This window comes from Crinia signifera, chromosome 7 (assembly GCF_055691185.1).
Source record: "Crinia signifera chromosome 7, ASM5569118v1, whole genome shotgun sequence".
Classification (NCBI taxonomy): Eukaryota; Metazoa; Chordata; class Amphibia; order Anura; family Myobatrachidae; genus Crinia; species Crinia signifera.
In genome coordinates this window covers 42120044-42176461 of record NC_139223.1, presented here as the reverse complement: position 1 = coordinate 42176461, position 56418 = coordinate 42120044, and the positions used below count along the sequence as shown (strand labels likewise).

General features: G+C 46.4%; 3 protein-coding genes across 6 annotated transcripts; 1 reads left to right on the top strand and 2 right to left on the bottom strand.

Annotated features, from left to right (window-relative positions):
* Positions 1-2552: 2552 nt before the first annotated feature.
* PIGQ (phosphatidylinositol glycan anchor biosynthesis class Q) lies at positions 2553-24885 on the bottom strand. Its single transcript, XM_083152907.1, has 11 exons — positions 24543-24885; positions 20796-21435; positions 17878-18009; positions 17005-17125; positions 13767-13893; positions 12400-12553; positions 11991-12102; positions 10061-10141; positions 7878-7992; positions 7638-7699; positions 2553-5601 (listed from the first exon to the last, which is right to left on the bottom strand). The coding sequence occupies exons 2-11, from the start codon at positions 21428-21430 to the stop codon at positions 5449-5451; spliced, it is 1692 nt and encodes a 563-aa protein (XP_083009033.1). The 5' UTR covers positions 21431-21435; positions 24543-24885; the 3' UTR covers positions 2553-5448.
* Positions 24806-53080, top strand: ASB8 (ankyrin repeat and SOCS box containing 8). 4 transcript variants are annotated; one of them, XM_083152910.1, is made up of 4 exons: positions 24806-24997; positions 50129-50242; positions 50476-50580; positions 52013-53080. In XM_083152910.1, the coding sequence occupies exons 2-4, from the start codon at positions 50138-50140 to the stop codon at positions 52643-52645; spliced, it is 843 nt and encodes a 280-aa protein (XP_083009036.1). In that variant the 5' UTR covers positions 24806-24997; positions 50129-50137; the 3' UTR covers positions 52646-53080. The 4 variants fall into 4 exon arrangements, with proteins under 4 accessions (XP_083009036.1, XP_083009035.1, XP_083009038.1 ...); XM_083152909.1 differs by having other exon boundaries at positions 24806-25034; XM_083152912.1 differs by lacking the exon at positions 24806-24997 and adding an exon at positions 26271-26292.
* Positions 31584-32636, bottom strand: NHLRC4 (NHL repeat containing 4). Its single transcript, XM_083154975.1, has one exon. It carries the CDS (start codon positions 32634-32636, stop codon positions 31584-31586), a length of 1053 nt encoding a protein of 350 aa, XP_083011101.1.
* Positions 53081-56418: the final 3338 nt, after the last annotated feature.

The window sequence follows — 56418 nt, the reverse complement described above, 5'->3', positions numbered from 1 at the left end:
ACCACCCTAGTACTCCCGTACCATTACCTAGCATACCACCCTAGTACTCCTGTACCATTACCTAGCATACCAGTCTAGTACTCCCGTACCATTACCTAACATACCTGTACCATTACCTAGCATACCAGCCTAGTTCTCCTGTACCATTACCTATCAAACCACCCTATTACTTCTGTCCCATTACCTAGAATACCAGCCTAGTTCACCTGTACCATTACCTAGCATAACACCCTAGTACTCCTGTACCATTATTCATTACCTAGCCTACCACCCTAGCACTCCTGTACCATTACCTCTAGCATACCACCCTAGTACCCCTGTACCATTACCTCTAGTATACCACCCTAGTACCCCTGTACCATTACCTCTAACATACCAAACTAGAACACTAGTACACCATTACCCCAGTGTCAGGGGGTACAGAATACTAGTACTGATACCATTACCCCAGTGTCAGGTAGTACAGGATACTAGTACTGATACCATTACCCCAGTGTCAAGGGGTATAGGGTACTAGTACTGATACCATTACCCCAGTGTCAGGTAGTACAGGATACTAGTACTGATACCATTACCCCAGTGTCAAGGGGTATAGGGTACTAGTACTGATACCATTACCTCAGTGTCAGTAACCCCCCACGAGGGAAAATAGCCCTCGTCAGTCAGGATGTGTAACAAGGCCATTCCCTTTTTCAGGTGCGCATTTGTCAACACTAACACCTGCTGCCCCTTACTTACCGCATATGCACTAAAATATGCGATTATTAACGCATAGGACAGCTCTTGTGATAAGAGTTGTCCTTTGCAATGCAGCTCCGTCGCTGGATTTCCAGGCATGCGCAAATCAATGCCAGGCAGTGCTGAAAGACCAGCTCAGACGCTGCCCGACTGCTCCCAAACCCCGGCGTGCTGCTCTGTGCCAGATGTCTGCTTCTCCACCCCCCCTTCCCCCCCGCCAAACCACCACCCTGCTTCATCATTGCCACCGGGCTCGCCATCACCGCCGCCCACCTCCCGACCGCCATCCAATCACAGCCACTTAGCCCCTGCACCGCTGCCTGCCACCTGACCACCGCCACCCGGCTCCCAATCACAGCCACCGTGCTACTGACCACCCCCACCTGGCTCCCGCACCGGTTGATGGTGAAGTGACACTGGGTTTAGGGGGGACAGAGGGGGATTAAAGTTTGTCATTATATTGACAAACTCAATCCCGTGTATCCCAGGAATCCCGGGATTAGGTATTTTTCAATACCGAATCCCGGGATTGAAAAAAATACCCCGCGATTGGCATCTATACACACAATACATCGCACAAGCCATCAAAATCATGTATTCGGCCCTGAAATCATTCTAATGTATGGCCATCATAAGTATCCTGGGGGCATGTACCACCTGGAGTAGAGTATCAATGTCCTCCCAAACAGCTCTCCAAAACACAGTATGCATCTCTAAAAGTCCTTTACCGGAATAGCAGCAGGATCATTTTGACACAACATTTATTTTAGATTGCCCTGAAATAAAGATCCATCAGAGCTAGACTTTAAATATGTCTCAAACTTGGAAATGGTATTTATTTATGCCAATGACTGACAGCTCTCCTCAATCGGCACAAGGCTAAATAAACTAATCTGCACAAATACGTTAATTGTGATCTCACAGAAGAAAAGTAACAGGATGCAAGTAATCACATCCTGGTTGTACAAGACTGGTTGGCTGAAAGAATCACATTGAGCTGCAGTTTCCAGCATTCTGCATGTTCAATGACCACATGAACCTATGGAATCACGATAAATAAATAAATAAGGCCTGTTCTGCTGATGTAATGTATGAAGTGACATTCCCAATCCAAAACTATAGTAGTTGCAGAAGGAGGGCTGATTTAATATATGAATTCCTCAGGAACGTATGGTCCCTATGGTTTATGGTGCCCTTGTGTGGACCGCTACCGATCTGATGTCAGTCGTTATTCAGATCCTACGTGCAGCAGGTGGGATCTGGAAATGGGTGCGGGTCGCCATCGGATCGCCCCCCCCCCGTGTCATCGTGAGCGGGTCGGAAGAAACACTGACGACCCATTCACATCGTGCATCGTGAGCGGGTCGTCCTGGTGTGTATCCCACATAACCCTCCTTTTCCCTGTTCTAAGTATGGGGTTTCCCTTCCCGTTGCCTGTATGTTAATATCACCTTCCTCTTATAACCTGTAATGTTGCAGAATTAGAAAAATCTCACAGGCTAGGCGAGGCAAGGTGCAGGTCTGAGGTAGGAGGTACCTGTATATCTAAGGGAAGTATATAGAGATGGAACGTGAGATATATAAAGGTGTGGTGCTGTCATGGGCTTTGTAAATAGCAGGATTCTTCAGGATACTTTGCATCTTGTATACCCTTAATCCAATCAGTCTCCCAGTGATGTCCAGTGAAGGAGAGTAAAGGCCCACAGACACTATACGATTCGGGCCCGGTTTCGCCAAACATAATCCATACATATAAATAACCAGTCAGTCCTTGTAGATTGTGAAACTATATTTAATTTTTTTTGTTTTGTTTGTTAAATAATTAACACAATTAAAAGGTATACAAAAAGAGATTCACAAAACATCTCCATTGATTAAAAATAGGAATCTAAATCCATCGAAAGGTAGATTTGAAAATATAAATACACAATTACAGTCAAACATCAGTGCAATTATTAATCAGACGAAATGGCTATTCCGCGGAACACACCAACACACAGATAAACTGCTCAGAAGATAACAGTGGTCTCTAATCCGGCGGCACGTTATCAGATCTATGGGATCACGCACGGTAACAATGCTTCCTAATCCGGTTTTAAATGGCACCCAGGATCCAAGCAGGTAAATCAGGGAGTGTACAGAACATCACTGCTCAATTATGAGGAGGAACAAAACTACAAATGACCCGTTTAAATAAAAAAGGATACATTCTAATACAATCTAGGGACACTGGGTGCAGGATTTATCGGTTGCATAGATTAGTGGTGCACAACAAATCTGATAGGTTGGGATCATTTGGTCTAGAGCATGATGGTCGACAGTCATTAGGTCGACACCATTAGGTCGACATGGGTCTAAGTCAACATGGTTCTATGTAGAAAGGTCATTAGTTCGACAGGTTGTTATTGCGACAGGTCATTAGTTCGATAATGTCTAGGTCGACAGTGAAAAGGTCGACATGGGGTTTTTCACTGTTTTTACCTGAATATCAACACAGTCGACATGGACACAGTTTAAAGTGCACCGCATCCCCTTTGCATCGCTCGCTGCGCTCGTAATGCGTCGGGCACACTATTTTATTCTCCCACCACGCCCTAGTGGATGGTAGGGCATGAAATACCACCTGTCGGCACTTGTCGGCTCAAAACAAAAGGGAAAAACCCCATGTGGACCTTTTGACTGTCGACCTAGACACTGTCGAACTAATGACCTGTCGACCTAGAACAATGTCAACCTTTTCCTATGTCGACCTAGACCCATGTCGACCTAATGACTGTCTACCATAATGCTGTAGTGTAGACAAAATGACCGCATCCCAAATCTGATGTCCCAATGTCAGTAGGTATTTGTTCTGAGCCCCCTATACCATATCAGATGATTAGTAGAGTACAAAACCAAATTCTAGGAACCCAGAAGAGATCCAACAGTTTTTTTCTGTGTATCATAAATGGTGATAATCCAGTAACACAGCCAGCAGGTAATGACCATAGACGGACCCAGTACTCATGTTGGTTGCTGGAACACATGTAACATGTGGATGTAACATACAAACGAGCGGGTGTTCATTATAACAACAGCCTATTAATTCCCCTGAAATCAGTGACAGTACTGGGGACATTTAATAAGGGTATTGGCTCTGCTCACAAACAGGCTTTTGTTAGGTGACGGCAAAGGGTGCACCAGTGAGAAGATGGGATTATCCACAAAGCAATGATGATGAGCGATATCTGCTAGATTGCATGAGTGGTGCAGGCTGGGGAAATCTCCCTTGTGCTTCCCAGCGGCTAGATCGTCCATACACACACACACAGCGATATGTGTATAGGTGATCTGTGCTAATCAGTGTTCTCAGGTGGGAGCGCTGATGATCTGACCAGATCTTGACTACATGTAGTCATGATCTAGTCTGGCAATGGTGACACGTGGGGGGCATACAAGCAGAGAGCGATCCATGCTTAATTTCTAAGCAATGTCTTAGAAAATGGACTAAAATCACCCCATCTGTATGCCCCTTTAGAAGGGTCAAGACTGGATGCATCAAATTGTTTACAGCCGTCACTTCTAAACCCTTTGAGTGCCAAGTGAATTTGTCAAAATTGGTGTAACATTTGCCAAGCAAACATTTTTATTCGTCAGTGTCCTGTAATGTTTATCTTTTATAGGAAATATAATTTTTTTTACACATTTTTTATTTGAATTTATATAATAAATGTGAGCGACGCTGCTATTTTTAGCCGATATTTTCGCATATCTCTCACAGAGATATTGGCTCTCAAAGGGTTATTGCAAGAGAAACGCCCCAAAACACTGTACCTCAGAGAGCCACAAAGCCCCATCAAGACACGGACCTGTGGCCAATGCATGAATGTCTTTAAGGGGCCCATTTATCAAATATTTGGGGCTCATACCCTTAAAACTTTCATTTCATTCCGGAGACTGGCCCCCGCAGTTAGCACCGTCTAGAGATGGCGTTATCATGCTGTAGCAAATGGTCTGCAGATCAAAAAATAAAAGTACCAGGAGAGGGTTCCTCCAGATTCCTCCCCAGAAATGGCAGCAGGGCAGGTGTGGTCCCTGAAGGGACCACATCACAGGGGGCAGGCTTCTTTCGGAGCTTGTGTACCCGAGTGCGTGACTCTGCTTGGTGCTCTAGAGTCCTGCAATGGGATCTTGAGCACTAACACAGCGCTAGGATCACATTACAAATGTGATGAATGGATCACTTAGGGCCACTGTTTCTAACCTGTACTTTTGGCATTATTAGTCGCATACTCTGCTCCCTAGTGGTGAATGTTGGTATAATCACTACATATCCATTGTCATTTTCTAATGTTTAAATTGGCAAACAGCACTGAGAAAAAAGCTGCAGCCTTCAACAGTTAAACAGACAAATAATTCCCTTCACTTATAGAAGTATTTCAGACTGCAATGTCTGATATAAACCTATGTCCTCATCAAATTTGTGATTGGCTGGTACCGCAAGGCATTTATTGTTCTTGTTCCAATTCATGTGAATATTATGTATCTATAAATAAAGCAGCAGCAATAGGAATGTTCATTTCACCTAAAGGAAATGGAGTGTAATCTTGGGTTAGGAAAGTAACTTTGCGGAACACTGGGAGGGTCCCAACCCTCAGCGAGCCGGGGTATCGGCAATGGCAGTGTCCTGCAATAGCCAGGTGGGGGTACAAACATCGATGCCGCTCCCGCTCAGTCCTGCTTATTTCCCTTCTGCTTCCAGGGATAAATCACCTCCCCAACAAAGAGCTTCTTACATAGGGAGCCCCAGGAGTCTTTGGGGTAACATCTGCTAGATGGCAGCCTGTAGGTTCCAAGCACTTGTCCATACGGTAATGGGTTGATCTGCAGGAGAAGAGGACGAGATTCACACTTTCATATCTTTCCCAATTCCTCATCCCCCCTCAAATTTACCAGATACGATTCTATGGGATACGGTCACTAGGTGGACTCTCATTAGGTCAACATGCACTGGGTCGATAGGGATGGAAGGTCGACACAAGCATTAAGTCAACAATGGTAAGGTCAACATTCATAAGGTGGACATGAGTTTTTCATATTTTTTTTGAGCCGACGTGCCGACAGGCAGTATTTCATGCCCTATCATCCACTACGGCGTGGAGGGAGAATAGAATAGTGTTCCGAGTGCAGCAAGACACCGTGCCCGAAGCATGGCGAGTGCAGCAAGTCATGCGAGGGGACGCACTACAGCCGGTGTCCATGTCGACTATGTCAACATTCAGGGAAAATATATGTGAAAACTCACGTCGACCTTTTGACTGTCAACCGTGCCATTGCAGACCTAATACTTATGTTGACCTATTTCAGGTGTTGACCTTCAGTGGTTGACCCAATGCATGTCGACCTAAATTTGGTCAACCCAATTACCCATACCCCCTACTATATGCTGACCAATTGCTGTTTTCACTGCAACGTTTTTCATAATTTCCCCGAGCTTACACAAAGGTTTACCAAGGTAAATATAGCATGACCATCTGTATCACCTGTATAACATCTAGTGTTCCATCCCTTTGTGAAATATGTACTAATATACTTGTCTACCCTCCCGGAATGGCCGGGAGGCTCCCAAAAATCGGGTCCCCCATCCGCGTCATCGTGAGAGGGTCGGAAGAAAACACTGACGACCCGCTCACGATGTGCATCGTGAGCGGGTTGTCCTGGTGTGTACCCAGCCTGAGATTTTGCAGGTCCGCGGCAAAGGGTCGGGCTAAAATGGCACGAATCGCGTCATTTTGACAATTCCTTCTCAAATAGGCAAAACCATGTGCACTGCAGGTGGGGCAGATGTAACTTGTGCAGAGAGAGTTAGATTTGGGTGGGGTTTTACTTCAAAGTGAGATCTATATTACAGTGTAAAGATAAAGCAGTCAGTATTTTCCCTGCACAGAAAAAAAATAACTCACCCAAATCTAATTCTCTCTGCACATTTTACATCTGCCCCCCTGCAGTGCACATGGTTTTGTCCATTTGAGAAGGAATTTTCCTTTGCAAGTGAACCAGAATACAGGCCTTAAATCCAGTTACCTGGTTAATAACTTTGTGTGGCCTGTCACTTTCACATACGCTGTGCTCCCTATATAATTTTCGCCATCCCAATAGACCAGGGACCCTCAAACTATTTTGCTCTGGGACCCCATCAGACAATAAAAATAATTACAGGACCGCAGCAAGTGACTGCAGAAGGTCATCACATCACACGTGTAGTCAGCAGACAGCACATACATGGCAGCATTGTGGAGGCACAAACTGATGGGAGGAGTCTAAAATAACAGACTCCTTGAATCACTGACTGACATTAGAAAAGTCATCAGCCTGATGGTCAGCAACATGGAGTCGTGACCCCATACTGAGAAGGGCGGGACCCATTTTGGGGACAGGACCCACAGTTTGAGAACCGCTGCAATAGGCTACAAATACACAAATTCTATGCTCCGCAGCTACCACAAATATGGGACATAGGCTTCCGCATGTTACTAGCGCTCAGTGCACACCAGTACATTTACCACCAGCTATATCTACGTCACTTACTAATGACTTTCCATGATTAATTTTACTCATTAAAAGGGTCCTCCCTCCTAAATAAAGTCATTGCAACATTGTATTTATATACTGTATTTACTCAGTTGGGGCCAGATTATCTAAGCTTCAAAAGTGATAAAATGGAGAGTGATAAACAGCCAGCCAATCAGCTCCTGCCTGCCATGTAACAGACTGTGTTTGAAAAATGTCAGACCGGTGCTGATTGGCTGGTTGATTATCACTCTCCATTTTATCACTTTTGAAGCAATCATAAGAACTTGCCCAAATCATAAATACCACATGTCCATAGTCGGCAGGTTATATACTATGGTAGACCGTACCTGCATCAGCAATCTCAGAGGCGCTCCACTTTTCTGCTCTAGTATCCGGAATTTCACCCCGGCTGAAACGGAAGTAACGGAACTGTAGTTAAAGGGCCCGCTAACACAAAACGGATGTATTATTATATTATTCTTCTGTGCCCTAGTTCTTGCCACAACGCCAGAGCCTGCAGATTACACTGTATGAATGTGGCAATTCTGAACGAGTATATTAGCTGGGAAAATATTGGCGTGACTCACCTGCCAATCGGTAAGAGCGACACAGGCGCAGCAGCAGAGCGAAGAATGGGAGCGAGCTGAGCAGATCTATGGTCATCTGGATCACGCCCTGTGCCACCACCACAAGCAGCCGCAGCTGTTCAGAGAGAAAATACAGGGGATACAGTATATGCTAGTTTCTATAGAAGCGGCTATGGTCACAGGAAATGTGTTACAACGAGAGGTTCCTTATTGCCCATCCAAGCTGTAGGTTGTTTTGCACCAGGATAAATGAATACTTCTGGTCCCTATAACATACTTTAACTCTTTGAGTGCCAAGGGAATTTGTCAAAATAAGTGTGAAACTTGGCAAGCGAGCCCCCTTTTTTTATATATATTAACCCTTTGAGGGCCAACGTTGCTGTGAGAGATCCTCAAAATACCCATTAAAAATGCCAGCGCCGCTCACAGCGACTTTTTAAAAAATTAGGTCGACGGTCAAAAGGTCGACATGAGTTTTTCACTTTTTTTGTCCCAAATTTCAACGTCAAGTCGACTAGGACACAGTTACCAGTGTACCCAAAAACCCACCACTCCGGTCGAGAGCTTGGCCAAGGGGCTAGGATCCTTAACACAAAGTGAGGATGGCAGTACGCCAGCCTGTCTACAGGATTATTCTTGCAGCATCTGAACTTTCCTTGCTACTTGGGGCCCGCAATGATTATAGGGGCCCGCAAGAGTGTTGCCTGTGGGCCTCTAGATCAGGCATGTCCAAACTATGGCCCTCCAGCTGTTGTGAAACTATTTAATATGTTACAGTTTGTAGTGGTTATTTAGACTATTGTATTGCACTTGTGTGTATTTTTTGTGCAATAAAGTTGCTGTTTAACATTTCTCTCCTCTTTACCTGTGTGACTGCCGAACCTAAGGATTTGGGTATACTTGGGTAATTACGGTCAGGGCCGCCAATAGGGGGGTGCTGTGGGTACAGCTGTCTTGGGCCCTGGCCTCTGGAAGGGCCCAGGCAGCTCATTTTGCCTACTGCAACCCCCCGACTGCCTCCGCTGAGCTGTGCTCAGTGCGCTGAACAAAGCAGTTCCCGGAGCGCAGGCTTATTCAACCCAGGATGCCGGCGGCCAATTAAAATGCTGCACTAGCTTTTGAGCCAATCAGAGTGGCTGCTGGTACGCAAGCTCCGATTGGCTCACTAGGCATCATTGGCCGCCAGAAGTTAAAGGTGGAAAAGGAGATGGGGGAGCAAGGAGCCGGGTTATGGTAAGTCAATTGAGGGGGGGGGGGGGTAGACTGGATCGGACTCCAGGGCCATAAAATTCCTGATGGCAGCCCTGATAACGGTTCTAACACCCAATATGCTCTCACTAATGACACATCCGTAGGAACTTAATAATGCCTTAAGCTGAGTGAATGTGGAAATCGTGCCCTGTCCTTCACTTTGTGACATGTTTTAAGTGTAGTGGGAACAGTCTTCTTAGAATTGTGTGGCGGTAATCTGATTTGTTATGCAACAGAAATATACTGAAAACAACTTTATATACAGTAATATTATTCATTTGTAGCTTCATGAAAGACATGGTAAGAATTTTGCAGGGTCCAGAAGAGACATCAGTTGTTGTTTATTACTGAAGTCTGGAACATCCTGTAGAACACGCATGTCCAAACTATTGTGAAACTACACATCCCAGCATGCTTTGCCATAGTTTTAGCGTTCCCTAACAGTAAAATTGTGGCAAGGCATGATGGCACATGTAGTTTCACAACAGCTGGAGGGCCACAGTTTGGACATGCCTGGCCTATATGAACGGATAGGCAGCATCTTTATGAGTATGGATTCTAGGGACAAACGGCTTCCTCCAGAAACATTCGGCAACAGGAGGATAGAACATCCCACCCTGAGGAATACACGCTCCCTGCTCCCTTCCCGATTGGGCGCCTGGCTATGTAAGTGATGGCACTACAGTAAATATTTGCCGTTGGGCTCAGGTGTTACAACCGTTGCTGCCAGCTCCATATTTACTTATATGTAATCAGGCTTCACAAATCTAATATTTGCTAGTCATCCGTTCCAATATCAGGGTGCTGCCTTTGTTCAGCTCTGGAGAGGAAAGCTTGTATACAGATGTGCTGGCAGATAATGTGCCACAGCAAACAAAACACATTTACAAATAGGAAAACGGTTCACAATAACATTTCAGGATGTTACCTACCAGGGTGAAGACCAAATAATAGAGAGCGGTGGTCGGCAGCAGGAAGAGTACGATTGTGAACAGCAGCGTCCCCAGAAACAGCTGCGGCACAAAAATAAAACTTGTAGCTAACAGAACAATGCGGTCATATATCGGCACTCACCATAGTAAACTCACTCACCTTAATACACAATTTATTAAATTATAAGTGGGGTTTTAGTTTATGGATTGATCAATGCATTTAAGCTCGCTGCCCATCGCCAAGGGACCCCCATTTCACTGCTAGTCCTACTCTAACAATCAGACTCCTAAGAACTTGGTAACTACTGACACATTATAGCCATACTGAGTACAGGTTGAGTATCCCTTATCCGAAATGCTCGGGACCACGAGCATTCCGGATAAGGGATTTTTTCGGTTTTTGGAATAATTTTTTTTTTTTAGGCATACTTACCTGTCCCCCTGTGGTGCACTGATGGTTCCTTTGCGTCCACGTTATCCCCCGGCGTCCATGGCAGGCTTTCAGCACCGTCTCCGGCATCTCCAGCGGTCCCAGGAATGCATTGTGCGAGTTTCCAGGCGTGCTGGTGACGACCGCTGGAGACGCCGGAGAGGATGCTGAAGGCCTGCCGTGGATGCCAGGGGACTTGGTAAGTGGGGGGGGGGGGTTGGAATAATTTGGATATGGGATGTACGGATATGGGATACCGTACCTGTATAGGCTTGTTTTCTGGTTTAGAGCTCATCTGCCAACTAACTCATGGCTTTTAAAGGGGAGACCACCACCGACACAACTCCTAAATTACCACTAAGGAAACAGCTGTCAATGGCGACCTGGGATTGGCGAGTGCGGTGTTATCCTGTCAGTATATATTTGGGTTGATTTTGAGTGAACCACTCTGTGATCACAGCTTTCTCAGGCACCCCAGCTTATGGATCTTAAACCTGTGACAGCTGAATCCTCAGTGGAGTTGTGCTTCTACACTACAGCATCCCAAACTCTTTAATAGTGCACTGGTTCCCAAACTGTGGGGATAATTCTGGTTGGCTGCGAGGATCACAGCTTACTGTGCACCAGAGCCGCCGCCTGTCCGAATACTAGCATGCAGAACGAAAATGGTGCATGCGCAGTTTCTCCGAAGCCGGGTCCCTCGGAAAGGCCACCAAAATGACTGAGGATGTTAGATATGTATTTGCGAAATCGAGACGAAGCTGACGAGACCACTCATGACCAACACAGGCCCTTCAATGCGGTGACTAAAGCAACCAGCAGCGTCGTCGTAGACACCGATCACATTTGCATACTAACTACGGCGTTTGGCGAGATGGAGTACAGAGCAAATGCAGAGGTTCTGGCATGCGGTACGTGTATGCAATCATAGCAACAAAGTATATTGTGACCCAAGTGGCTTCAAGTATGCGCCGAAACCGACTCATCTGCCACAGCTCACGCAGTGGATGAGCTTCTTATTTGTCCGCGTCTTCCATTTATGCAAATACTGGCTCTCGATTTGCCCACTCGAAAAGGCCTACTACGCTCGGCAATACCGCAATCGATCTTACATTTACGCGCATTTTGGACATACGAGCTCATCAATATGTATACTACTTATCACCGGCCAATTGTACATAGGCTAGCTATTTCTGACAAATAAACAAATCATACATGGAACTCTGTGTTTCATTCATTATCCGGTACCCTAACAAGACAGACATGTAATCTATGTTTGGTAGGTGCCACAAACGGCAATCTACCAAGGGCCCCTTTTTTGCCTATTTAAAAACACGTAGACAATTAAAAGCACAACCCAGAAGGAGAACAGGCCAAATAATCTAAATTAATGTTGTTGTTTATTAATTATACACTCATAGACCAACAGCAAAGCATTGCTCAGTATCCCCCTGCTGGCAGAGGAGAGGAAGTACGCACACATAAATAAAGCCAACTTGCCTGATCCAAGTCGTAAGAGCAAGAGTCCACCCGCTGGCGCAGAACATTCCACTTTTTACCCCGAAACAGACGCCAGAGGGATGACAGCCCATGCACCTTCAGGCAATACAATCTGAGATGAAAGGAAAGAAGAGAACACAGGACCATCGTTACATAACATTAGCTGCCAGGTATAAGTGGTGGGTGTTTGTGGGCTGAATATAGGTACTAGCCAGGGCCGCCGAGAGGGGGTGCAGATTTACAATGCATGCGCTGACAGACTGGGGATCGGGCTAGCTGGTGGAGATGAGCTCCTGGCAGTGAGGGATAGCCGGCTTCCAGTTACTAAGAAGTAAGCAGCAGATCTATAGGATCACTGTAAGGCTTAGTAGGACAACAGTGAGTTGGAAGAAGCACAACGTCCACTTACCTGGCCCCGTATACATAGAAGCAATATATATGGAAAGTGAGGAGAGCAATAATATCAGACAGGATGGACAGAGCCACGGACAGCCCCAGACAGGCAGACAGGCCTAGGTACCATAGGATAACTTCAATGAATGGAGACATTAGTCGGATGTAACCTGCAAGCAGTAATGTGCGGTCAGATACGGCAGGCAAGACATAGAGGTATCAGGTTACACGATGGCTTAGTTCCCTGCTGACAAATACTATACCCATAAGTAACACTGTGCTGCACTGTGGTCTCTAACCGCAGAAAGTGATGTATGAAGACAGTAAAGGAGATTCTTATTCAGAACAGAATAAATGCAGGGTTCATTACATCATACCCCTTTCACACCAGAAAATGCAGAAAATGGTCTCTGGATCACGCAGGGACATTCCCGGGCTGGCCCCTTTCACACCAGCCTAGTGGTGTGTCCCCCCCCCCCAATTTAACCAGCTGTATCGTTTAACCGGCTATATCTTCAGAACCAATTGACCCATTTACACGAGACCTGTATCATATTAAAGAACATTCGAGTGAAACTGGGCTGTTTGGTACCAGATCTGCCCTCAAAGAACATCAACAGCCATGAAATTACATTTCAGAAATAAAATAATTGGTTTACCCGCAATATGTCCGGTATCAGATTGAAGGCCCGGCGATTTGGGTTCAAATTAAATCAACCACATGATGCCGGGGGTAAGGGGGTTGGGGGGGGCTGGAACTGGGTGGGGATCGGAATTAGCGGGTCCCATGTTATCCCATGGGGAAACCGTACCAGCTTTGCCCTGCGTTCTCTCGGTTCCCGGAGGGCTAGCAACACGTGGCTGGGCTCATTGGCGGAAGGAGGTGGGTGCTCCGTCAGCAGGCAGTAGAGTCCTGGCGGTTCCTCCAGTGGTGGATGATAAGGGAGGGGGTCCCCAGGCAGTGACCCGGAGGCTTCCCCAGTGGCGGCGCTCACTACCATCACCAAGGCCAGTGTCAGCAAGCCGGTAAGTACCTTTCACACCAGCCTGTATACCGGGCTGGTCCCGGGGGCAACCCTGCTAGCTAGCAGGGTTGAAATTCCAGCACATCAGTCTTGGATTTTGGCCTGGGAGCCTTTCACACCAGCGCTAGTCCCGGGTTGTTCCCAGGGCCAACCCGGGAATTTTGGCTGGTGTGAAAGGGGTATTAAACAGACCCTGTGACTGCAGTGTAGGAACCCCTTATTCACTCTCCTCCCTTATCCCCATGTTGTTTTCTTTAAAAACGAATGGTTTTATCATGGCAGCAATCCACCCACTGCTAAGAGCCAAGTATTTAATCAGTTACAAAAGTGATGTAGTGAAGTTGGATATGTAACTTACTGATCCACAGGTGGATATGGTACATAAAGAATCGCCCTAAGACCTCATCCAAAGCCCGGTTCATCTTTAGCCCGGCCGGGGCTCCCATCAGCCACTGCAGCAATTCTTGGAGTTCCAAAGCTACATGCTATAGGGGAAGGGGGGGGGGACCAGATTAAGGAGGATAAAGACAGTTAACAATAGAAAAATAAATCTGATTTATCATAACAGAATTTAATATTTAAAGATTAGTTTGCAATCACTGTTGTTGCCCAGCATAAAAATGGTTAACATCACGGAACCCTATCTGACAATACCATATGACTAAATGGTTGAATTTAACAAAATAGATTGCTCAACCGTAATAGTGTTTATTCTAGCACCCGCCATCTTTGAAAACCAATGCAGTTCCTCTTCCCTGCCTGGGGTGTCGCTGTCTGCTGTGGTATTTCTAGCACAAGTCTGGTTTGCATATCAGTGCTGATATAATATACAGATCACACTGTGCTAGAAGCACTACAGCATACAGCGACACCCCAGGCAGAGAAGAGGAACTGCATGGGTTTTCAAAGATGGCAGGTGCTAGAATGAATACTACGTAAAATAGCCATCAAGATGGAGGTTTTTTTGTATTATTCCATCCAGGTTCTTCATAACGCTGTAGAAAAAGAAAAGAGAAAGGCACTATTTTACATTCAAAGAACACTACACACAGATCTTTAGCCTCTTTTGCTCCTCTACACACTGCAGCTCCAATAGACTGAGGTGTTGTTTCCTCCGAAGATACGCCCAAACATATATACACACTGCAGCTCCAAAAGACTGAGGTGTTGTTTCCTCCGAAGATAAGCCCAAACATATATACACACACACTATGGAGCGCTGTCTGTACTGAGCAAATAGAGTATTTTAAAAAATGATTTTAAGTTTTGACCATGAATTCAATAAAAATAATTTAAATATATTAAATTTATACCAATCTAATAAAAGAAAAACATAATAAAAACAAAAATTCATTGACAAAGAATTCATACATATACATGTATCAATATTAAAGACGGCTTTTTTTCAATACTAAGCTATGATAAGCCAATCTATATATATTGTTGGCCTTATATTAAAACATTACATTTGAGACAATTATATATCCATTGAACAGGAGCACTTTGTGTATAATTAGACACAGTATTCAATGACATTTCTCACGATGTGCAGCGAATCCGGTTTAGGATTCGCTGCACATTCGCCTCATTCCGGAGGGCTGGAGCATTCACTGCCAGCCCTCCCTGTCACCCTACTCAACGCCGCAGGGGCTCGCTGCCCCTGATGGCAAATTTTAACCCCTGCAGGGGGCGGCGACAGGCAGGGAGATGGAAGTCTCCCTGCCTGTACCGGAATGTGGGGGGGGGGGGCTCCCCAGGACACAGGCAGCATAAGCTGCCCCCTAGTAGAGCTGGCAGGGGACGCGGGTAGGGAGCTACTGCACTGCTTCCGCTCGGCATATGTAATGAGCGGGAGCAGTGAATATATGAATATCTAATGAGCGGCTCTCTGCCTACTGCTGGCTGTAATGTGTAAAAAATATATATATATATATTTGGTACTTGTGTAGTATCACGGCTCCCACGATGGGCATCGTATAGGAAAAAATCGCATCGCATGCGATGTGATGCGATGCGATGCCATTTTTCACAGAAATCATTGACATGTGTTAAAATCATGTTAAATGCACCCCAAAGGGCATTTCTTACTGTACCACCCCCACTATGAACGCCAACCCGAGGGGCAGCGGTACGTGTCCTACGACCTTTTCATACCCCCACTATCCACGTCGGCGTGGAGTTGAGAATAGAAAGTGTGGCGAGCGCAGCGAGCCACCGTGCCCGAAGCGTGGCGAGGGGACACGGATAGCTGTGAATCCCACGAGGGGACACGGATTCCTGTGAAGGTATCCGCATCCCCTCGCCACGCTTCGGTCTCGGTGGCTCGCTGCGCTCGCCACACTTTCTATTCTCAACTCCACGCCGGCGTGGATAGTGGGGGTATGAAAAGGTCATAGGACGCGTACTGCCGCCGCTCGCCACGCTTTGGGTTGGCGTTGATAGTGGGGGTGGTACAGTGTGAAAAAAGACATTTGGGGTGCATTTAACATGTTTGCTACTAATTTAAATGCATTTGGATGCATTTGTGATCAAATTTGCATGCCATCGCATCGCATGGCATGCGATTTTTACAACAAATGCATAAAAACCCCAGAAAAATCGCATCACATCGCATGCCACTACATATTGCATGCGATGGGAGCCGTGAAGGTATACAAGTACCAAAAATTTTAAATGAAATATATATTCATGTGCAGCATGCACATGAATAAAAATAGTATGCCCCTTCACCGAAAAAAATTACAGATTCTTTGAAACCAAAAAAAACAACCTTTATTTTAAAAGTTCACATTCCAGTTCACCATAAAAAGATGGCGATTGCTACACGGTGAAGCATGGCGAACATAACCTTGAAATTAATTCGCCATCTGATCATTAAATCACAGTGAAAAACCACAGTGAATTGCGGCGACTATCATAGTAGTGTATGTTGAATAGGGCGAATTAGTTTTTCAGTAAGAAGATTCGCCTTACAACACGAAAGTAGCACACATTCGCCGTAGAACATGGCGAATCAGCCTCATTGAATACTGCCCAGATACTGATTTTAATCGCTACAATGTTGCATTCACTGAATGAAGAGTTTATTTGAAATATATATATATATATCACTTCTCCTAGTTCATGAAAATGATCTACTTTAATGTAGTATATTACCGGACTGGCACCTGAATCCTGAGCACGGTACTTCCGTTGTTTGTATGAATTGGTACCACTGTAACGATGTTCCCTTTTGTTTGCACTGGGCAAGCTTGTTAACTCCGGGGTATGGGAGTCTGCGGTGTGGCACAACGTGTGCGGTTAGAGTCTGCAGGTGTAGTCGGCATCCCGTGCAAGTCCGGTAATATACTACATTAAAGTAGATCATTTTACAGCTTGAGCTAACAATTTCCATGAACTAGGAGCAGTGCTATATATATTTCAAATGAACTCTTCAATATAGTGAACGCAACGTTGTAGCGATTAAAAAAAAATTAACTCACATGTGCTTGAAAAAGAAATCCAGAAAACATAACCTGTTGGGAGTTTCTTGAGGACTGGAATTGAGGAACTACTGTCCTACTGTATGTCTTGGAAATGAATTAATAAGGACTCACGTCAGCCACGGGAATGAGTGCGTCAGCCAGCTGACCTATGTGGTTTCCGCGATACAGCCAGGACATCAGCAGGATGCCGAGTACCATGTCTAGAAGCAGCGACATGACAGTGTTGGCCTTTCTAGAAGACACAAAACACACACGTATTATTATATATCGATATTTGTTATGTTGCCAGTATATATATAGAAGTATAAGAAAGGAAATAAGTTGATCAAACACCCTTACACTAACCCAGACATATACTCCCTCCCTCCCTTTTCACTCTTCCACCCTCTCTTCTATTTCAAATTCTCGATTCTCCTTCTCCTCATAACCTTTGCACCGATTGGATGGGTCGGCGTTCCGGGACGGCTGCTGGGCAGGTACTTTGGTTCAATTTTTGGGTCGCCTGCCATGTTAGGGTAGGACCAGATTGTCCGTTTGTATGTTTTACTTGCTATTATTCATAGCTCGTTTATTTGTTTTCTGTTTACTTTTATTCATGATTTAAGATATTTTGATCACTATGTCAATCTAATGATATAGCCGGGTTGATGAATGGGGAGTTTATCCTAAAAACTACCTGTTGAGAATTATCAACAGCATTTGCTCTATGACTATACCTTTCTAGATAACTCGGGAAAATACTCCTCGTCCTACCTATATAGTGAACTGTTATAGAAAATGTTAGAAAATGTTTTGGATCTTCATTGATGCGATTGTAATGTCATCATCCGAGTTTGGATGTGCTGTATCATTGTTCTATTTTATGAGATTCAATAAAAATATAAAAAAAAAAAAAAAAAAAAGAAAGGAAATAAAAACAGAACAGCCATTACACAACTATTTGGTACAGTAATGTAATGCAGCAGTAAGGAAAGGGGTTGCCACCTCATGTACGTCACATGGTCACGAGCTTTCTCAGAACTACTGATGAAGCGGAGGTTCTCCAGACGTTTCCCCAACTGTTCACAGGTGGACAGCTTATTCCACAGGAAGGAGAGAGGCAGTCCGCTCAGGACCCTGCAACAGGAAGAGCCACGGTGTTAGCCTTATGCTACTGCGTGTTACAGGCTGGGCAACCATTATACATAGGAATACACTGAATTAGGATGTAGCATGCATAAAAGGTCTTATTCTGTGAGAGAGCCTCAACATATCTGATAAAAATGCCAGCGCCGCTCACAGCCACTGTTCCTTTTTTGGGTGCAATATTTAACTAAACTTCAATGAATGGACTTTGGCTGGATGTGTATCTATGTATACTAAAAGTACAGTCGCTGCGAGGGAAGCTGGCATTTTTCGCGGCTATTTTGCGGATCTTTCACAGCAATGTTGGCACTCAAAGGGTTAATCTTATCACTAGAAGGAATGAATGAATTGCATTATAAAGAGGGGGTCAGAAAAACTAGCTTTGTTTACACTAGGGAGCAAAAAGGCAACCTATAGATAACATCAAATCATTGTTACTGTCACTATTACATTAAAAGAAGTGCACAAGTGAGATTCCCTAAGAGAGAAAAAGAGGAAATACTCAAAGACCACATACTCCGATTCAAACCTGAGACAACAGAAGGAAAAAACTGTGACGCAGCCGACTAGTGCGGCCACCTAGACATCTGTACCGGTTTCCAGACGGTAACAGGGAGCAAAGAGAATGACAAGGGTGGCGAGGATCTAAAATCATTTTATTAGCCTTAATTTTACTCCTTTTAGAAAAAATGTCTGCCATCCTAGGCAAGGGTTGGCCAATATTTTTTCCTGCAGCCTTAACTACTCTGTCTAAGGAACCACGGTCAGAACATTTGGAATTGCCGTACCATACTGTGATAGCATAGGTTAATTGACTCTCAATTACACAGCAGTAGAAATTCACAAGTATTGGCCTAGATAAACCCGCTGCTGCCCTAAGTCTCCGTAAGAAAAAAAGGCATTGCTGGGCCTTTTAACATAAATGTATGACTATATCCAAGATCAACACACACATATTTGTTATAAATCAAACAATGTGTTACTATGGGGGTGTGGTATGAGTCACCGACAGTCGGGATCCCGACAGTCATTATCCCGACGTCGGGATCCCGACTGCCTGGCGTCAGACAGCGTGGCCAGCGCAACAAAGCCCCTTGCAGGCTCGCTGCGCTCGCCACGCTGCGGGCACGGTGGCGAGCTACGCTACGAGCTACGCTCGCCACCTATTCTATCTCTATGGGGGTCGTGGACCCCCACGAGGGAAAATAGCCGCCGGCCGTCGGGAACCCGGCCGTCGGTGTTTTAACAGTCGGGATCCCGACGTCGGGTTAATGACTGTCGGGATCCCGACTGTCGGGACCCCATCCGGCACCCTTACTATGGACCACACAGAGGACATTATCCGTAAATAGAATGTAGAGGGAGAAATTTACAAAGATGTGAATTCTATTTCACATGGGATGTTGCTATGGGCAACAAAATCAGAATCTACTTATTCATTTAGACCCTTCTAGAAGATAATAGATAGTGTCCGATTGGTTGCCCATAGCAACATCGGTACTTGTGTATTATCTGGGCAGCCAATTTTTTTAATCGCACCTTAAAATCGCGTTTCATGCAATGCGACGCGATTTGACGCAGTTTTTATATGTACAGGCACCCAGATGCCTGTTTCATATTTGAAATGGCCCCCCAGACCCCATTTTTAATTGTATACCCACACCACCCCACTATCAACGCCAACCCGAAGCGTGGCTAGCGCAGCGAGCCCGCGAGGGGCGGCGGTACGCGTCCTCTGACCTTTTCATACCCCCACTATCCACGTCGGCGTGGAGTTGATTTTATATAGTGTGACGAGCGCAGTGAGCCACCGAGCCCGAAGTGTGGCGCGCGCAGCGAGGGGACGCGTAATACTTGTGAAGTAATGCGCGTCCCCTCCCACGCTTCGGGCTCGGTGGCTCGCTGCGCTCGCCACACTATATAAAATCAACTCCACGCCGACGTGGATAGTGGGGGTATGAAAAGGTCGGAAGACGCGTACCGCTGCGCTCGCCACGCTTCGGGTTGGCGTTGATAGTGGGTGGCGTTAACAGTGGGGGGCATTTAGCCATCAGGGTGGGTATACAATTAAAAATGGGGTCTGGGGGGCCATTTCACATATGAAACAGGCATCTGGGTGCCTGTACATATAAAAATGGGGGGCATTTAGCCAAAATCGCGTTGCATCGCATTGCATTGTATACCATACAATAGCATACAATGCGACGCGATTTTGTCTTCAAGGGAATTTCAAGGGAAATCGCGTCAAATCGCGTTGCATCGCATGCTTTCGGTAGTGGCATACAATTTCAACATCGGGCGCCCAGATAATACACAAGTACCGCAACATCCAATGTGAAGCAAAACTCACACCTTAGTAAATTTCCCACAGAGGGTTTTACCATCAGCAGAAAGAAGGGTTCTTTACTGTAAGGAAGGCTAAACATTAAAAAAAAAAAAAAGAGAGAGTTTGGGGAATATGTACTGCAGGTCAATTTTGGTCAATGCTGAATGATTTTTTTTGGGTTGATTTAAAAATGATCTTAATCGCTTTTGTGATTCCAGGGCTAAAACACGCAAATTGCTGGTAGAATCGTTTTTATATTAATTTAAAATGTTGGTAAATTTGTGTTCACACCCTGGAAGTCCAGAATCATTTATGACCGATTTAAAAATAAAAAACTAGATTACACTTAATTTTATGAATGGCATAACTTCATGGACCTACAGAAGGCTTTGTTATAACTGAGGATTCACAACAAGTACATGCTCTGCAATGATCATCTCATGGAGCTTACCTGAGGTTACAAATGCTGGTCACCAGCGAGACGAAGAAGGAAAGGACGGCACACATTGGCACAGACGCCTGCTTGGTCAACTCTACAATAATACTGGCCTCTACTCCTTCAGACTGCCAGTGTGTTAGCTTCAATGGTCCCTCGTCATATTTGTCCGTGGCAAAGAGAGTCTGATTTTTGGCCACTGTGTTAAACATAGCAGCTATCTCCGAATGTTCAGAAGCAGACTGTAGCTCTGAAAGCATTACTTTCCTCTGATCATAGTAAACCAAGACCACGTCCTCCGAGGCTTCGTCCTCCACCCTTTCAACCCTACAGTCCCAGAACTTGTTGACGGCCTCTCTGGACAAGCGCAACCAGGGCTTGTGGTTGAAGATGCCACCTAGCTCTCCCAGGAAGTTCTCCATCTTCTCATCTTTCTCTGCCTTGCTGTGGCTCCAGGTTCCTAGAACAGATAGGCTGAGCCCCGTCATCTTCTCTAGCTGGCTGAGGTATTTCTTCACATGGGCCGGGATGAAGGGAAAGTGCAGTGTGGCCAATACCACGGCTGACCCGTGTTCCCCCAACCAGCGTCCAATAAGCAGCCCATTCTCTGCCGATGAGCAGCTGGTGGGAAAGAAGATCTTTATCGCCATGGTAACTGCAAATTCACAAAAAAAAAGTTGATTAAAGGGACAGCCATTTATAAACCACATTTTCAATTTAGTTAAGCGTTTATATTTATACCAACTGTACAAAAAAAATTGTTAAAATTTAATTTACAAATCACGCAGGAAGCTTACAAGCATTTGTCTTCCATCTTTTCATTAAAATTAGATCGACAAGGATCCCGTTTTCAATGGAGATTGTTTACTGCCAATGTACAAATATGGAATAATCCATAGCAGCAAGGCAGATAATTGCTCCCAGTATTGGAGAGTTATCCTGATATTGCAGTGTACGTCTCCACCAATGTCAAGTGCAGGAGAGGAAGAGGACAACCTGTGTGTGTATCATATGAATCCACTAGACCCCAATTACAGCAGAGGACAGCTCTCGATCTATGTGGCCACGTAGAAGATGTCATACTGACGGACAATCTGCACCTAGCATGAGGTCAAAGTTTCACTGGTGCAACCAATAGCTGCGTCTAAAAGATGCAACAAGCGGTATATGAATATCTAAAGAAGGTGAAAGTGGGATTCTAAGCCTTTGTCCATGCAGACGCACAGCTGTCCATCAGGAAAGAGCTTGTAGTCGTGTTTGTATGGTCACAGAAACAATACCGGCAAGAGACACACATATGGGCGCTACAGTATCCCACTCTGAACAAGGCCCTTATATATGTTTCAGACATAGCAAGATTCAAGGGTTTTAGCATGGTTGCACAGATGTCTGAAAGGCACCAACCAGGGTACACGTTCCCTAGTTAGCGCCTATTCTATTGACTAGGATTTTTTCGATCACCGTTCACACTCTGGGGCCGATTCTGATTTTATTGCACCCCATCGCATTCGCACGGGGAAAGTTCCATGGGAACACCCAGCGTTTCATTGGCGTTCCCATGAAAATGCTGTGCTGTCCCATGTTAATGCGCCCATGACCAGGGAGCAGGGGACGGGCAGCTGACGTCAGTGGATTTCAGCTGCTGTCAGCTGCCCGCACAGCAGGGGCCTTCCTGATACATTCGGGGGATACTTAATATTTGCAGCTAACCCCCTACAATGGGTGTTTTCAGGGAATTAACCGCAAATATTAAATGATAAATGGGCCCCTAAGAAAAGCTTTTAAACATCTCAAAACGAATTACTGGAATATTAAGGAATATTTAGGTTTTAAAGTAAAATCATCAAAATTGATATAAAACTAAATCAAAAGTAAATGATTCATCCAGGTATGAGTATGAGTGCAGAACAGCACTAGAAAAGTCAAAAGTTACTGCATGTACTTAAAGAAAACAAAAACGTTTGTCCTTAAGACTAATTACTCATACCTTATGTGATATTCAGATATATAGCATAATGTAATGGGCAGCAGGAGGCCCTCCGAGCCTTCACATACATCCCCTAGCTCCTTCCGGCTTTATGGTCATATTTGTTACAGTGTGTAACACGCCTGCTAATGTTATCACACATAGGTGTGTCTTCATTAATTACATGTATTGATTTCTGTTATTGCTGAGCTTAAGTGTAATCTGTATGCCTTTTAAGGTTACTGGGCTAATCGGTGTGCCCCTGAAGTGTTGCCGATCACTGGCTTAACCTTTCCATAACTAATAATAGTTTGCACATTAATGATTGTGTTTCTTCACTGCTTTTATTTTAAGTAAAATTAGGCATATTTTATATTATTTGTATTCTCAGCACTGTGAAGATCACCGGAAGGGGTCTCCCAGAGCTAAGTTGGAGAATTCCGGTACTCGCGCTGGTTGCAATGCGCTAGAGAACCAAATGGCATTGCGGCCCTAGTATGTAGGATTTCTGCCCGCACTCCAGAAGGGGTGCGAGCAGAAATCCACTAGTCGGACTTACCAGCACGCTGATTAGTCTAACTCAGCGCAATGTATTGAATCCACCCCATTTATTGTGTTTAAGGACATTAGACAGAGCAGTCTATTAGTAACCTTTAGTATTATACAAAGATCAATAGATCAGCTTCAGAAGTGGGCCAATGTGGAGTGAAATGACAGAGCGCAGTCACTAAAATACATAGGACCTAATTCAAGCTCGATCAGAAGGGGATACATTTGACGTCAGCGCCCGCCCCCTTTTTTTGCCGATCTCCATGTGTTGTATGGTGGTCACTGAGATGCTTACTATAGTGGCAGTCACTGGGATGCTTTGTGTATTGTATGGTGGTTACTGGGACGCTCTCTGTATTACATGGTGGGTTCTGGGTTGCTTTCTGTATTTGACGGCGGTTACTGAAATGCTCTCTATTTTATGGTTTTCGCCGGGATGCTCTCTGTGCTGTATGAAGAGCACTAAGATACTGTGTATTGCAGGCATGTCCAAACTATGGCCCTCCAGCTATTGTGAGACTACACATCCCAGAATGCCTTGCCATAGTTTTAACATTCCCTAATAGCAGAACTGTGGCAAGGCATGATGGGACTTGTAGTTTTACAACAGCTGGAGGGCCATAGTTTGGACATGCCTGGTGTATTGAGTGACATCACTAGAGGTACATACACACAATGTGATTTTGGCTACGGACGATTTTGACTATGTATGATTTCAAATGTAGAAGATCAAAGTAAGTTCTGCTGTCAAGTGCATTTTGGTATTAAAAAATATGCTCATGTATCTAAATGGTTTAACATACTGTTCTGGAAAAAATAGATAATATAGAAAAAAGAACAGCTTGTGATGGATGTGATGTTCTTACAAACGGTTTCCTGGGGACAGCGGCTTCTAGTAACAAGAACACATTGCAAACCGAACAATTTTCCATTTTACTATAATGCTAAGAGCTAGAAAAATGCCCTACACGACCTGCCCTGGCTTCATAATACAATTTGTCTGTCACAACAAAATAAATATAATAAATTAGGATATAATAAATAATGAGCCTGCCAGAAACATCTAGTAGGTGGCAAAGAGCTGTCAGACTACCTATATGTACTATGCTGGCAATGTCATAGCCCCAAGCCATGTCAGGAGAGCTGCATGCTGGAATTTGTAGTTCCTCAACAGGTTTGCCCTAAACAGCAATGACGTGTATAGCCTCAAGCAACCGCAGGTGTCCTAGGAAAGGCGTCCGACTCACCTGAGATGCGGGCGCGGGGGGTTTCTTCTCTGCTGCAGGCGGCTACTACATGTGTCCCCCCTCAAGCTAATTACTGGCATCGGGAGGTCACAGTCCCCGCCAGATGTCATTCAGCAGCCACTTCCGCCCTTAGCTTCATCATGTATAACTACTAAGAGACGCTGTCCGTTTGCCAAACACGTCCGGGCGAAACATGAATAAGAAATTTAGTTCCGGCTGAAAAGCAAATTTACAGTGGTCCACACACTCCGGTCACTGTACGGCCCGTTGATGGGCTGTCCAGTACCTGAGCTGCTGCAGAAATGAGCCGGATAGCATGTAGAGAAGGAGCCCTCTCCCATCATTACACGACGGCGGCGGCGTAAATGGGATTTTAGTTTTTCTTTCTAATCGGCGCAGTGTACGTGACGTCATGACTTCGCGCCTCGAGGGTGTAGAGAGCAGCAGCAGAGAGAGTCAGTGAGTGGAGCTTTTTTAGGCAGAGCTTAGAAGGTATGTTTGTGCTGGGACTGGAGTGACCCTGGAGGGGGGAAGAGCTGGATTGATACTTGAGGGGGAAGAGCTGGAGTGATACTTGAGGGGGAAGATCTGGAGTGATACTTAAGGGGGAAGAGCTGGAGTGACATTAGAGGGGGGAGAGCTAGAGTGACATAGGAAGGGAAGCTGGTAGAAAGACATTGCGAAAAAGGCCATAATCGCAAAAAATCATGCAAGTTAGTACAGAGATTAGGGATAGGTGTTTTAGGGTTCGACTGTGATGGTGGGGAGATTATAGCTAGGCTGTGGGAGGGGGAGTTTAGGCTGTCTACAGCGGGCCCAACAAACAGTAGTGTACCTGGGCCCCCCAACTTACATTTGGTACTCCGTTCCATCAGGCCCGTTATGGAGTTCAAAATGGCGAATTAAAAGGCCGTCATTCCATAGGAGGCAGCCGTCATTGCACGCCAGGCGACATTTTTACAAGAGTAGAGGTGTAGGTGGGCCTATTTGGAAAAGGATGAGCGCGTGCGCTATGGGGATCACCGTAACATCGGTGTCTTAATATCGCATAATGGAGCTGTTTTAATGCTATTTTGGCTTTAGGATGGGAAAATGAAAAGGCCATCATTCCGTGCCATTCTGCATGTAACATATGTGTAATGGTCTTAGCAAGATGTGTACCAAAAATCTAGTTGATATGTGCAATAATTTCAGAAATATACATATAAATGTCATTTTCTCCCATTATAGTCAATTGGCATTCCTTTTCAGCAGACCACTGACATTCCTTTTAGTACATCCCGTTTGTGGACAGATTGTATAGTATGAGTGAATTAGCAGAAGGGGATGCTTGCATGCCAAGCTAAAGTCTATATCTACTTTTGATTCGATTTAGTGCAATTTGCACTAAGTTGTTATCGATTTTGATTATATAGTCAAAATCGATAGCCCAAATGGCACTGTGTGTAGAAATTGCTAGATAAATAATAGGTAAAATGTCATTGGTTGCTATGGACACAATCTCCATTTCTAAAAACCCTTTATTTGAGATCAATTTGACTTCTCCAAGGTAAATGTTGATCTATTGTACATAATATCTAAGCAGGAGAAATACTGGGATATTTTGGCTAACCTTCTAAGAGATTTTGACTATCTATCTGGTGTTTAGAGATTACATCTTCTTCAAGAGCCCATTCCCACCAAGCCTCAACCGAGGTTGCCCTGGCAATAACTCAGATTATAAATTTGGTGGAAAAAGGATATTGATAAGGTAAAGCTGATCAAATGTTCTTAAAAGCGAAATGAAAATATAGATGAATTTAAAACAATACAGTGCACACAAGATAATGGGTAATAATGATAATATTAATAATAGTAAGCCATAAAATATGGTAAACAAAAATAATGCACTAAACTATAATAGATTATAATATATGATATGATAGATTATAATATGTTTAGTTTGGAACAGTGTTCCATTAAGTAGGTCAGACGTTTCTGGGTCATTATATTTTTAACATTGTTTAATGTATTATACTTTAGAGATGTGTGAGTTTTAACATGAATTTTCTCGTCATACTGTCAGAAGCGTAAGTTTAGCCAAGTCACTGGGAGGCAAGTTTTAATTTGGTGCCCCACTTTAAATAATAAATGATATACTCTGAATCAACGTTTACTAGTGTCCCATCTCCCACAGGCTGATGGTAGATGTTAGCAGGACTCCTGGGACAGAGCAAATGAGCTCTACAGCAGGTGCATCGCAAAGCTCTGTTGGAAGAGCAGTGGTCACAGTTGGATCCCCCTGTGAACCACACTGGTGCTGCTGTACATGCAGGTGCCCATTCAGGGCTTGGAGCACAGAGGCTTACTATTAATATCATTAAATTTTGTTCTATTGATACATAGTTGTTGCATCATCCATTAATTTTTATTGTTTGGAAGGTTTATAAACCCAGTGCTGTTTTTTTTTGTCATATAATCATGTATTGCATAGTCTGTTGCTAGGATATGTGCCATGTTTTTATATGGATTTTGACGACTGCCTTTGCACTAAGAAATAGTTGTTTTTTTGTCTTGAATGTTGCGGCCATCAGTTATGTCAACAGCAGGCCACACCCCTAATAGTGGCTTTGATTGGGCCACGCCCCCTCATGGCAGGTCACTCCCTCTTTCTGAGCACATATGCTACCCTTGCACCCTAATCGCATCAGCACGAAATCACTCTATAACTAATGACCCTGACAGTGGGCATTCCAGTTCTTGTACATCAGGGAAGGGATTTGTAGTGGCATAAAGTCACTGCATTATGGTGCAATCCTTCAAGGACAGGTAGAATAGGAGGTCCCAGCACTAGTACCTACAGACCAATTTCTCTCCTTAGTATTAAAAGGAATCAAGCCCCAGGCATCCGCCATCTCCGGTATAGTCCATCAAGTAGGGCCCAGTTCTGGATCATTTGTAGTTATCCGAATTTGGCCTCTGCTCCGATGGTCAGGGTTTGCGCATTTCAATGCGATCGGCTGCGGTGAGTTTCTCACTCGCCAGCCAGTCGCAGCGGGGAGGGAGGGCCAATGGCGGTGCTGGGCCATGGGAACACCCACCGTTTAATGGGTGTGTCCACGAAAACACTGGGCGTTCCCGTGGGTACGGTGGTGGCTGCCGTCACATGACGTCAGTTCACTGCCCTGTCCTTGTCCCGGTGGCCACAAATATAAATCAGTTGAGACTGACTTATGTTTGCAAAGGCAGGGGAAAGCATTCGATGGTCGGTGACATCTAATGATTTCTTCTGCAGCGGCTGCTTGCGCGGTGGGGGGGCATTCATGCAGGCGGCATTACATGGGTCACTAAGCAGTGGATTTTCGATGGACATCACTACTTCAGAGGCCGTTTTTTACAGGGGACTGCAGCATTATAGTTTGATTGTGGTTGTTCTTGCAACACACCGGTTTGATCCAATTTTTAATTAAAAATGGAACCCACAAGGACTGCCCCTTATTGCCACATCTCATGGCTTTGATGATGGAGCCCCTGTCAGCAAGGATAAGCAATAAACTAAACTTGGACATCAAAGCTGGTGACCCAATCTTCAGTCCTTCCATGTACACAGATGACATTCTTGTTACTTCAGTAAATCCACCAGTGTCATTGTCCTGTCTCCACAAAGGGATAAGCGCATGGGAAGACCTAGGCAACATTAAAATAAATCCGGATACATCGGATGTGCTCCCACTGACCATCGCACGGAACGAAATACATGTGTAAGCATGCTACAACCTCCGGGGGATCATCACAGGATAAAATACATTAAGAAATATTATAACCTGCTAAATTTCCCGATCTATCAGATGCCCCAAGTTAAACTGAGAAAGTGGAGTAAGACGCACATACACTGGCTTAGCTGGGCTGCAACCTCTGATTTCTGTGTAATCCCACTCAGCGTAAAGGCTTGTGAACACTCAATTCCCCAGTGATGTCCTTTGGCCTTATCTTGAGGTTTAGGTATGCAGTAGGGCAGTGGTTCTCAATCTCTGTCCTCAGGACCAAACATAGCTCACGTTTTCCAGGTCACCTGACAGGTGCACTCATTACTGACTGACACATTTTAAAAGACCCACAGGTGGAGCTAATTTTTTCACTTGATTCTGTGAGCGAACCTGCAAAATATACTCCACTTTGAGAACCTGTGCAGTAGGGAACAGGGTTGTGTTTCTGATTGTCTACATGTTATTAGGTGAATAATTTAGTCATGTACCACCATCCCGAGGCACCCTTGCAGGAGCCTCGGGGCACCCTAGGGTGCCTAGGCACATAGTTTTGGAACCACTGCAGTGTGATATGAAAGTGACACAGTGAATAGAGAGGTCTATCACTAAACATTGCCATCTAGTGCAGCTCAAACTATTATTATACAATGTCACAGAATAGTAACCAAAAGACTTTATGGTAATTACACAAAATACAGTGTAATCTGATATCACTCAATGCTAGACAGCTGTGCTATGGTACCTAAATTATATTAGTACAGTTTCAATTATTACATTTATTCCACTTAATAGTTACATTTTTAACAAGCTATAATATGTAAAATAAAGTAACTGTTTATTTCCACATTTACTAAGTGTGTAAATTATTATGTACTCACAGACCCAACTGAGCTGGTAACGGCCAAGAGCAGACTTGCACTGCTGATAAGCCTGGATCTCCTCCCAGCTACACCCAGGGACTGCCCAGTGCCCGGCGTTTAGTGCTGATGGTGTAAATATGACACGTGACAAAGTAGAGCCCACATAATGAAGGTTTATTCCATGGGTGTTGCAGAAATGTTTGGTTTTTAAGCAATTGGAAGCAGCCAATATTGTAATTTGACAGGAATTTGCGGTACAGCTTTATAGGGCTCAGTGTGCAATGATTGGTAGTTGCAGTCAGCGAACCACACTGCAATGGCTGTGTCTAGATCAGGCTTGTCCAACCTGCGGCCCTCCAGATGTGCTAAAACTACACATCCCAGCATGCCTTGCCACAATTTGGCTATTAGGGAATGCTAGAATGATGGCAATGCATGCTGGGATGTGTAGTTTTAGCACATCTGGAGGGCCGCAAGTTGGACATGCCTGGTCTAGATCCACTTCTGTCTCTCTAGGAGGATGTGACATTAGTGAGAGCAGCAGTTGTTAGATGCCCTCACAGCGTTTTTTATGTTATCTGTAATTTCCATGTGTGTGGGTTCTTTTATTGCAGCCGAATAGTACCTTCGTGGGCTCGCCACGTATGTCATGGTGGCTCGCTTCACTCGACACACATTTATATCCCCCCTCCGGGTATACGTGGACCCAATGCGTAATGGGAAAACTCAAGAAACAGAAGTGGATCTAGCCGCAATCATGCTACAATGGGTTGGTTAGAAGCTCTCATGTGACGCAGACTGACATGGCCATGCCCATGTTCGAATCCTGGCAGAAAGGATGGCATGAAGCAGACAGGCCTTTGGCCTGTAACCTCAATGGATTTGTGGGCTGTAGCAGAGAAATGCGGGTGACATTGGCCATGGTGCATGGAGCATGCTGTGCTGTGGCTATGCCGTCATGTCAGAAGACTGTGGAGACAGTAAATGCTGTACCAATGACATCTGAACTCTGAGCACAGCACCAGTTGGCAAAGCCATCTGAGTGCTAAAAAAAGAGTCTTTAATTACCTGGAGCGTGACACTGTTTTGCTCTTCGCCCAGTGGGTGTTGGCTCTGCTTCAAGAACTGCACATTAGTGTTCATTCTGGCACCCGCCATATTTGAAAAGCCATGAAGTTCCTCTTCTCTGCCTGGGGCGTCGCTGTCTGCTGTGGTGTTTCTAGCACAGGTCTGGTTTGCATATCAGTGCTGATATACAGACCACACTGTGCTAGAAGCACTACACCAGACAGCGACACGCCAGGCAGGGAAGAGGAACTGCATGGGTTTTCAAATATGGCGGGTGCTAGAATAACAGTACCCATTTTACTTAATTTTGTGGCAACCAAGTTACAGCGGAGTAACATAAAGACTCTGCTAAGCTTGTGCACCACCGCAGACTTTTCCAAGTACAGCCATCAATGGTGACTGGATTTATTTGTACTTGAGAACATAGCATATTGTGTAATGGGCTACAAATATGAAATGTGAATATGAAACATTGGATTCAGAAACCATTATATTGTTTATTATCACTACAGCACAGAAACGGATGGAGGGAAGCACATTTCACGTTACATGTAGTTCTTTCAAAATATCAATTTTATGGCATATAAAAAAAAAGGTACTTGTGTATTATCACGACGCCCATCGCATTGCAGACCATAAGGTATGCGATGCGACAAGATTTCCCCCGATGTCATACAATGTTAAAATTGTATAGCATTGTATATGGCATACAATGTGATGCGATTTTAAATTGTATAAGCACCCTAATGGGGGCTTACAATGTTAAATGCACCCCCCACGCCACCCCCACTATGAACGTGAACCCGAAGCGTGGCGAGCGCAGCGGTACGGGTCCTCCAACCTTTTCATACCCCCACCATCCACGTCGGCGTGGAGTTAATTTTATATAGCGCAGCGAGCCACCGAGCCCGAAGCGTGGCGAGCGGACGCGGAATACATGTAAAGTAATACGTGTCCCCTCGCTGCGCTTGCCACGCTTCGGGCTCGCTGCGCTCGCCACACTATATAAATCAACTCCACGCCGACGTGGATAGTGGGGGTATGAAAAGGTCGGAGGACGCGTACCGCTGCGCTCGCCACGCTTCAGGTTGGCGTTCATACTGGGGGTGGCGTGGGGGTGCATTTAACATTGCAAGCACCCATTAGGGTGCTTATAAGCACTCATTAGGGGGCTTATACAATTTTAAATCGCATCGGTGTGCATCCAGTGTATAGCATGCGATTAAAAGTCGTGCGACTTAATATCGGGGGCACCGTGATAATACACAAGTACCAAAGAAAATGATATTTAATCTTCTATTATTTGTATACCTGCACAGACACCCTGGATCATTCTGAGGATAATAGACCAATCAGGACAATGCCCTCTAAGATGGAGCTTCTCCTGGTCTCCGAGGGCTGGTGGGACTATAATATGGTTTTGCCCGGTACTTGTAAACCTTAACACAATTTTGACCAGAGTCTGCCACATACAAAAGTCCAAAAGGGGAACACGTGATTCCCTCCGGTTTACAAAGACCCTTGGAAACAATGCAAATGGGAGACCCACTGGGTGGGAAAAGGGTGACATTTCTTTTCTGGACATCTGCCACTAGGATATTCCCTTCTGGATCAGCGCATATTCCCGCTGGGTTACCAAATATGTGCTGGTATGTCTCAGCGAGGGAACCAGAGAGCTTTAAGTTACTGGTAAATAACTTAACATCTCCACACTCCTCGCTTACGGCAAAGCCGCCTTCTGGGGTAGCACAGATATACTGGGGCCCCCGGAGTCCTGAGACTTTCTTCACTCCATAGACCCGATAGGCTCGGTCCACGTGAAAAGCCTGCACTGACCCAGCAGTGTATTCTACAACTAGTATACGTCCAGAGGAGTCTACAGCAATAGCTCTCGGAGATTTGAAAATGCCGCCCACTTTAATCCAAGGTGGCTGCGAGTTTTGTTTGTAAATACGGACGATGCCCTCAGTAATATCAGTGACCGCTACAGTGCCGAAACGAGTCATGGCAACACAGTCTGGAAGGAAGAGATCGTCATCACAACAATAAAAGGTTTGGCTCAGTCTTCCTTGACCATTCAGCAAGTGGACAGTGGGCCCATTATCTCCACATACATAGAGAGATCCATCAGAACACCACTGGATGGAACTGCAACCTCCTGCCCCAGGCACTGATATGTTTTGAATGAGCTCATCCTGGCGGAACAAGAGAAGATTACCAACGTCTTCTAGTTCTCTGCAAACCTGTGTGGTCTTCTGGGAGAGCTGTTGTACGTGAGAAGGCTTTAGGAGACCTAGTCCAGGCTGGGAAGAAAGGAGAGGAACAGCTTTTTGTAGAGTGTTTTGGGAGGTGACCTGCAGGCTCCTCACTGTGCGAACAAGGTCTTCCTTCTGACGAGAGAACTCCAGAGAGTTGTCCATTTTGCTTGGAGGGAGAAAAAAAAGTCTTAATTAAGCAGCAGATCTTACCTTGAATCCAAAACTACTGTATTTAACAAACAAATCTTCTCTATATTTGGGATACCTGTTCTGTTATTCTAACATTTAAGGTCTGATTCAGAGGTAGACACAGTTGCAGTTCCTACTGAAAAGCCCATCAGACACGCTGCTTCCTATAGCATTATTATCATTATTATTTGTATTATATCATTCCCAGGCAGGTGTGGAAACCTTCCACTGTGTTGCTGTGCGGTATTTTTCAATGTATTTGTGTTTTGGTTTTTTTTTTTAAGGGGAGAGGAGTGAGTCCAAACCACCCCTATTTTTTAAACGCATTCTGCATACCCCTGGGCACGTTCGATGGCCCTGTCTCTAGAGGCGCAGAATCTCATTGTTGTCAGTGCAACTGTGGCACAAGGATGCAGTCCCTGACCTACACATACCTGTGCCTGGCTAGCCACCGCCCGTTACCTTTTATCAGCCAGAAAATCCCACTGAAATTCTCTGCGTCTCCCGGCAGTAACCATCATGATTCTTGCGCTCTTTGAGAGTGCAGCCAGACTAGGAGAATTTGGACAGCTGTGATTGGTTCTAAGCCAGCATGTGCAGCTTTCTCCTGCATGCTAGGAAATATAGGTGCACAGGAGATGGGGGACTGGAGGGGGTGGTAAAAAAATGGACGAACAATTGAAGGTTGAGCCTAATTGCCAAACTGAATCTTTTCTCCAGCATAGGGACTTGATTTTATACTTTCTGGCTTATAGATTTAAATATGCTCATTTTGTATGGGGAACAGACTAAATTAGTGGTGTTCTACCAGTTCTTTAACAACAAAAGGAAACATTGGGCCTGATTCATAGTGAGTTGTAGATTATTGAGGATTAGCTAAACTACAACTCCCATTGCTTGGCTGCGGGGGGGGCCTTCCCCACACGCCGCGTTGTGACTGCAAGGTTCTGCGTGCACATCACTAAAGTGCACGCGCCACACAGCAAAGCACTCGCACGCTACTGGCTCAGCAGCCTGGCTGTGAAGTCAGATGCAAGCCAGCCATGTTAAGAGCCACATTGGCTGTGTGTGAAGTCGCTCAGCCGCCGCGGCCCTTGCCTAAAGCAGTCTGAACACTCCTGCAATACCTAGACTGCTCCCACAAAATGGCGTGCCACCCCCCCATCACTACTTAAACTGCTGAGTAGCGATTCTGAGTTTCTGAGAACTACAGATGGGTCAAAATCGGGCCATAGGATGGTTAGGCATGCTGTTACTACCTTACACACACCCCTGCCCCTCTCCATTCCATACAGTTACTACCTCACACCCCTGCCCCTCTCAGTTCCCTGCAGTTACTACCTCACACACCCCTGCCCCTCTGTTCCATGCAATTACTACCTCACACCCCTGCCCCTCTCAGTTCCATGCAGTTACTACCTCACACACACCCCTGCCCCTCTCCGTTCCATGCAGTTACTACCTCACACACCCCCCTGCCCCTCTGTTCCATGCAGTTACTAGCTTACACACCCCTGCCCCTCTGTTCCATGCAATTACTACCTCACACCCCTGCCCCTCTGTTCCATGCAGTTACTAGCTTACACACACCCGTGCACCTCTTCATTCCATGCAGTTACTACCTCACACCCCTGCCCCTCTCCATTCCATGCAGTTACTACCTCACACCCCTGCCCGTCTCCATTCCATGCAGTTACTACCTTCCACACCCCTGCCCCTCTCCATTCCATGCAGTTACCACCTCACACACCCCTGCACCTCTCCATTCCATGCAGTTACCACCTCACACACCCCTGCCCCTCTCCATTCCATGCAGTTACTACCTCACACCCCTGCCCCTCTGTTCCATGCAATTACTACCTCACACCCCTGCCCTCTCCATTCCATGCAGTTACTACCTCACACCCCTGCCCCTCTCCATTCCATGCAGTTACTACCTCACACCCCTGCCCCTCTCCATTCCATGCAGTTACCACCTCACACACCCCTGCCCCTCTCCATTCCATGCATTTACTACCTCACACCCCTGCCCCTCTCCATTCCATGCAGTTACCACCTCACACACCCCTGCCCCTCTCCATTCCATGCATTTACTACCTCACACCCCTGCCCTCTCCATTCCATGCAGTTACTACCTCACACCCCTGCCCCTCTCCATTCCATACAGTTACTACCTCACATACCCCTGCCCCTCTCCATTCCATACAGTTACTACCTCACACCCCTGCCCCTCTCCATTCCATACAGTTACTACCTCACACCCCTGCCCCTCTCCATTCCATACAGTTACTACCTCACACACCCCTGCCCCTCTCCATTCCATACAGTTACTACCTCACACCCCTGCCCCTCTCCATTCCATACAGTTACTACCTCACACACCCCTGCCCCTCTCCATTCCATGCAGTTACTACCTCACACCCCTGCCCCTCTCCATTCCATGCAGTTACTACCTTCCACACCCCTGCCCCTCTCCATTCCATACAGTTACTACCTCACACACCCCTGCCCCTCTCCATTCCATGCAGTTACTACCTCACACCCCTGCCCTCTCCATTCCATGCAGTTACTACCTCACACCCCTGCCCTCTCCATTCCATGCAGTTACTACCTCACACACCCCTGCCCGTCTCCATTCCATGCAGTTACTACCTCACACACCCCTGCCCTCTCCATTCCATGCAGTTACTACCACCCCTGCCCCTCTCCATTCCATGCAGTTACTACCTCACACACCCCTGCCCTCTCCGTTCCATGCAGTTACTACCTTACAGTCCATTGTCAGCTGCAAATCCTCTTTCTAATTACTAGCATCTATTTGTACTTTAAAATAGCGAATGAAGTACACAGTTAGTTCAATACTCACCTTTTGAATCTTATTTTTAAAAAAAATCCCTGTTACAGTCCCAGTTGGGTTTCTGTCTTCTATGACTGATTAATCCTACCTCTACACTTCCCTGGATATAGTGTTGTTGGAGACCAAGATTAAGCCACACATATTAAACACACCACTAAATAAACATGATTTACTATCAGTAATTGGTGTTTGCTCTTTCACAATAGAATACAGAGATATTGCATGTTATTGATTTAACTGGGCACTTCCTATTAACTCTCCAGTGATGAGTACTTTCTGGGTCTTAAGTTAACTTTTTTTTTTTTACAAAAGATGCTTAAAATAGACTAATTGCAACACGGCTATTAATGAGGTAATTAAATTAAAATGCAAGGTGTTTATATCAAATTTCTTTATAGCATTCCCAAAAGAAAGCACTTCGGGAGCTGATCAGAACTATGCTCTTTCTTGTGATTGCTCCCCAAGGCCCAGATTCTCTAAGCTTCAAAAGTGATAAAATGGAGAGTGATAAACAGCCAGCCAATCAGCTCCTACCTGCCAAGCCATAGACTGTGTTTGAAAAATGTCAGACAATAGCTGATTGGCTGGCTGTTTATCACTCTCCATTTTATCAATTTTGAAGCTTAGAGAATCTGGCCCCAAGTCCGCTCGCTGGGTGTCATCCTTGACCACTTTCTACTTCACCAATTATATTCTTGCTATCTCTAAATCCTGATGCTGTGTGCCGGTCACATGTCTGTCCCCATAATAGCGTTGAGGGTCTATCTACCAAAGGGTGATTGCAGGACATGGGATATCTCCAGCTATGTAATGCAGCTAAACTTTCTGGTGCTTGACCCCTATAGTTACAGATGGCATCGGCAGCTGCAGCTTATGATAGCTGTACAAGCACAGTACACACGGGGTTATTAAGATTAATTTGTATGGGGGACCGATGTTTGGCGTACGCTTAGGCTCATTTCAGTGCATATGCAGGGTGCAAGCGGCCACGGCGAACAGACTGTTTGCCGGTCGCACGCACCCAAGACCTCACCGGATGTCAGCTGCCCACCCACTTCCTGGCTAATGTGCATGCATATGCAGGGTGACTTGAGTCCCTTTTAGATGTGTGCACTCAACACATTCGAATGATGTGGGTGTTACCACTTAGCCTGCAAATGGATGTTTATGTTAAACAACCATTCGCAGCTAGTGCGTATGAACATGGCGTGCAAGGGTGGGGGGGCAGTTGGACCAGCATTCGGTGGGCGTCATCTGGGGACTCGCAAGGCTGCAAATTCGCAACCAGAATAACCCCCACCGTACAGACACTTCCTTCTAGCTGTGTCATGTAAATGTAGTGTTCATTCTGGCATCCTGGGGTGTTGCTCTCTGCTGTGGTGCTCCTATCCTAGTGTGGTCTGTACTTCAGCACTGATATGCAGACCAGACTTGTGCTAGAAGCGTCACAGCAGAGGGCGACACCCCAGGCAGGTAAGAGGAACTGCACAGGTTTTGAAAGATGCAGGGTGCTACAATGAACACTGTAAATGGTGGGGGAACTGTTGTTCGGATGTTGCCATGACTACACTTGTCTGATTTGTTTTCTTTTCACCTGATTCTGACGGACCAGGTTGAGAAATAGGGGGAAAAGTGGCCGAATTGGGGGTGTTTGGCAGCAATGGTGATGGTGGAAACAGTTGTGCCACAGCATTCTTCATCTTCCAGGGATAGTCTCCCACTCTTCTATCAACAGTTTTTCGGGATGGTGCTGCCCTCCCCAAAAGAAGTTTGCAGTCAGTACAAAACTGCTGCTGTTGCTCTTGAAGTTGTAGATCACGGCTTTCCTGTGGCCTCTGTAGAGCTCCATAATGAGTTCATTGTGCAGTGCTGCTTACTTTACGGTTCGATGCCCTTACATTTCACAAGACGTGGATTACAGTTCACAACCACAGCCAGATTGTGTCTACTTATTGAACACATCTCATATGTATTCCCACATCAGATCGGATGAGTACACGACCGCGCTTCAGGTCGGAATCTGAAATAATTCACATAGGCTTTGACCCTTTTCACACAATTTATCGGGCCAATGGGTTGCAGGCTTCTGATTGGTTGGACCAGTGTTAAGCACTGCAGTGGTGGTGAAGTCACTACTTGCCTGGGTAAGGAGAATCTGATTGGAAGCTATTAGTTCTTTCTGTTGTCACTCGTGAAAGCTATATATTATTATTAATGCAGTGCATCCTCTGCAGCATTAGTTTGATACTGAGCCTGCCACAATTACACCCCAAATTGCAAGCGTAGAACGGGCTTTCTTAACACAGGCATATGCAACATTGCAATTATTGCCAAATATTTACAATTCGCCACCTGTATCCTTTATGCCTTTAGGTCACATGCTTCCAATCTTTTCTTATGCTTATGAAATTTATGGATTTGTAAAAAACGGGACGGAACACTCAACCGGCTCCATTCACAACCTGTTCTGCTGTGGATCTCTGAGTGGGTATCCTGATGCTGGGTCGATGGGGTTTAGACAGACCCGACTTAGTTCGACGCATAAAGATAGTCGGCGGCAGTAGTGCTAGTTAGACACCGGCGGCTGACTGGTGGCACCATGGTCGACGGGACTTTTTCAGGATTTTTTGGTGTCCACTTGGATCATTCTTTACTATCCAAGTGGACATAGAGTTAGAATAGAATAGTGAGGCACCGTGCCCAAAGCATGGTGAGTCACTGTATATGTGCAGTGTACCCATATACACATACCCTCCAACATGACCCATTCCATTAGGTACAAAATGCTCTGTTTCTGGACTTCCCTGCCAGTGATGTGAGCCTGTAGCACAGTCCAATATTCAAATAGGGGAGCCACACCTACTACCACACCAAACATCACTGTCCTGGACTCACTGGCAGTTGATGTGCCCCCCTCTTTGAATTTTGGACTGTGCTGGAGTCCAACCTCTGTAACTGCCACTGGCATGGAAGTCCAGGAACAGAGCATTTTGTACCTAATGGAATGGGTCATGTTGGAGGGTATGTACACAGTGTCCTCAGGGACCCCTGTGGCACTCGGCCCCAAAAAATCCTGAAAAAGTCCCTTAGACCATGATCCCGCTGATCAGCCGCCGGTGTCTAACTAGTGTGACTGGCGCTCTAGCGGCCGCTGACTAGAACTATAGCGTATATATAACTAAGCCTGGTCGACTAAGGGTGGTTGACCCATACCATGGTGGATCTAATCCCCACCGACCTGCTATACCACAACCCTGTGAGTGTCCCCATGTATGACAGACAAGAAATGGTACAGGGAGATGTACAGCCCTCTCCTGTTGATGCATCAGGCAGACAGGATGAACACTGGCCTGGACTAACTCCTACAGCAACTTATGTTGCTATGGCGCTCTGTGTCCATTTTACAGGAAACTGCAGAAAAAGCACACAGGGCGTTCCGCAGCGGCCCTTGCTGCAGGTTGCTGGTCCGGCTTCCTGGAGTCCAGATTTTTCCTAATATGTGAAATACGTGTTTGCTGTTAGACTTAAGTAGAAATCTCTCGCACATGCAACTATCCTTTTTATGTATGCAACACTACCCGAGGTGCTAAAGCGGGTGCAAGAGAACAATGTATATTCCACGGTGAGGAAATCAATTGTCCGCGCCATTTTGTTATCAGCCAATCAAAAGCTGTTCACTAGCACTGGCATCCGTTCTCTATATTCTATATTTGCTTCAGCCCTCAATCACCAGCAAGCGACAAGACTTGGACAGGCGTATGTGTCTCTGCCCTGGTCTGCACCCTTTCACACATATAGGACCTCACCCCTACTGTGCTCTACCTAAGTCACCCCTCTCCGGTTCTGCTTCTCTAGGAGCAAGTGGATGTGTCTGGTTCATGCAGATCTGCCTGCATATACCTGCAACTTGTTTTGTGGCCATTGCAGATCCAATTCAAAATGAAGATGTAACCGGATTCCCTAATATAACATTAAAGCACAGATGTGTCTTATCAGCTGTCATCATTGAACTACAAATTCCAGTTTTGCTACTTCTGGACATGCTGGAACTTGTAGTCCCACAGTAGCTGCCAAGCCATAGCATGAATAATCTTCTGGTAAAGTGTTACGTAGATAACAGCTGTTAAGAAAAAGGGAAGGGTGAAACCGCGCTTAACTAAAACATGCAACAGGTATTGGTAAAAAATATATATACGAATATTTAATAGTATGAAATAAAATATCAAATTAAAAGGATTACATATCCCATAAAAACATTGATACCACAATGCGTTATGTGTGAGATGGTATAGTCACCCACAGTATGCTGCACAGTCCTGAGTCCGTTCCTAGAGTGCCTCTGTATTGATGTCCCAATAATAGCTTTGTTAGGAGAAAGGTAATCTCCAGTCCAGGGAGCTCCTTGTTGTTGATGGGTGCTCTACCTGGGGTTGTGTTGTAAGGGACCGGATGTTGGGTGGTGCTCTACCTGGTAATGGATGGTAATGTCCCAAATTACAGGCTGGTGGGATAGATTTACCGAGGCTGGTCCGGTCACAGGGTTTGGATTGTATCTGCAGGTTGGCTGTGGGTCTCCTGGGTCTCTTTCACCGACGCGTTTCGCTGTATAAGCTTTATCAAGGTGATAAAGTTTTGTTGTGTTTTTTTTATAGCAGACGTGCGCCAACAATAGATATTTCTCTACCGTCCAATGGGATACTGGGCTTCACTACTATGGGGATTGAGACCTCCGCAGGAGAGACAGGCACATAAAAGAACTTTCAGTGTGGGTGCACTGGCTCCTCCCCTCAATCTCCCTCCACTAGTCAGTTTTGAAAAATGTGCCTCAGGAGAGGCAGTGCTTCTGGATGCTCCAGAGTTTTTTCTACATTTATTTTCAAGTTTGTTATTTTGGGGCGCTGTGGTGACCACACAGCTGTCCTGCTTCGTGGGTGTCAGGGGAAGGGTCAGTCCCCGACCTCTTCAGGTGCAGAGCTGACCCTGCTACAGGACAATCCAGTCCTGCGTGGGACTTGTCACCGCACAGCATTGCGCTGTAGCGAGCAAGTCCCCTAGCCGCCGCACACCCCTGACAGGTCTGAAGACTTCGGTGGTGAGTACAGGCTGGGGGTCCCACAAGGGGTCCCCGCAGCCATTTCTGGTGCGGCAAGACGACGGCTAGTAATGGCGGCTCTCCAGCAGGGACCGCGTGAACACCGCGTCTGGTAACTGGCATAGGGGTGCTGCCGCTGGACCACCAGGGACACCTCTCAGGGTAATATTTTACACCTTTAATAATGTCAGTATAATATATGTAAGCGCCAGCTCCGTGTACAGGGGGCGGGGCTTCACTCAGAGCGGGACCAAGCTCTGCTGGGCGCGCGCTGTCACTTCCTGCTTCTTCACACGCTGCCAGACTCCATTACAGGGCTCCTCACTGGCGTGGTGGATCCGGGTACTTGCAGCACGGCAGAGACAGCAGGTTTTTATAGCGATTTAGCGCTGCTGCGCTATCTAGCTTAGTCAGACACTGTGTTGTTTATATCACTGTGTTTAGCGTTACCAGCTCACCCAGATCTGTGAGTTCAGGTTAAGGGTGCACTTGGCTCCCCAATTGCTCTGTTTTTTCCCCACTGATTAGTTACAGACACGGCATAAAACAAGCACATAGTCTGTTTTCACTTAGAGGAAACACATCCAGCAGTGTGTGCACGTGTGTGACTGCGTGGGGGTTGTGTTTGTTACTACAGACATTGTAGTACTATCTCATCATGGTGAAAAAGTTCACTTGTATGGTGTGTAGCACCAAGTTTGTGCCCAAGTCTCAGTCCCAGGTTACTTGTGAGGCTTGTATGTCACCACAGCCTAGTAGTGCCGACACCCAGATCAGTGGGGTACCCCCACAGCTTGTGGGGCCATCGCAGGCAGACGAGCAGGAGCCTGCTTGGGCTTCCAACATAAAGACCTTATTGGATTCTGTGGCTTCACAGCTTTCCACTAACACTCAGCAAACGCAGAGGGTTCAGAGGGAATTGTCCATGTTAGCTGCCAGGGTGGATATTCTTCATACCCTTAATGTACCTCCTCCTCCCGCACAGCCTCAAAAAAGGCAGGCTACTGCGATGGATCCTGACACAGAGGATGACGATGAGGACATATCGGAGGAGGGTGAGGAGCAGGGTCTGCAGGAACCAGCTCCGGAGGCGGCAGTACATGGTCCCGAGCCACTTATCAGGGCCATTAGGGATGTTTTAGATCTCCCAGTGGAGGCATCCGCAGAGGGAGATCCTTTCTTCATGACTCAGAGGAAACAGCCAGTATACTTCCCTGAGCAGGCGGAGTTAGAAACTGTTTTCAGGGCTGCATGGCAAAACCCTGATAAGAGGTTTACTCTTTCAAAACGGTTCACAAATGCATATCCCTTTGAACCTTTGGGCAGAAAGAAGTGGGAGGAGCCACCGGTAGTGGACTCCTCTGTTTCCCGCCTTTCTAAAAAGGTATTGCTACCAGTCCCAGGGGTATCCACCCTTAAGGACGGGGCGGACAGGAGGCTGGAAGCTACCCTCAAGTCCATATATACGGCTAGTGGGGCTTCCCAGCGCCCAGTTCTAGCCAGCTGCTGGATGGCTAAGGCAATTCATACATGGTCAACCCAAATTCAGGAAGGGTTGTTGGGTGACATGACTGTGGCCCAAATAGGTGACAGCCTGCGTCACATTCAGGATACCGCTAAGATCCTGTGCGAGGCACAAAAGGAATTGGGCGCTATAAACGCGCGCAATTCCGCCATGGCGGTTTCAGCCAGACGGGCCTTGTGGCTGCGTCAGTGGTCTGCAGATGTAGACTCAAAGAAGAGTGTGGAGGGTATTCCCTTTACAGGAGAATGGCTGTTTGGGAGTGAATTAGACGGTTGGATTTCCAAAGCCACGGCAGGAAAATCTACCTTCCTTCCATCAGCTCCCACGGCTGCAAAGCGTACCTTCACAGGTGCTTCCCAGCAGTCCTTTCGTGGGAACAGGTTTCGCCCCAAAGCTAGGGGCGCCTCCAATGCCAGCAGGGGCACGAGAGGCAAGTTTAGGAAGCCTAACACCTCCAACACCCAAGACCGCCCAAATGCCGCGGCTTCCTCTAAGCCTGCAGCATGACGGGGTTTTCCCGCCACGAGACTCTCTCGCGGTGGGAGCGCGATTGTTGCATTTCAGCCATGTGTGGGACGCCTCGGGTCTGGATTCCTGGGCCAGGGGTCTCATTTCTCTAGGTTACAGGCTGGAATTCGACAAACCTCCTCCCAGACGATACTTCAAGTCGGCACTTCCAGCATCCCAGGAGGATCAGGTGCTCCTTCAGGGGGCCATTACCAGGCTGCTTCAGTCTCAGGTAATTGTACCGGTGCCGGACACGGAGCAGGGCCAGGGATATTATTCAAACTTATTCCTGGTTCCGAAGCCAGACGGCTCAGTAAGACCCATCCTGAATCTAAAGTCACTGAACCCCTTCCTGCGTGTGTTCAAGTTCAGGATGGAGTCCTTGCGCTCTGTGATCGCCAGTCTAGAAAGAGGGGAGTTCTTGGCCTCTATAGACGTCAAAGACGCCTATCTACACATTCCTATCTGGCCCCCACACCAAATCTATCTCAGGTTTGCCTTGGGGAACGACCATTACCAATTCCGGGCGTTGCCCTTCGGCCTGTCGACAGCCCCGCGGGTTTTCACAAAGGTAATGGCGGAAATGATGTCACTACTCAGGCTCCGAAGGGTCAATGTAGTGCCATACCTGGACGACCTGCTAATAAAGGCAGGGTCGGCGGAGGCTTTAAGCAGTGCTCTCAATCTGTCCATACAGGTTCTAAGAGACCACGGGTGGGTCCTGAACATGTCCAAATCATCGCTGGTTCCGACCCAGAGGATGGTTTTCTTGGGCATGATTCTGGATACATCGGAACAAAAAGTCTTTCTGCCGATGGAAAAGGTCACTGCAATACAACAACTGGTCAGGGAGGTCCTTCAGTCACCTCTGGTACAGATCCATCTTTGCCTCCGGCTTCTAGGCAAGATGGTAGCTTCTTTCGAAGCAATACAATTTGGCCGTTTCCATTCCAGGACCTTTCAATTGGACATTCTGACAAAATGGTCCGGCTCCCCCCTGCAGATGCGCAGAAGGATTGGCCTTGCAACAAGAACCAGGATCTCGCTACAGTGGTGGCTAGATTCATCCAATCTGTTGGCAGGCAGACGGTTCCAGATCCAGGACTGGATTCTGGTAACCACGGACGCCAGCCTGAGGGGCTGGGGAGCTGTGACACAGGGAGTCCGCCTTCAGGGTCGATGGTCTCCACTGGAGTCGGGCCTTCATATCAACAAGCTGGAGTTGAGGGCGGTTTACTATGCCCTGTTACAGGCAGCTCCATTGTTGCAGGGCAAGGCGATCCAGGTCCAGTCGGACAATGCCACCACTGTGGCCTACATAAATCGGCAGGGTGGTACCAAGAGCATGCCTTGCATGAGAGAAGCGTCAAAGATTCTGTCTTGGGCGGAACAGAATGTCCTGGCCCTGTCTGCCATTTTTATCCCGGGGGTCGACAATTGGGAGGCGGACTTCCTGAGTCGCCACGATCTTCACCCGGGAGAGTGGGGCCTTCACACGCAAGTGTTCAATGCCATAGTGGATCTGTGGGGGCTCCCTCAGATCGACCTGATGGCTTCACGATTGAACCACAAGGTAGCAAGGTACTGTGCACGGACCAGAGACCCAGGGGCCATAGCGGTGGACGCTCTCACCTGGACCTGGGATTTCCAATTGGTGTACCTGTTCCCACCTCTCCCATTGTTGGCTCGGGTGCTAAAGCGGCTCCGGCATCAGGGGACGGAGGCAATACTGGTGGCACCAGATTGGCCAAGAAGGGCCTGGTACGGGGACATTCAGGCCATGCTAGTGGAAGACCCATGGCGTCTGCCCCTAAGAAAAGACCTGCTCCTCCAGGGCCCGTTCGTCTTCCAGGACTTACAGCGGCTACGTTTAACGGCCTGGAGGTTGAGCGGCAGATCTTAGTCCATAAGGGTCTCCATCCCTCGGTCGTCACTACAATGATCAAAGCCAGGAAGCCGGTGACGGCTTCGCATTATCATGTAATATGGCGCAGATATATTGCCTGGTGTGAGAAGAATGACTTGCCTCCGGCCAGTTTTCGATTAAACAGTCTGCTACGTTTCCTTCAGGCTGGTTTGGATAAGGGACTCAGATTGGGTTCCTTAAAGGTCCAAATCTCCGCACTGTCTGTGTTTTTCCAGAAAAAGATTGCGGCCTTGCCGGAAGTGCAAACCTTCTTACAGGGGGTTCTGAGGATTCAGCCCCCCTTTGTGCCTCCCACTGCACCATGGGATTTGGAGGTAGTTCTTACTTTCTTAAAATCAGCCCGGTTTGTTCCACTGGAGGAGTCTGAGCTACGACACCTCACTTGGAAGACAGTGGTTCTGCTGGCTCTAGCTTCGGCCAGGAGGGTGTCCGAGCTTGGGGCTTTATCTTGTCGGAGCCCTTACCTTGTGTTCCACAACGATAGGGCGGAACTCAGGACCAGACCACAATTCCTTCCAAAGGTGGTGTCAGGGTTCCACCTAAACCAACCGATTGTGGTTCCTTCTAGCACGACACACCCGGATATACCAGATACCTTGGATGTGGTCCTCACCCTTAAGGGGTATGTCAAGCGCACAGCTAGGATCCGTAAAACGGACCGCCTGTTTGTGCTTTATGATGCACAGAAGAAGGGTTTACCTGCTTCAACGCGTACCATTGCCAGATGGATAAGATGTACTATCCAACAGGCTTATGCATCAGCTGGTTTATCGCTTCCTTTTTCAGTAAAGGCTCATTCAACCAGGTCTGTAGGTACCTCTTGGGCGGCTGCTCGAGGGGTGTCGGCAATGCAGCTCTGCAGGGCCGCAACTTGGTCAGGGCAACACACATTTGTGAAGTTTTACAAGTTTGACACCCTGGCCAGGGAGGATTCCCAGTTCGGGAATGCGGTTCTACAGCAGAATCCGCACGTTCCCACCCGTTCTGGTAGCTTTGGGACCTCCCCATAGTAGTGAAGCCCAGTATCCCATTGGACGGTAAAGAAAATAGGATTTTGGGTACCTACCGGTAAATCCTTTTCTCGTAGTCCATATGGGATACTGGGAGCCCGCCTCAGTGCGGCTTTTCTGCTGTCAGATCCTACTTCATTGTTAGGCTTATTGCCTTGTTTTCTATAGGATGATTATTACTATAGACTTGTTCTAGTTACAGGTGTCCTCTTAAAGTTGTTAGGATTCACCTCTTTTATATGTTTTTTTGTTCGTTTGGGTGTGCTGGATGAATCTCACCACAATACATTATCACGTACTCCTCACATGCTCTCCTTCGGCACAGTTTTTGCATTAACTGACTAGTGGAGGGAGATTGAGGGGAGGAGCCAGTGCACCCACACTGAAAGTTCTTTTATGTGCCTGTCTCTCCTGCGGAGGTCTCAATCCCCATAGTAGTGAAGCCCAGTATCCCATATGGACTACGAGAAAAGGATTTACCGGTAGGTACCCAAAATCCTATTTGGTACTTGTGAGTTATCTGGGCGTCCGATTTTGGATCCGATATCGTATGCGATATCGTATGCGATATCGCATGCAAATCGCATGCAAATCGTAAGTACAAAATCGGGAGCCTCACAAGTACCGATTTGCTATTCATTTCATTACCCCACTATCCCCAAAGTGTGTCTATCAACGTGAACCCGAAGCGTGGCGAGCGCAGCGAGCCCGCGAGGGGCGGCGGTACGCGTCCTCCGACCTTTTCATGCCCTACTATCCACTAGGGCGTGGAGTGAGAATAGAATAGTGTGGCGAGCGCAGCGAGCCACCGAGCCCGAAGCGTGGCGAGCGCACGCGGACACCTTCACAGGTATCCGCGTGCCCTTGCGGGCTTCACAGGTGTCCGCGTCCCCTCGCGGGGCTCGCTGCGCTCGCCACGCTTCGGGCTCGGTGGCTCGCTGCGCTCGCCACACTATTCTATTCTCACTCCACGCCCTAGTGGATAGTAGGGCATGAAAAGGTCGGAGGACGCGTACCGCCGCCCCTCGCGGGCTCGCTGCGCTCGCCACGCTTCGGGTTCACGTTGATAGACACACTTTGGGGATAGTGGGGTAATGAAATGAATAGCAAATCTGATGCAAATCGCATGCTAAATCGCATGTAAATCGCATGTAAATCGCAAATCGGATCCGATATCGTATGCGATATCGTATGCGATATCGCATGCAAATCGCATGCAAATCGTAAGTACAAAATCGGACGCCCGGATAACTCACAAGTACCTTCTATTTTCATACCCTTCCATCCACAATTGCGCGGTGGGAGAATAAAATAGTGTGCCGAGCGCAGCAATGCACCGTACCCAAAGCATGGCGTGCAGTATCCGCGTCGACTATGTCGACATTCGGGACAAAAAAATGTGAAAACCTGCATGTCAACCTTTTAACTGTAGAACTTCCCCTTGTCGACTTAATACTTGTGTCAAACTTTCAAACCTGTCAACCTAAATAGGGTCAACCCAATGACCCATACCCTCTGCAATAAGTGATGTAGTAAATAATTTTTCCTGGCATGCAGTGTCTCATTCTCTCCACCTGGTGGCACTGCTGGTTTTCCCCAGCGCATATTACAGCATTGTTCTAGCGATGTCTGTTGCATGTTAGTTAATGTGCAATGATTGCGGTGTAAAGAGGCAATCCCTTTATCCTCTACATAGCACCTGTCATCCTATAAGTGCAGGTTTGTCTAAGAGCGAGTGTGTTGTGTTCTGGAATAACGATTATGGATATCTCTCGGCATACACTATAAACACACTGATATTACACTATTTGTATCTTGTGAACGATGATGGAAAGTTATTTATGTTGATGCGAAAAAGATGCTGACGTTATATAGTGAAATATAATGCTAACATTAATCACTTACATTAGGCTGTTGTCCTTTAAGTAGATTGCCTTTATCTCCGTGTATTGAATGAGAGGGCTGTTCCCGGCAGAAATGTGGGACCAGCACCTGGAGTCTTGTAATAATGCAAAGTTCTGCATTTGGATGTCACTGTGAAGCATGCTGGGGAATAGACAGTGCAGGCGGAACAACGCTATACACTGCCACCTTATATTCCATGATGGGCGGGAGCTCCACTATTTAGATGATCGGTGCTTGTGTATTATCACGGCGCCCACGATATTAAGTCGTACGACTTTTAATAGCATCGCATGCCATTCACCCGATGCACACCGATGCAATTTAAAATTGTATAAGCCCCCTATACGATTTTAAATTGTATAAGCACCCTAATGGGTGCTTACAATGTTAAATGCACCCCCATGCCACCCCCAGTGTGAACGCCAACCCGAAGCGTAGCGAGCGCAGCGGTACGCGTCCTCCGACCTTTTCATACCCCCACTATCCACGATGGCGTGGAGTTGATATTATATAGTGTGGCAAGCGCAGCGAGCAACCGAGCCCGAAGCATGGCGAGCGCACGCGTGTTACTTTACACGTATTCCACGTCCCCTCGCTGGGCGCGCTGCGCTCGCCACGCTTCGGGCTCGGTGGCTCGCTGCGCTCGCCACACTATATTAAATCAACTCCACGCCGATGTGGAGAGTGGGGGTATGAAAAGGTCTGAGGACGTGTACCGCTGCCCCTCGCGGGCTCGCTGCGCTCGCCACGCTTTGGGTTCACGTTCATAGTGGGGGTGCATTTAACATTGTAAGCCCCCATTAGGGTGCTTATACAATTTAAGATCGCATCACATTGTATGCCATATACAATGGTATACAATTTTAAATTGTATACCATCGTGTGCCAATCGCATCGCATACCATCGCATGCCTTATGGTCTGCGATGCGATGGGCGCCGTGCTAGTACACCAGTACCAGATGAACTGCCCAGGGGTGCGAGGCCTGTCTTAGCTCTGCTTAGCAGATAAGCGTTGTTTCATATTTTAAAGCTCAGGATGGAAAGATTCAGGATGGTCTCTGGGTCCTGACTATCATTCCCTACCTCACCTTTGGTCACGACTCACTCCCCGACTTTGCTTCAGATCCATGTGCAGAACAAACTTCAGACTCTGGTGTCCCACAGGTGGGTTGTCAATCAGTCAAAATAGACTCCTACCCATGTTATGGTTTTTCCGGGCCTCCTGTACGACGGTTGCCGGACGGGGTCCCGACAGTCATTTACCCGACATCGGGATCCTGACTGTTAAAACACCGACAGACGCGTTCCCGACGACCACCAGCTATTCTCCCTCGTGGGGGTCCATGTGGATAGTGGGGGTATGAAAAGGTTGGAGGACGCGTACTGCCGCCCCTCGCGGGCTGGCTGCGCTCGCCACGCTTCGGGTTCACGTTCATAGTGGGGGTGGCGTGGGGGTGCATTTAACATTGTAAGCCCCCACTGTGCCTGCAGCAAGGGGCTTTGTTGCGCTCACCATGCTGTCTGAGTCCGACGTCGGGCTAATGACTGTCGGAACCCTATACCACACCCCTGTACGACATTCCTAGTAATGTACTCAAATTGTGTGTCTTTTAGGCTGGGTACACATATATAGGTATATCTGCAGATCAATAGATCTGCAAAGACTTCACCAAAATCTACAACAAAAAGTATCCTGTCCTCCTGCAAAACTCCCCACGTTACTGATACAAGTGATATGTCTGTGCAACACAGCCGATGCCCGATATATTTAAAGATAATGTGCTCTGTGGCTAACCACTCATAAACCCACTGTACAGGCTGGCGGTCACTGAGGGCCACAGTGGAGGAGTCTTATAACAAATGAATAAACTTACACACTGTGCTGTACAGTACTGAATGGTATACACTGTTAGATTATATGGAATATCTGGCTGAGGGTTCCACGTGTAATCGCCCTGGATAGAAGACGTTCCCCATTGCCGTGCGCCATCTGCTTTATGTCCTGATAGATAATAGCACTGATGTTCTCACCGTGTGTAACTCCCGCTCCAAATGCAAATCACAGTTATTATGTCTGTCATCCATCTGACAGGTCCTAGCTGCTGCATGTCAGTGCGCCTGCTTCCCAGGCCTGTGATGCACTCGGGGACTAACTGTTTGTATGCAGTCGCTCCCCTGGCAATAAACTGGTTAAAGTCTCCCCATTGTGTGAGGATTTGGCAAAATAATGTCTTTGGCTAGGAGGGAGCCTGATCCGACACCCCTCTCCCCCCCCCTTGGCTGCTGAATATTTCATCCCATCTGAGGAGGAATTAATGGAAGGAGATGCTCTCTGCTCTTCATCCATTAAAAGCAGCCCTAGAAGGCATCGCCTTGGTTGGTCTCATGTGCCCACTGAATGCCAGAGGCACGGAACATCCCTGAGGGTGAGTGGGGAGAGGAACGAGCACCTCGGCTACCCCCATGGAGAGGTGGAATGGGGAGACCAGGCCTAGCTGATGCACATCTTCCCATCAGAGCACGCGATATAGACTCTCAATGTGTTTGTACCTAGCATAGTGGATTCCTCTGTGTATATAGTATGTCGTATACTCCCCTTCCTGCTTATCCTGTTATATACACACTATCCCTTATGTTGCAGGGCCGCACAATGCTGCACATGCACAGGAAGTGTTCTCTATCAGAGAGATTGATCCGTACAATTTCCTCCATCCGATCCCTGCCCGGAGACACGGTGGAGTCTCTCATCCGCAAGGTAAGTGGACTGAGGAGGGCGGCGTATGGTTTTAGGGGTGAGTTTTCGGAAAACTGGTGCGCAGGTGTTGTAATAAATAGCAATTAGACCAACACCTGATGTCCTTTCCAAAGCTGCCCTTGAAATCTGGAATCCAGTTGGTTGCTATGGAATACAGCACCTGGATTAAGTGCACCGCATTTCCTGAATGTCCGCAAAGGTGCTGAGTCCTAACCTGTTTTGTCTGTTCGCAGGGTGCTGACGTCAACAGTCCTCATGACACCCTTATGCCGTTACACAGCGCCTGCATGGTGTGTGACGCAGACTGTGTGGAGCTGCTGTTGGAGAGCGGAGCTCATGTCAGTACAGTTATTTGGTCTCTTCATCTGACCACACTCTTTCTTATCTGTTCCTTTGCGCTCTCTCTCTCTCTCTCTCTCTCTCTCTTCTCTGCTCCTGTGTGTGGTCTCTTCATCTGACCACACTCTCTGTCTTATCTTCTGTCTCTGTCTGTGTCTGTCTCTCTGTCTGTCTGTCTCTCTCTCTGTCTGTCTCTCTCTCTCTGTCTCTCTCTCTCATGACTTTTAGATTGTTAGAAGTTATAGCCAGAGAATTCTAGTTCATAAACTATTAGAAGTGTAATGTCACGTACACACTATACCGTATGCGGCACGGAATGGGGTAAACACTGACATATCCTTAACGATATCGTACAGTCACTGGGACCCCCACCGAACATGTAGTTCCTGAGGTTATCGTAAGATTTGTATGCATGTTCAGACGATAGGAGTTAGTGTTAACGATCCATGGGAGCTCGCATCGTTAATGATGTAGTGGGTACACAAATATGCACAGTGATATACTGCATATAATGGGTAGTGTGTATTGGTACACTATGATAGGCAAAGCGACAAACACTCATCTTGTGTTCACTTTCGGGCAGTGTTCCCAAATCTCGCTTCTTAAGGCACACTAATCGTCCAGGATTTAGTCATATCCATGCTTGAGCACAGATGGTTAAATCAGAACTGAAGCACTAATTAAGACACCTGTACAAAAGTAACAGAATTTGCTGTGCTATATAAGAACTTAAATAATAAATAACTATATCTGTCTTTGAACTCTGGGGTATTAAGGACAGTGGTTGGAAACACATCTATTTTGGGTAGGGTGACCGCAGAGGGACCTAATTTGTATGCATGCCCAAAAAGGGTGTGTGGGTACTCGCAGAGATACTGGGCTGCCCTCCTGCTCTCCCCGCACTGTGAACTGTTCACATGGCATCTGTCTAAGGCTGCGTCTCTTAGCAGGATGCAGTTGAACAGGATCCTGTTTAGCAGGATGCAGCAGGCTTGTGTATTTATCCTCTTGAGTAAGCATCCTGCTAAACTGCTCCTGTTTGACTGCATCCTGGTAAAACGCACAGCGTAAGCGCTGCCATAGATTTACATGTGCAGGCTCCTTCCTGCCAAACCGTTCCCTTTTAAAGAGACCTGTCAAAAGACAATGTGTAGGCGCAGCCTTATCAAAGGTGAGCGTGTTCCTCCACAACAGTTTCCCACAGTGGAAGAGGGGCAGAGAGAGATACTCCAGCCCCCAAGGTCAGCATTTGATGAGCAGGTCACCTGCACAAGGGATGGCCGTATTTTAGCACTGTAGTCCAGCGGGGCTGCTACTATAAAATATTAATAAGCAAGCTCGTGGGAGGGCAGGTAGTGTATTGGTATTCTTTAATAGGATCACAGCTGTACTGTCTCGGATAAATGGGTCACACCGTTTTCTCTCCTGCAGGTAAACTCAGTAGATGGGTACCAGCGCACAGCCCTGCACTATGCAGCAGAGAAGGACGAGACCTGTGTGGAGATTCTCCTGGAGTACAGCGCTGACCCCAATGCCCCAGATGGGAATCAGGACACTCCCTTACACTGGGCTGCTTTCAAAAACATGGACGGCTGTGTGCAAGCGCTACTAGAGGGTGGCGCTAAGGTGAATGCCAGAGACTACAACCAGGACACCCCGCTCAGCTGGGCTGTTATGAAAGGCAACCTGGAGAGCGTGCGCTTGCTCCTGGACTATGGGGCACTGCCGGACACTACCAACCTCAAAGGTCAGTACCCAGCTGGGCGTCTCGTGGCTCTTATGGGTCGTGGCCTGGGCGGTGAGAGGGAGAAAGAATGCCTTTCACTGCTGCACAGAGCTTGCGGCAAGCTCCGGTTAAGAAGAGAAGGCGGGGTGCCCCCCGAAGCCGCACGCGACGCCCAGCTGTGCCAGCGACTTGTCACACTCATTTCTGAACCTGGCTCCTTGAAAGCTTTGGCAAGGAGAGTGGTGAGGGGCAGCCTTGGTGAGTGCCTGTTGTCTCATGTGGTGCCTGAGCTGCCTATTCCTAAATCTATACAGGACTACGTCCTACTTCTAGAATGAGTACATTGTATTGTCATGGGACGAAGCCGATGGAGGAAACCAGTGATTGGACACGATGGCCTCATTCACTATAGATGGAAGAACGTTTCCTCGGCTGTTGCCTCCATAGTTTGCAAGATGCCTTAAGGTGCGCGGCTGCTAACTATTTGAGGTCCTTTCTCTAGAGTTCGTGTACATTAGGGGAAGGCTGGCAGCCCGGATAACCACAGAGAAGGAAACCCAGGCCAAGAAGTATGCAGTACCCGTTCTAGGAACAGATCTGCAGGATCAGGTTTGTTTCATAGAGGAGGCAATTATCAGATTGGCCAGTTGTTCCCTACACCCCCTCCTGTGCCAGGATCACAATGCTGCAATGGTAGAGCCGGGTGTAACTTTCCATAAACTCCTTTTACTGCATTTTCTGTTATATACACATTAAAAACTGTGTGCTGTGTACATGATGCGTCTGATTTTCTGATAAGTTTAGAGCCGTCCGTCTTCATACTGAAAACCTACAGAGGCATAGGTGACAGTTTCCATACTAGGATACACACAGCGGACGTCCTCACCTATTCCTTATCCAGGTGACAGTGGTGCCACCATACCTATTCTGTTTGCATTCTTCAGGGCTGATGTCATGGAGGATTTCAGACACCTGGTCATTCTATCTTTCTGGAAAACAGTAACGGGATAGGAAGGTGTGGGGTACAGGTTTGTTTACAGTCACATAAATAAAAGTATGTTCGATTGGTACAGTAGGATAACAATGCAAAAACAATTTATTTCCGCAGGTCTATTGCTGTGTTTTAGAGTCTGACTTTCATGTTATTTGGTTCTCTTCTGCGCCAGACCTGTTAGCAGCTCGTCACTGTAATATTGGAACTTATTCTGGTCTGTTTGCAGGCCTAAGTGCGCTCGCATGGGGCCGATGTTTTAGGAAAGGAAAGGAGAAGTGGAAGTAAAAGAAGTTAAATAAAAAAAGAAAAAGAGGGTAACAACAGTAGGGCGCATTAGGGCAAGGATTTCAGCAGAGTGCAGATGTAGTTTGAGACTGCAAGATTCCAAGGGGACCAACTGGCATTTGCCAGCTGGTGTTCCATTCCATAGTAGCAATAGTTAATTTTAGCCACCAGGGCACACTCGAAGGTGGGTGGAGGGTGTTGGGCCTTTCAATGTTTGTCAATAAGGGATTTGGTGGCAGTGTAAACATGAATGACCAGTTTATCAGAGGTTCTTGGGAATAGGGGCAAGAAGTAAAGCCACATTGGGTTCAAGTTCATTTCTAGGATCAAGGGCCTGAGTAATCAAAGTACGGGCTGAATGGAAGAATGTGTCCACCATATGTGAAAAACCCTTCTTCGCCACAGAGTCTCCAGCATTGGTTTGATGTCACTGGGACAGTAGAATGAAGTCTGGTGGGATCCAAGTACCACCGAGGGTTTACTTGACAGCAAGTTTCCCTGATTACCGCACTGATGGAACCTTTAGATATAAGCAGTCTAATCTCTCTCATTGTTCATCCTCTAAAGATGTAGCGAGATCTGAATCTCACACTAAATCATGGGACTCGTTTGAGGGAGAGTTAGGAGGTAAACAGGAGATCTACAGTAATTCATCAAGATGGTCCCTTTCTGGCCAATTGAATATAGACCAAAAAAAGTAAATTAAGTCCACAATCATAATGAAGAGGATCTGACCAGCGAGTTAAGAAAACAAATAATATATTGATACTGACACAAGTAGGGAATGCCAGGAGGTCCCGATATTCTCCAAATTAAGATGCAATAAATTGATCTTTTCGCTGTGGAGGAAAGTTGGGTTGATTCCAGATTGGAGACAGGTTGGACGGATAATGGGAAAGATTGTTATACTGTAGGTACATTTTCTATAGCTTCTAAGAAGTGAAGATGCCCATAGCAACCAATCCAATTCTATCCGTTTCTAGAAATGATAGACAGACTCTTTGAACTAAAAGGATTTGGAACTTTTAAACAGTGAGGCGCAAAGTATACTCCATGACTCTTTTGGATCTTCTTCCTTGATGGTGATTCTATGGTGGTGATAACTTTTGATCTTAGTGTCCGTTTTTCCTTTAAGGTAAGTGTCCGTGAGCAGAAAAATAAAATAAAGATAGATTTCAGCATGTGTGTGATTATTCAATGTAAGTCTATGTAATAAGACATTTGAGTCCTCTTCAATAAAGTGGAAATTTATTATGCGTACCGAACTCACGTTAAACAAGTTGGTACGAAGCTCGTAAAGGTATCTTTCCACGTAGTGGTGATTCCTGTGGTATTTCCCTTCTTTAGTGTGGAGAGTGATTTTCCAATGTGCTCAAAAAAAATGAAGAATACAATATAATACATGTGTAATACTATATATGTGTAGATTTGTATAGTGCAAGAAATAGTTTTGATCTGTGAGGGGCCAAAAAATGATGGCGTACCACACTCACCAAAGTTGTGCATAAGTTAAATATATCAAGGTATCTTTGGATTGTGGGCGTACCCTTACTCATAGAGTTGTTTTTTTAAGTTTACACTCAAAAAGGTTTCTTTAGGATGTCCCCTGTTTTCATACGGTTTGTTGGGATTCACCATTCAGCTGTTTCTCAAAGAAAGGATCAATATACCATATATCAGAAATTTTGTAACTAATTTAGTATAGGGGGTAGAGGTTTTATTATACCAAATTGTGGTACACCTCACCCTTAATAGTAATGTTCTATGGTAGACAATTGATGGGCGTACCCCAACTTACACTTGTGTGTTCAATGGTCCACTCATCAAGGTTTCTTTACGGGAATGGGGCTCTGAAGCTTTTCACTGACAGGAGTCACACATCCAATTAACACAGGGCTGGGCAATTGCGGCCCTCCAGATGTTGATGAACTACACATCCCAGGATGCTTTGCATTAGTTTTGCTATGTGGCCATGTTGAAACTGATGCAAGGCATGCTGGGATGTGTAGTTCATCAACATCTGGAGGGCCGCAATTGCCCAGCCCTGAATTAACATGTAAAAAGAGAATATGCCAGAATGTAGCGACGATCTCTGAGGTACCAATACCAAATACTGGGTACACCCGAATTTCAAACAGCGTACCTTACTCACCGTTTAATACGGTGGCACAAAGCCTATCACGGTTTCTTTTATCAGGAACTTCTTATGAAAAAACTTTCAGCCCAGTCCGTATTTTTCAGAAAAATATCAAAATACAGTTTTTAATCCAATTACTCCACAAAGTAAAACATATCCCATACAGGGCATCAACACAGAACAGCAGGTTCCATATAAAATCCAACGGTTGTTTAAAAAAAAAACAATGCGTATATAAAAATACTTTCCACCCAACAAAATTGCCTGTATCCAACATAATACAATGGTGAGTGGAAATATTACTATACACTGTATACCCACCTCATTTCCTGTTGCTCACTGATTGGCTGTTCACCAGTTTAATATGAGCTGCTCACTCAGCTCCAGTACATCTTGAAAAAGGTCCTTGACCGAAACGCGTTGATGCCACTGGAGAGGAGTGAACAACCATAATTCCTCAGATGTATGTATTGGACTTTTAAAGTATTTTTTGCCTTGCAAATTGTTTTATTTTTATATACGCATTGTTTTTTTTAAAAACAACCGTTGGATTTTATATGGAACCTACTGTTCTGTGTTGATGCCCTGTATGGGATATGTTTTACCGGTACTTAAGTAATATCTGGACTCCCGTTTTTCTTATGAGACCGCGTCCCCTTGCGGGGCTCGCTGCGCTCGCCACGCTTCGGGCACGG

Excerpts from the sequence above, each read along its gene's own strand:
- PIGQ (XM_083152907.1), bottom strand. The coding sequence starts at position 21,430 with ATGGCGATAAAGATCTTCTTTCCCACCAGCTGCTCATCGGCAGAGAAT. Across the intron at positions 10,142-11,990 it reads GCTCTTACGACTTGGATCAG|CTGTTTCTGGGGACGCTGCT; the intron begins GCAAGTTGGCTT and ends TTTGTGCCGCAG. Across the intron at positions 5,602-7,637 it reads CTCTGAGATTGCTGATGCAG|ATCAACCCATTACCGTATGG; the intron begins GTACGGTCTACC and ends CTTCTCCTGCAG.
- NHLRC4 (XM_083154975.1), bottom strand. The coding sequence starts at position 32,636 with ATGGACAACTCTCTGGAGTTCTCTCGTCAGAAGGAAGACCTTGTTCGC.
- ASB8 (XM_083152908.1), top strand. The coding sequence starts at position 49,803 with ATGGAAGGAGATGCTCTCTGCTCTTCATCCATTAAAAGCAGCCCTAGA. Across the intron at positions 50,243-50,475 it reads TGGAGTCTCTCATCCGCAAG|GGTGCTGACGTCAACAGTCC; the intron begins GTAAGTGGACTG and ends GTCTGTTCGCAG. Across the intron at positions 50,581-52,012 it reads TGTTGGAGAGCGGAGCTCAT|GTAAACTCAGTAGATGGGTA; the intron begins GTCAGTACAGTT and ends TCTCTCCTGCAG.